This window comes from Pollachius pollachius, assembly GCF_949987615.1.
Source record: "Pollachius pollachius genome assembly, chromosome: 4".
Classification (NCBI taxonomy): domain Eukaryota; kingdom Metazoa; phylum Chordata; class Actinopteri; order Gadiformes; family Gadidae; genus Pollachius; species Pollachius pollachius.
In genome coordinates this window covers 20,591,595-20,645,772 of record NC_136937.1, presented here as the reverse complement: position 1 = coordinate 20,645,772, position 54,178 = coordinate 20,591,595, and the positions used below count along the sequence as shown (strand labels likewise).

The following is a 54,178-nucleotide window of genomic DNA, read 5'->3' as shown; positions in this document are numbered from 1 at the left end:
GAAAATTATCAGACCAGAACGAGTGAAATTCAAATTACCATAAAAAGCAGCCAGGGTAAATGCAGACTGACCATTTACAGTGTTTCAAAAATAAGAGAATAAAATACAAAAGAAATATCATGGAAAATAAATCTATCGCATTAGGCCTGATTATCATGAATTAGGAGTGAAATTCAAAATATAATAAAAAGCAGTCAGGGTAAATGCAGACTGACCAATGTAGTGTATGCAAGGCAATGTGAAGGTAAAAAATATCAATATCTGTGTGGGATTAAAACCCAGTTTGGCAATGTGGTGCTGCCTTATCTTAAGAAACACAGACACTGCCAATGATAACAAGTCCGAATGGTGGTTGTCGATGCCAAACTGTGTTCCCCAAGCAGAAAAACATCCTCTGTTCCAATCTCCCCTCGGACTTTATGCTGCTCCCTGGCTCCCCATCCCCACTTCAAGATGGCCGCATTTCTCGCGTCCCAGTAGCCAATGCTGCGTCTATGTATAGGATGTCTATGGTGATAACGAGACGGCTCGGCAGTGATGACGTTCACGCTTACGCGTGTTCTCGACAGCGACCGTACATGTGCACTGCGTTGGGAATTTAAAAGTTCTTCACAGCAGGTTTTTTTATCCGATAAAAAAAAGTCTGAACTAAACAGAACTTAGTAGGATCAGTTTCAAGTTCGAACGCCTTCATTTCCTTGTAGCCTATCACCTATCCTTTTGCTTTTATTTATGAGAAGCACATTGCATTGCCACTGTATGGAAGGCTACACTTGCCCTTATCTAGAGCTGGTTTACCAGTACAAAACGTTTAAAACTGAGCAAAGTCGATGCCAACAGATGGTTAAAACGTCAATCAATAGTCAAGTATGTGATATGATGGTTGATTATTTTATATTAAATGAAACGTTCATGTTCCGCCATGTCCATGTTCGTCACTAGTAAACCATGTCACCGACTGGGCAACTCTGTTATCAAAATCTGGCCCCAGTTGCCGAACGGAAGTAGCATCATAAGAGGTCATGAGGTGTCATTCACGAGAACTTTCCGAAGTCGCAAAAATGTTTTCCCCATAATTTCCAGCGATGTGAACGCACCATAAATCCCTGTCCTGCTGTAGTGTTGTCTTGGGCCCAATCCTGTTACACCCCTTGGTCCAAACCCTTAACCCTACCCCTCAACCCTACCCCTACGAAATGGGACAACAACCCTTCAAGATCCAGTTACACTACATCATTAGCAGTCATTGACAAGGTTTTGATCTTTATTTTAATTTTATTTTTTTGATCTTTTCATATATATGTCTCTTGAATTTTACTGTATAGGTTGAATGTCTTAGGAATGCAACCTTACCCACATGGAAAAACACGGTATGATTAGATAAGAATATTATTCATGCTCACAATCTTTTAGAAACTGCAATATTGCACTTTATTTTGGATCAAACATTATACAAGATCAACATAATATATAAAACCAGAATAATCATAGAACTTGAGGTAGTATGCCATACATGTTAAACACAAATATACAAACAAGAAGCAGTGATATAATGGAACTAATATTGCACATTACAAAAAGAAATCAACCATCACATTTTATCAATAACTCTTTCAAAGGGGCCCAACAAACGGTCGGTTTTAAACCATCAGTGGATGGTTAATATTTCTATGTTCCTGGGGGTTGGGGGATTAAGGGCTGGTTATGGTCCCCCGTTCACACAACACATGAGGATTACGGACCCGTTACGTCCTTGTGGACCGTCTTTGCGTCCACCGCAAGGGCCTGACGTGCGCCTCCCAAAATTTTAAACCTTCCGTCGAGGCGATGCAGCAACAAGGGCTGTGATTGGTCCGCTCACTAAAACCCGACGCAGAACCACAACAGGTTCACGACTGCGTTGAAGCATCTGCATGGTCCTTTTGTAAACGTGGGTCCATATAAGCCCTTTAGGGCTACCAATGCAGAAGAGGTGCTTGAGGTGGAGGGATGGGCTCTGTGATGGCAGTGGCCTCAGTGATCTCCTGAAAGAAAACATAACAAATAAAAATATATTATATGGCAGAACTGGGTTATAAGGCCACATTTTATGTACAATATAATAACTGATAGATAGATAGATAGATAGATAGATAGATAGATAGATAGATAGATAGATAGATAGATAGATAGATAGATAGATAGATAGATAGATAGATAGATAGATAGATAGATAGATAGATAGATAGATAGATAGATAGATAGATAGATAATTTGCCTTGCGGAGCCAGCTAGTCCTGTGCTCGTATGCAAATTAGCCATGTGCGCCAATGTCAATTTGTTTCAGTGAGCAACGAATTAGTGCAGATCATGATTTGCAGATCAGTAAAACATATTTTAACTAGCCTACTACAGCACGCAACGTTTTTTTGTTCTCGGTTATAATTACATTTCAGGAGTTTTTTTTAATATATATATATTGGAGGGAATCACTGCCCTACTTGCTGTCGAAGCACTTTATATACCAAGCAAAACCGTCTCTGCAATATCGCCGAAGTGTATGGTGTAAGATAATCTGGTCAACAGATACGCTTTAGTCTTGGAGTTAACGGTAGGTTTTTATTGAACTGCGCATGCGTACAAGCGGCACTACGGGTAATCCAGGCGGGACAGAACAGACCGTAGTCATGGGAGTAAATCAAACAATACATTACATCTCCCTTCTTATCAAAGAAAAGGCATACAACCTAGGAACAACTCAGAAACATGTTAGCAGCTTAAATGTCCTGACTTCATGTCAAATTAACCTTGACATCCATTTGACTTAAGTAAACAAAGTAACAAACACTTTAACTTTAACTCTGATCACACTAACTTGGAAGTTAATACTTTAAACTTTTGATCAGGCTAACTGGGAAGGAGAGGTTACCAGCACTTCACTTCCATAGGTGTCTTTACCACACCTTGTCCCTAACTAACTTCATGCACACAACTCTGAGGAATACTGTGGGCCATTGTCGGTCATCATGGTTGCAGGGATGCCGTGCCTGCCAAACTGCGCCTTAAGTGTGTCTATGACAGTGCGACTGCGCGTGTCTCTCAATCCGTCCACTTCAATGAATTTTGAGTAGTAGTCCACAAGCAGTATGTACTGTTTCCCTTCGAATTCGAAGAGGTCTGACGCTACTTTCTCAAAGGGAAGGTTGGGCGTTTCCGTTGGTTTGAGCGGTTGTCTGGGCAGTTTATTTTGAAAATCTGCACACAAACTGCAGTTTCTGACTACTTCTTCAATTTGTGCACTCATACCTGGCCAGTAGAGGGCTTCATGAGCTCGCTGTTTGCTTTTCACTATTCCCAGGTGTGATTGGTGTATGAGCCTCAGCATGTGTTCACGCATGGTGGGGGGTACTACTATTCGGAGTCCCTTGAAGATGAGTCCATCGGACAACGCGAGTTGGCTTCTCGAGTCCCAATATGGCTGAATCTGAACAGGCACCTCACGCCTGTGCTCTGGCCAGCCACACTGAATAATCTGTTGGAGACAGCTGAGCTCTTCTTTTGTGCGTACTTGTAGTTCTGTATATTTCTGATTACTGACAGAGAAAAAGTTCAGCATGGAGATGCACTCTAAGCCATCCATCTCTGGTGTGTTCTCCGATAGCTGTGCTCTGGACAGTGTGTCCGGGAGCTCCATGTCTTTTCCTCTTCTATACTGTACAGTGAGATCATACCACTGCAAGCGAAGACGCATTCTCTGAATCCGCATGGGTGTAGACAACAGGAATTTCTTGATGATGTCTTCGAGAGGTTTGTGATCATTGTACACTGTGACATATGTTCCAAATATGTAATTGTGGAACTTAGTGCAGGCATGGACAATGGAGAGTGTCTCTTTTTTAATTTGCGCATAGCGCGTCTCTGCGTCAGTGAGTGACCTTGAGGAGAAAGCGATGGGCTGATCCTCTTGCAGCAGGACCGCTCCTAGTCCGCTGCTGCTGGCATCACAGAATATCACAACAGGCTTTGCAGGATCAAAATACTTCAGCACTGGGGGATGTGTGCACAGCTCTTTTAGTTTGTCAAACGCCTGTTGCTGAGCTGGCTGCCATGCAAACTCCACATCTCTCTTTAGGAGCTGGCGCAGCGGCGCATCCACTTCACTGAGGTTAGGGATGAACTTCGACAGGTAAGTAACAAAGCCCAAGAAGCGGTGGACACCTTCTTTATCCAACGGTGGCGACATGCCCTGAACAGCTTCCACTTTCGCTGGGTCAGGCTTCAGACCATCAACTGTTATCAGGTGTCCCACGTATGGCACAGAAGGCTGGCGTATGTGGCATTTATTGAATTTAAGCTTCAGGTTGTAGCTCGTAGCTTTCTCAACCACTCTGTGCAGAATTGCATCGTGTTCCTGCACTGTGGGGGCAGCTATAAGGATGTTGTCCATCACGCTTACAGCTCCTTCAATGCCCTCGAGCATCTGGTCCATGATGCGCTGGTAGATTTCAGGCGCGCATTTTATACCAAAGGGGAGTCTAAGCCATCTAAACCGACCTATTGGTGTATTGAAGGTTGTGAGGAAGGATGATGATTCATCCAACTCTATCTGCAGAAATCCTGATTTCGCATCTAGGACTGAGAAGACTTTAGCACCTGGTATCATTGAGACAACCTCCTCTACGGTTCGCATGGGGTGATGTTCTCTCTTTATGACTTTATTTAGGTCACTTGGGTCTATGCAGATTCTCACCTTGCCATTTTTTACTACGGCGACCATGGAACTCACCCACTCAGTAGGCTGCTCAACTTTGGTAATGTAGCCATCTTCTTCCATTTCATACAGTTTCTCCAGTATCTTGCCTCTGCCAAGGGCAGCTGGTTGCCTCCATACAGGATGAACTACACCTTTAGCACCTGGTTCGAGCTTTATGGTGTATTTACCTGGCATGGTTCCAGTAGTGCACGTCAGCTCTGGGAACTCAAGAAGTCCAGCAGGAACATGCTGTGTTTCAGTATTGTCAGGGTTTCGTGTGTAGCGCCTCTCTGCATCACTCTCCAGTAAGTCAAGGCGCACAATCAGCCCCAACGCTTCAGCTGAAGCGCCACTGAGCACATTCTCTTGAGCAATGTCCACAATTTCAAACACTGTGGTCTCTTTACACTTTTTTGACTTGACTTGTAGATTAACAGCAGCTACAGGCTTCAGCCGGTGATTGGAGTATGAGCGAAGCACTGTCTCAGAGCGCTGCAGCTCACCTGTGTGGGCAAGCAACTGGTAGCTATTTAGAGTCAATGTGTTACACTTTGCGCCTGTATCAATTCTGAATTTCATTACTTTAGACAGAATTTCCAATTTGACCACCCATTTATCAACAGTGGGGTCTTCGGGCTGCATCATATTTATGCTCAGCATTCCCTCATCATCTGGTGAGTCTTGGTCCGAGTCAATGCTCACAGTGTTTACGGCACGCTTGTGGCACACTGCCACCCAGTGGTTCGGTTTGTGGCAGTAGGAACAAACAGCCTTTTGCTGGACACTTTCCTTGGTTCCACTTGTGATGTGGGTCTTTTCCACACTTGGTGCAGTTTTTTTGACGAGCTGACCGATGCTTGTTGTCGATAAGTAGAATTTCCTTTGTAGGGCATTGCTTTACTTGACACGAATTGCTTCGGTTTAACAGACACCGCTGACATCTGTGAATCCTCTTCTCTAACTATTTTCATTTGTTTTTGTGATAATTCGAATTGCTGAGGAAGTTCTATGGCTTTGTCTAACGTGAGGCTCTCGCCTCTTTCGAGCAGCCGCTCTTGGACCCGCTTCTCTCTCACTCCCGAGATTATGGCGTCAATTAGCATATCGTCAGGCTGAGGATACTCGCAGTCCATCAGAATTAGCCTTACATCCTTCAGGAAGTTATCAAAACTTTCCGTCGGCCCTTGTTTTCTCTGCTTGAAATGGCTGGGCTATCCTCTTATTTTTCCGAGGTCTGATAAAATTGGCAAATTTGTCCAGTACCTTAGACGGATCTTGCTTTTCTCCGTCTTCCCGGGGCAGCGTCTTATAAACCTCCCTGCCTTGCTCCCCGATCCACGTGCCCAGCCAGCCTGGCTGTTGTTTAGGCGCCAAGTCGGAGAGGGGACCCTCAAAGACGAACGTTACGTGACTCCGGAATCTTGAAAACTCTTGATACAAATCCGAGGCGTCCCAATCTATTTTGGGATGTTCGAACTGCGACGAAGCCATTTTCCCACAGTTCCTGTTATTGAAAAACTTCTGACACCATGTAAGGTACTCTGGTCAACAGTTACGCTTTAGTCTTGGAGTTAACGGTAGGTTTTTATTGAACTGCGCATGCGTACAAGCGGCACTACGGGTAATCCAGGCGGGACAGAACAGACCGTAGTCATGGGAGTAAATCAAACAATACATTACATATGGGAGTTCACTCTTTGATATGGCTGTCTGTACTAAAAGCATACGGTTCCTTTAAATGCGTCTGCAAAATTGAATTGTACGTCATGAGCGACTTGAGCAACAAAAGCGAACGGAAATATTCGCAGCGATACTTTATGAGCGGCCAACGCGTCTTTGCAGCGCAATTCGCTTCTGGTGTGAACATACAGTTACATGCAGCGCCGCCATCTCCATACGGCAACCCAACTGTAGAGGGAGGAAACTGGGAATGCCAAGGTCTAGGGTACTGGTACACACGGCCGTACAAACGGCGTCAGGCGACGAGTCCCAGTCCGCTCATGAAGCACACGGGAACGCCACACAGAGGTGGGAGAACCCTGGCTGTACTACGCTGTCATACATCCGCAAGGGAGGGAGTCTTCACTTCACTTTGTGTGTGATGGAGTTTCTTGTCTGCAAGCTGAAAAAACGTTATCCATGTTGAGAAATAACGTCGCTCTCGCCAACAGGCAAAGCGCACAGGGAGAGGGCGAGTAGACAGCTGATAAAAGCTGTCTGGCCCCTCCCACCTTCACATTAGGGTTGGATTTAGTGATTCGTTTCCGCGATTCAGACCCCGTCCACACGGAGCCGATATTTTGGTGAAACCGCATAAGTCTTGTGCGTTTCGGCCGACTGTCCAGACGGAGCCGGCGAATCCGGTGCAAGAAACCGCACATTTCTGAAACCACCCTCGGAGGTGGTTTCAAATCTATCCGGACCTATGCGGTTGTGTTAGGATTCGTGTGTACGCCTGAAACGCAAACGATGACGTCATTAGCCCCCCACCAGCTGGGGGACGTCAGAGTTGCATTGAATTTTTTATTTATTATTTTATTTGTATTCTTTTTGTAGCTTTAAATAAAGCCCCTTGATGAATTTAATTACTAACTGTACATTAAAAAGCATTTCTGCTCAATTTAAAAGGCTGAATCTCCTCGTGACTGAATGTTTGTATACAGAGCGCAGGCTTGATGCGCTCAACTTTTTTCTGTGGAGAACCAGTGCCTTGAATATTTTCTACAGCGTTTCTACAGCTCGACGCGGTTTCGCAATGACTTCGTCTTTACGGAGATATTCCTGAACCGCATGAAACGATCCGGATCCTTTTCGCCCGTTTTGGCTCCGTGTGGATGGGGCCTTAGTTCAGGCCCCATCGGGCCTTAGTTCTTAGTCATTCAGTTCGCCAAGAGGAGTCGTTTGCGAATCGTTCGTTCGTTCGTTCAGTCGAGTTTCCGGTAGCGGTGAATCGAGCGCCTTAAACTGTAATCGGAAAACGCGGTTATATGCTATAGACCCTATCAGGGGCGTAGGAATGAGTTTAACATTGGGGGGGACACATATCGGAAACCTGACAGATCCGGTATAATTTTTAGGTGGGACAAATGCGCCTGTCTCCGATATTGGAGGGGACACGTCCCCTCCGTCCCCCCCGGTTCCTACGCCCTTGGACCCTATAGTATCTGTGGTATAAAGGCTGGTACGAATTTCTAATTATAAATATGTACTTATAGACCGTTGTGATTCCCATTGAAACGAATGGCTGTATATGCTATAGTTATATATGGTTATATGCTATATACCCCAGAGTATATGTGGTATAAAGGCTGGGACGAATTTCAAATGATAAATATGTACACCTAATGTTGAAAGTATACCGTCGCGATTCCCATTGAAACGAATGGCGCGGTGACTAGTCTTCAAAACGAGAGCTGGTAGCTGGTAGTATTAAAAAATGAATTAAGCTATAATCAGACAACGTGGTTATATGCTATTGTAATGACCTCACCGGTGACATAACGATGTACAGTCATAAGTACTTCAAGGAACTTTAATGTAACAAACCAGGTCACTGAAACCCGTAACCAACGGCAAAAATCCACACTAACAACAACCGGTTACCCGGGCAACCCCCCAACCCGGTCCCTTCAACGTGCAAGCCCCCACCCTCCTGTTCAATGGAGCCAGTATCCTGTCATAATTCAAACCTGAAAAAAAAGTTTCAAAGGCTTGTAAATCTGGGTTTGAAAACTCAACACCTTGTAAAAACAGGTTTTGCAACACTGAAAAAAGAGATTATAGCCTGAAAAAAAATCAAAACATCTGCAAACATGATTTTGTGTTCTATTTTATCTTCTTCATCATTTTCACCAACACATTTTCAAAGTTCAATTTTTTTCACAAACACATTTTCAAAGTTTAAAAAATGTCACCAGCGCATTTGCAGAGTTTCAAATCTGGAACTGTTCTAACAGTGTATTTAATTGTTTCCCGGTTTTGAAACCTTGTAAATGGGATTCTGCAAACAGGTGTTCATACATTGAGAAATAAGTTTTGAAAGGTTGAATATTTATTTTTAAAAACTTGTAAAGGTGTAAATTTACACCATTGCAATGTATTTTTTCAGAACTGGCTTTTCAGCACTGACTTTTCAGAGATTTGACCACACAGGCGCAAGCTTTGAGTCACGTGATTATTGGCATTGTTCTGTCGCGCATTCGTTTTGAAACTCCTGACAGTCAAAGGTCTGAAATCGTTGATCTGGCTGAACGAACGATGCGCGAACAACTCCTCTTGGCGAACTGAATGACGCGAACTGTTTCGCGGAAACAAATCAATAAATCCAACCCTAGTTCTGCGCATGCTTGAGATTTTTTCCCGGGGCCATGAACCAGAAGTAGACGGAGACAAGAATCGTTTTGTTGTGCATCTATTTTGTGTAATTATCATGTACGTCACATACAAAATGTAGAAGGATGTAGCTTTACCTTGCTCTTCGTAAGCCATCTTTCTCGAATGCAGTCTGAGTTTGTTGTTGCTGGTGAGGTAAAGAGGTCAGCCGGTGGCTTTATTACCACTATTTGAAATTGGTAGAGCGCCACCTATTGTACCGGGGTATGACATGCTTCGGCCAATGAATCGATTTTCGGACCTTCGTGTATGCTCAGATAATTGCAGTTGTCGAATTGAGGAGCATAGTCGAACTATGGCTGTAATCCGATTAAGCGGTGCATGTAAACCTACTGGGTTAGTTATGTCATTAGTTGCAGATTAGCTGTGAATAAAGTAAACTGGACGGTTGGAACAATATAACCTTTCAAGCCTTTCACGAGGCCTTAAAGGAAACTAAATTACCAAAGTCCATTATTTGAACACTTAGTAAGCCTTAGAATGACTCCACACAACCTGTCGCTAGAGCCAGCTTTCTCGCTCTTTTCATTTCAGTTTAAACATTTTACAGATTTTCATTTTTTTTCATTTTCATTTTTTTGGTGTTCAGCATCAGCATCAGCAACACTGCCATAATTGGGGACATGGACCTTATTAAACCAGGGCTTCATTATGAACAAAATATCTATCTCTTTGGTAAAACAATCCATACGAACAGAGCTAAAATGTCCCATTCGTGTTCTTCCTAATGGAGTTTCACTATCATTGATTAAACAAAAAATATTCTACTAGGCTTAAACCCTAACCTCAATTGAAGTAGCCTGTCCAATGGCTTCTGCCTGTCATTTCTTTCCATATTTAATGTCATTAATACTCAATTGTCATTGTCTAAGAATGGCCGCGATTCTGATCGAATAAGAGATGGCAATAACAATAACACTGGTGTTTGTGTGTGTTTGCATGTTTGTTTGAGAGAGTGTGTGTATGCATGTGTGTGTGTGCATTTGTGTGTGTGAGTGAGAAAGAGATGGAGAGTGTGTTTGTGTTTTGTGTTTTTCCATGCTTCTGCGTGTGGGTACACATGGATATGTGTGTGTGTGTGTGTGTGTGTTTGAGAGAGAGACACCAAACATGTGTGTGTGTGTGTGTGTGTGTGTGTGTGTACATGGGAACATATTGTGTGTGTTTGGTAGCTTTGTGTGTCAGCAGAATGCAGAGTTGGATGAGAGAGGGTTGTCTGACCCTCTCTGTTTAATAATCGAAAGGGACACGATGAGGCCATGGGACCAAGAGTTTGCCTTTCTCTACCTCTTCATCTTCCTTCCTCTCCCAAACACAGAACTCTTTCTACGGTCAATGCAATTATTTAAAAACAATGCCACCAACTCCTTCTCTCTACATTTGATTGGGTATTGCCCCTGAGCAAGGGCTGAAAGATAGCAACAATAGTTGACCATATTAACATGTGTGCGTAATTGAGTGGTAAAGGTTGTATGTGAAGGATCTTCGTAAGCTATTACTCATGTTTATAATTGTATTATTATACCATACCACGATTGGTTGTTCATTCAATAAAGCACATTGATAACACACATTCGATAATCAGTAGAAAACCTTACGCGCCCTGATGCGATAATCACTAACAGACTTGTATAATCATGACACTTAATAAGCACTATGTGATGTGCTTTAAAGCCTAATGAAGGAGCTGTGAAGACTAGTCAAAATACTATCAAACCAATCCCAAAATAAAGTAGGGTTATAATAGAATACTGATAATATGTATAATGATTGTATTTGAAGTTGTGAAATACAAGAAATCGGATATGAATCAGAAATCAGACATGAATCACAAACGTCCCGTTTGCAATAATAAAAGCGCAACTCAAACTTCTTGGACCAATCGGAGCGAGTCTCTTCCTCACAGTGACCAATAGGAGCGCGTCTCTCCCTCACTCGACCAATAGGCGGACGCCTTGGCAGACAGGCACAGACGTTTGAAGGGCGGTGATGCAAAAGGTATTGCGAGCGACATAAGAGGTTTAGTTCTCAAGGAAACATTTATTTTTATTGTTTACAACTCTGGCATAAATTTAACGGGAAGACCTCGATTTCATTGGAAAAGCAAGTTACCTTATCAGATTATAACAAGCGAACACGGCGCCTCGGACCTGAATCCATGCTATAGGTTTAATGTCACTCGGTGAAAGTAACCTATACACATTAATGGCTCTGATAGCTACCGATGGCTGTAAACTGAACAATCAATCTACAACTAATGGGAGAATCGGCGCAAGAAAATCAGGTTTTCAGGGCCGGTCCGGCAGTTTTAAAAGTGTCAGAATGCAACCTAAAGATAGTGACTATTCAACCGACGGCTTACCGAAAGCCTTCCTCCTCAGCCTGAGGACACTCTTTGATATTCTAGATGACGGAAGGAGAGGTTTTGTCCATATATCAGAGATAGAGGGCCGATGGCAGGGCGCAGACACACAGGACCTGCCCGGCGGGGTGCTGGAGTGCTTGCGGCGGGCGGCTCCACCACATGGCTGCCTCACCTTCCAGAGGTTCGTAGCAGGCCTGCGCTATTCAATGCTCAACCCCGACAATAATAATGATCACTTTAAGGCACAGGCGGCTCTCCAGACCGCAAAGCCGTATCCAAACCATAATTTGCCTCCTCCACTGACAAAACCCGCCTCGCATTCTACGTGCAATGTCGGCACGCGAATTGATAACAAGCTTCGGCCTCTGGGGTCGAGCAATGTGGCAAACACGCAACAGAACCACCGAGCGACCCCGCTGCACGACCGGGTCCGGCCGGAGGACGGGAGGAGGTACCGTTCCTGCGGGATGACGAGGTACGACGCGGGGTGCGAAAGGTCCGGAAGGTGTCTGGAGCTTCACAGTTCCTCTGTTGCACCCGTGCAATATATCGGGAAGCAAGGTCTTCAGCCAGGTCGTGTCCGGGCCATTGATTTGCTTGCGCTGGAATCTTCACAGTTCCTAAGATCTACGACGTGTGAGTATCTCATAAAAGTCTTCTCAGATGATATGTGTTAGTGTGTGTGTGTGTGTGTGTGTGTGTGTGTGTGTGTGTGTGTGTGTGTTGTAGGCCTACCTATGCACTCATTCAATGCATGCATCAATACAGATCTGCAGCAAACAAAAAAAACATATGGTTAAATAATGCAATAGAACATCAATGTGAACATGCAATTGTATTCTGTTTGAGCTACAGTGGGATGTACAGTGGAAGAGGTAGATCTCAGTTAGTCTCTGATGAGGAGTGATTCCTGGATTTATGGCTGACCCTGACCCAACACATGAGGTGTAGACCAGCTGAAGGCTCTTGTAGGAAAGTCAGAGAGATGAAGGTAGAGTTCACCTGGGTTCTCTTGTTCGACGTAGATTTAAATAACACTTTTTATACAGCAGAAGAGGGAGGGAGCAGAATAGGGCACTTTTGTCTCTCTCTCTTGTTCTTCCAGTCCCTTTTTCTGGCACTCTCTCCCACTTTCGCTGTTTCTCCCTATTTCGTGGTCGCTTTCTGTCTCTGTCTCTCTACGACTCTCTCTCTCTTTTGCCTGTATCCCTCCCTCTCTCTCTCCCTCTCTTTTGCTCGCTCTTTCAAATGCCCTACAAGCCTTGGATACTTGCATCTATTGGACTCAGGAAAAGGTTAGACAGAGAGATAAAGACAGGCCAAGAGAAAGAGAGTCCTCACAGACAGAAACACACAGACAGACAGTGCTTTCATCGTCGTCATGAACCCTGACCATTGGATAGGGCCAGATGACAGCATTCAGGCCCAGACTCCCTGAAGCAGAGAGGTGAAACCTTGCCAATCCTTCCCCAGAGTCTCCCTCTCCTGGCCATAATCGGCCAGTTTCCCCCCTATGCCATGCTCCGATCCCCTTCTCTCCCCTCTTCTTTTTGCGCTATGAAATTCCAATGTAGGGTGAAAGGTCAGTTGTAAAACTGGTTCTGGGCTGGATTGTTGTGGATGTCGTGTGGGTTAGGGGGAGGGTTTGCTAATAAAATAACGATTTGGGTTGATCGGGTTGGGCATCATTTTTGCTGATGTATTAATACAACAACCTTTTTTTTAATGATGACTTTCTAATAATCCATGGATCATTCAAACCTTTGCTGCATTGTATAACATGCAAAAATAACGCAGCAAAATTCTCAAGTCAAAGTCAATATCCTTTCTTGAAGGATTGAACATATGTATAACTACATAATGAATGACCCTCCTTGGGGTTCACATTAACAGTTGAGGTGTTAGGTTGAAAACATCCACAAGAATGTTAGCTATATAATACTAAGTTGGGTATTTGATATAGTTATGGCCTATATCTGCTCTGTTCCAGTATTTCTCTACTTGCTCTATAACATGGCTCTCTCTAGTGGATGATAATACCCATAACATGCTGAAGTTAAAACAATATAACAACAACAAAAACATCCTGCTCCTAACTGGTAACTTCTCTTTTGACGTTCAAATGAAGCTCTAAAAAATATGATTAATATTGTACGAATGTAGATTCTAGTTGACACACAAATACTTAGTTCGGAGGTTCGTAGTACAGGGCACAGCTCAGCAAAGACATGTATCCAACCCTCTTTTGTTGAAATGAAATGATAGAAGCAGTTGTGATTGCTGATGTCTTGTTATGCGATTGCAGTTGTTTGACACAGCATACATTCCTTGCAACTAAGCCCAACCTTGATGGCAAAGAAGGTTGGCTGTGTCCATAAAGATGAGTTAAAGTCAAGCCCCTGTTCTGGTCCATGCAGGTGCTGTTGAGGCAGGGCTCCAGAGATCTCGGAGCGAATCAGCGAAAGGATTTAGGGCCGGCTCAATGCAACATCAGCGGAGCCGAGAAGAGCAGCGGCGCCACACCATCACCAATGGAGTCGATTACGGAATGGTCGATGCACACACACGCACATGCACACACACACAGACACACACACACACTGGTTTAACCATGGCCACTTACATACCATGCTACTTTTTGGTCCTTTTCTTCCCTCCAAAATAATGGTGTATTGTGTTGAATACCAGGTATGTATTCATGACGGATATAGTGAGAACTAGACATTAAGGTATGTGATAGAGAGAGAGAGAGGATGATATGCAGCAAACGGCTACAGACGCAACTCAAACCCGAGTGTCTGAGCCTTGATGGCTCTATCCAGTGCCCCCTACTCATGGTCTTTAACCAGACTTGCTGTCAAGTCTGCCGAGGCTGAAGTTGATGATTCATTTGTTCATACCTCATACTCTTAAAGTTAACTTCATGGACTGAGCAGAGCTGGCCATGCAGTGTGGAAATGGTCATGAAGTTCCAATGTAGCTAAACCAAATATAAATAGGAGAATAAGAGAATGCAAGCAGAATTCAACGGCCTTAGCCTTTAGTGCAGGGCTCCCCTATTCCTATTGGTCACCACCACACAAATACACTAATCTCCACCCCAACCTCACATGGCCCCTCCTACCATTCCTGCCCCCCTCCTCCCTTGGCTCTCATGCCACTCAGCCCTCTCTCTTTGTCCCACTCTTCCTCTCTGTCCCTGCCTAGTTCCCTCATTTCCCTCAAACCCGCTATCTTATGTGTTCCCTTCCTTGTTTTATTATATTTTTTTCTCTAAACTCCCCCCGTCACCCCCCCCCCCCCCCCCCCCCCTCCCCCCCATCTGTTCCCTTTCCCTTCTCTCCTGTCTTATCCGGAGAGAGAGAGAAAGAGAGAGAGAGAGAGAGAGAGAGAGAGAGAGAGAGAGAGAGAGAGAGAGGGAGAGAGGGAGGGAGGGAGGGGGAGAGAGAGAGAGAGAGATTGATTCCTTTGGTTCTCATCGTCCCGAGCTCCTGTTCTGTTTCTGGGCTCCCTGCTGCCTCCCAGTCGTCCAACCGGGCCCCTTTGGCCCGTCACTGGATTGATGGTGGCCAGCCGGGTCGGGCCCAGCGGCCTGGTAGAAGCAGGGGACTCGCTTGGCCAGCCCGGCCAAGCCTGGACAGCTGTCTGGGCAGCCTACACCACCGTGTTCATTCCCCTGAGCAGTAGCCTCTACAGCAGCAAGGCCCTGCACTTTTTCCTTTGGGTGAGTAAGTATAGAATATTTTGAGTGTGAGATAGAGAGAGAGAGAGAGAGAGAGAGAGAGAGAGAGAGAGAGATTGACCCATGACCCATGGTTGTTGGGGCTGAACTGATGATCTTTCAATATTTGTTCATGAGATTGAGAGAGGGAAATGAGCGATAAAGGGAGGTCAATCTCTGCACTGAGGTCGAGTACTGACTGACTTTTTATTTCAGACTCTTGTTTTATTTGTCTGGCAGCCGGAAGAGTATCTTATTTCAGAATATTGTCTTTGTAGTCCAACATCTTGGTAAGCACCCGTAATGTTGGCCAACTCTTGACAGTTGCTCTTAAGAGTAACATTTATTGTTGATTTCACACACACACACACACACACACACACACACACACACACACACACACACACACACACACACACTCGTGTCTCTCTTTCTCACTCTCTCTCTGAATCTCAAATATCTATGTCCTTAAAAGTACCGAAGAAGCTTTTTTCTCTCATACAGTTTGTGTTACGTAACATCAGCCCCACCGATCAAACCATCGTTGCCTTATATGCTACTTGACTGCTTCTGCGTCTGTAAAATCACTGGTGTTTTGGACGAGGGGGCGAGTGAGGAGTCAGCCATCAACTGTATGGACATGAGAGAATGGTTGGAGAGATGAGTGGAGGGACAGATGACACACAAGGTGGCTGATGGCCAGTTGGCCTGTGTGTGTGTGTGTTTGTGTGTGTTTTTGTGTGTTTGTTTGTGTGAGAGTGAGAGATAGATAGACAGAGTGTGAGAGAGAGATGCCCAGTCAGCACAATTCTGGTCAATGCCAGAGAGAGTGTGCACACACACACACACACACACACACACACACACACACACACACACACACACACACACACACACACACACACACACACACACACACACACGCACACACACACACATCCCACACTTGGGGCGGCCATAGTTGAAGCGGCCTCGCTGTGTTTATCTCATTCCTGGGTTGCTGTGCGGTTGCCATGGCGGCAGTGGAGCGATGGCTTCCTGGGACATTGTGTGTGTTTGGGACGGGTTGAGAGGCAGGAATTATCCGTCTGCGCGAACCGCTATTGCCCCCCCCCCCCCCCCCCCCCCCCCCCCCCAGGCAACAATAGACACCGGCCGCACACTGTGAAAAGAGAATGGAGCATTCATTCACTGCAGGCCAGATTCATAGTACTTACTTATACTTATTCAGTACTTTTAACAAAAATAACAGCAATTAACTAAGCAGACTTCACAGACATTTGTATTTGTGTTATCTAATGCTGATCATCAGTATATTGAACCATGGATCAAATAGAAATAGACCAGAGGGCTGGTTGTTATTACTTTGTGGTAGTTTGTGTAGGAATCATTAATTCCTTCTCAATACTGACCCCTGTGGTGCTCGACACTAAGGGCAATGTTTTTTTTTCCATGGGTGAAAGGGCTCAATTGGAGCTAACTACTGATAATCACTGGAGCTAACTTCACAATAATACGAACTGGAACTCTCTATCTCCACCTCTCTCTCTCCAACTCTCTCTCTCTCCACCTCTCTTTCTCTACCCCACTCTCTCTCTACCCCTTTATCTCTCCACCTCTCTCTCTCCACCTCTCCTTCTCCAGCTCTCTCTCTCCACCCCTCTCTGTCCCGGTCTTTCTCTCCACTACTTTCTATCCAACCCTCTCTCTCTCCACCTCTCTCTCCAATCCTCTCTCGCTCCACCTTTCTCTCTTCTAACCTCTTCCTCTCCACCTCTCCACCCCTCTCTCCCCCAACCCTCTCTCTATACATGCTGTTCTCGCTCTCTCTCTCTCCCTCCCCCACCCCTCTTACTATACCTGCTGTTCTCTCTCTCTCTCTCTCTACGACACCAACTTCCCGCCGAAAAGCGAGCTGAGAAAGAGAAAGGTGAAGGAACTAAAATGCCAGTTGTCCGGACAGCAGTCATTTTTCTCACAGCTAACTTCAAAAGCCAAAGCCGCCACCGAAGCAGCATTCCGGGTGAGCCACTTAATCTTTAAGAACAAGAAGTCTTTCCAAGACGGAGAGATGGTAAAAGAGGCATCGTTGAAGCAGCTGACTCATTGTTCCGAGACTTTAAAAAGAAGGCAGAAATATTATCTTCGAAATATAATATGCTGTCCGGACATTTTTGATGCGAGTGAATCAACCTCAGCATCTTCCCGAAAAGGATAACAGATGAATGTAGCGACTGGCTCGAGCAAAGAAAAGTATTGAAAGCGTTTGTCAAACTCTGACAGACATTTGTCAATCTGCTCTGTGAAGCGTGCACTGTGAAGTTGCACACAGGCCTTCCCTTGCATCTCCAGCTCTGACGCCAGGTTCTGGACGTTTGCCAAATCATGGCGCCGCAGCTTTGAGGAGAGATATTGCATCTTTCGTTTGAATGCATTAACTGATGCTGATCATATTAATCACTGTTTTGTCTATTCCCTGCAGCTCTAGATTAAGGTCATTCAATAGGTTTGTCAGATAAGTTAAAATGCCAAGTCCAACAGCCACTGACCGTCATTTAGTTGCTTTTATTCTGCATGTCCAGCTACACAGAAGAACTCCTTAATCTCCGGACATAGCTCTCGAAATCTTTGCAGGAATTTCCCTCGACTAAGCCATCTCACATCAGTGTGTAGCAACAACTCAGAGTGGTCGCAGTCAGCCTGCTCCAGATGTGCACGGAATAGCCGTCTTTGAAGAGATCTGGCGCGAATAGGACAGGCGATCTTCATTGCCACATCCATGCATTATGCAGTGGTAATTCAGGAAGTCCGGGAAAGCATCGTCCTCCCTGCACTTGGCAATAAATCCATTCACGCGGCCAACCATTGCGGGTGCTCCATCCGTGGTGATGGACACCAATTTGTGCACTGGGAGCTGGGTTTTTGTGATAAAGTTATTGAAAGACTGAAATATATCCTCTCCTTGCATGTGTTCTTTCATGGGCAGTAGTGTTAACAGCTCCTCTTTTGCAGTCATGTCAGTAAACACCATTCGAATAAAAATGCACAACTGGGCACTGTGTCACTCACGTCCGTAGATTTGTCCAACTGCAGTGAGAAGCACTCGCAATCTGCGATGTCCTTCCAAGGTTGCTGCGTCAAATCCTCGGCCATGGCTTCACTGCGCCGTGTAACTGTACTTCTCGACAGCTGGAGAGCTTTGATCGAAGGTAATATTTCTGCCTTGTTTTTAAAGTCTTGGAACAATGAGTCAGCTGCTTCAACGAATGCCTCTTTTACCATCTCTCCGTCTTGGAAGGACTTCTTGTTCTTAACGATTAAGTGGCTTACCCGGAACGATGCTTCGGTGGCGGCTTTGGCTTTTGAAGTTAGCTGTGAGAAAAATGACTGCGGTCCGGACAACTGGCATTTTAGTTCCTTCACCTTTCTCTTTCTCAGCTCGCTTTTCGGTGGGAAGTTGGTGTCGTAGTTTTTATGATTATTCCGAAAATGCCGCTCCACATTTCCCTTCTTCGGTATTGCGATGGTAGACTGGCAGATGAGGCAAACGCACTTCGAAAATGACATAGTGAAAAAAAACTCCTCCTCCCATTCCGTATGAAAGTGATAAGTTTTTGGCTTCTTACTCGGTCCAGCTCCCCCACTCATTTTTATACCCTTTCTTAATATTAAGAGAAAAAACTGAGGGCTAAAAATTGGAGGCTAACTAGGCAACTCGCAAGCTTTTTTAAAATTTTCCCGCACTTAGCGCCGTTGTTTGCGCATGCGCAAATTTCATAGGGGGGATGGATGATAGGCTGACGTCTATTTTTTTAAGGATTTTTTTTTTTTCCTTCAATGCCATGCGATCTACCCACGCTACCTTCGTGATCGACCGGTTGATCGCGATCGACGTATTGGGCACCCCTGACCTAACCCATAGCTGTTCCCCTCCTCCCCAGCTGAAGCAGATGAAAGAGCTGGAGCAGGAGAAGGACTCCCTGCTGGCTGGCCTGGAGCAGGTGGAGCGCGCCCGGGACTGGTACCAGACCCAGATCCACAGTGTCACCGAGAGACAGCAACTGGTTGGCCAGAGCGACCACTGCATGGTGGGAACGCACACGCTGCTGAGTCACAGATTATTATGTCAACTGCATTAGTTCCACTGCATTAAAACAAAAATACACAACAGGAAACAACTGTTTTGTTTGTTTACTGTACGCACGTCGTATCTGTCGTTTGCTTAATTTATTTACATCCTTCGTTAGTGTATTACATGACATTTTTTATTTAGTGAGTTTAGGGTATTTGTTTGATTTTATTATTAGATATAAAAACATATGTTTTATATATATTGGTTATGTCATTCAATTATGTTATATGATATATGTTGTAATGCAATCTTACTTTTTTAGGATTAAATGTACAAATATAACACCTAATTTTCTGCAAACAATTCAGACTGGGAATTTACCAAAGATGTAGTTTTATAGAGTTTAATTTTCTTTCTCTCTTTGCAGGAAGGGAGTCCGAGTCATATCAACATTTTGATTCCTAAACTGCAAGAAGTCAATCGCTGCCTTAATGACCTCATTGCCTGTACTGAGGGGGTAAGAATCTAGAGCAAAACTTTCATTGATCTAAATAATAAACCAGGGTTAGGAGAACCTCTGGTCCAGCAGTCCTACTATGTATAGCAGAACCTCTGGTTCAGCAGCCCTACTGTGTTATAGCAGAACCTCTGATCCAGCAGCGTTTTGTTTTTTTTTCAATTTTATTTTCCCTGTTCATAGCCAATTACATGCTTAAAGATCCCGCCTCCAGCAACATCATTGGTCGAAACAAATATGAAGCAAAAGAAAGTGGGAGGCTCATCTGCCATCAGACTTTAAATTATGAATTAAAAATCTGATATGTGAGATTTAAGTAATTACTTAATAAGCCATTTATTTTCTCCTCCTCTGTCAGAATCAATTTCCTCCTCCTGGTGTTCAGAACAGCACCTACCCCCCCAGCCCCAATTCTCCCTGCAACCATCCTTCCATTACCCAAGCTCCTCCTCAGGCCATCCAGAGGCTAAAAGAGCAGAACCGTCTGCTAACACAGGTACACCATATATATATATATATATATATATATATCAGTGGCGGCTGGTGGTTTTTAAAGTGAGGGAGGAAGGACTGCGCGCTTGGTTGCCATTGGCCTGCTTGCACTGATAGTTGCCTATTGTGGCATAAGTATGTGACACTTGTTGTTTCAGGGTGTTTTGGTGAACTACAAAATAGCAGGATGGGATAATTATGTGAATTGATACAAATCCACCAGTGGCAGCATTGGACTTTGAAAGCTGGTGGGCAGCATGTCTTGGACTACAAAGGCAGAAGGAAAGGATGCAAAGCCAATTAGTCAAATCAAGGCCTAATCTGGGCCTATCAATGGGCCTATTTTTGCCCTCAATGACTGAAGCTATTGGTCGTAATTTGGCCATGTTTATTTTCAGCTACAATTGTTTTAAGAAAAATAAAGAAACAATAGCCTACCAAAAGTGATGCCATTTAAAATGCATCATGCTCTGAATCATTCACTAACAACCTTTCCACAATATCAAACAGAACGGTCAGAGTAACAAACAATTAAAAGAACAACAAGAACATTATTTCACAACTATTAACATGGGCTGTAAGCCTTACATTGTTTGAGGCAAATGTAGATGTTAATGGATGTTTCAGAATGTTGGTCATGGTGTTAAGCCAATTATGTTTGAGGGACGTTATTCGTAGATCAAGTCAACCCTCCTCGCGGGCTCCGCAGCTCGGCCACGAGCAGCCCGCCCGCAGGCTCCGCAGCCTGCGGGCGGGCATGCCCCAAGTGTATGGGGCATGCGATCAGTTCACTAGATCAGTTTCCATGGCCCTCCACTCGGCGCCTGGATACAATAATGTCTATGGGCAGAGGTCCTTCATTCTTACTTTCACCAAAGTCTGGAATGGCATCCCTCAACAAATCAGCATTACACAGTTCAAAAAGGCATAAAAACTGTTACTCCTCAATACCTACACTTGCAAACACTGACTGTTTATAGACCACTGTCTGTGTTCAGTTCGTTGTCTATGGGGTTGTCCTATTGATGTCTTACGTACTATGTTCCTGTTATGTGCTGTATGTAAATGTAACATGCAATGTGCCTTGTTCCTGTTATATGTCATATGTACTGCAGAACAGGAACTCAGCTTCATACTGAGTCAGGCCCGTTTTAAATTGTAACTTTGTTACCTTTAATACTTTCCTGTAAAATAAAAATAAAACAAAATAAAAAGTTTGAGAACCACTGAACTAATGAATTACACAGTGGCCAGTCTACATTGCATTGATTTGAACCTTGAGAGTGATTTGTCCTTGTGCTGTCTCATGTCCAGGAGGTGACTGAGAAGAGCGACCACATCACCAAGCTGGAGCAAGAGAAGTCTGCACTGATCAAACAGCTGTTTGAGGCCCGCGCACACAGGGCACATGATACCAGCACTATGGATTCAACCTTCATCTAGAATCACACTTCTAAGTCAATGCACACTATGATCAAGCAAACTCCCAAAGCAGATATCATATTTACTACAAAGAATACGCTATTCTATCCATGAAATGAACTTGGTGTTGGTGTTCTGATCTGGACTGGTGTTGGAAAATCTGAAGCATTACTACCTAAAGGAGTTCTCAACACCGACTGATTGGTCGACAGCAAAGCAGATGTTGCTTTCCACTCCAGCACCGACCCCCTCTCCAACCCCTCCATCCAACGTCGCAAGAAACCCCAGATTGAACTAAACTAAGTAGAATTAAGAACTAAGTACCGATTTCCCCAACCACCCGTCTTATTCTCCAAAAAACATCAAAGAACAGGTCTTTGTCATAATAAAATATGGCGGACACCGAACGTAACTATGGCCGTAATCATGGGGTTAGTCAGGGTGAGGGCTAGTACTGTGATTGTAGTCATTTGGTTAATCGGGGTTATAGCTAGTACTATGGCTGTAGTCATGACTGTAGTACCTTTGCGATTGATCCCCATCTACTTCCACCTGCCCCACCACCTGCACCTCCCCCATCACCTCAACCCCTCTGTAGTGCTGTGGTGGACTAACTAACTGGGACTTGTTGAGATCCCTCTTTTGATTCCCACTTCTGAATCTATTATTGCTAGTCCAATAATACCATTGAAAAAAGCAAAATGGTTGATTTAATTGGAATGGTGTACGTTACCAGATTTTTATTGCTGAATATTTACATTTGCTTGCTGTGAAATATTGACGTTTATTTAAAAAAAAAGAAATCTTCATTCCAGGTACTTTTGCGAATGTATTTTTCATTATTAATTAAGTCTATTTGTATAGTTAAGTGGCTCCCATATTCCAGACAGTCCTTTTAGTTGATTCCTTTACTTTATGAAAGAGGCCTTATGCTGGAATGTAATCTGTGTACAAAAGGTTTGGTCAATATAGCAGCAGGTTTAGTTGAATGGAGAGATGGTCTCTCGACATTAAATAGATATCAGGACGCATGTTTTACCAAGGAGGTGTAGTCGTGAAGAAGGTAGAAAAGAAGTTTGCACGTAGAATGGACTTAAAAGAGAATACTAATGACATAGTATTCATTGAATGTGTGGGAGCCTTTCCCACTTTTCAAAGGTGACCATTTTGGCCGCAGGATGTGAGTGGGAAGCTCAGATTAGAGGGCTGTAGAGGGTGGGCTAAACCAGAAGGACTCCTTGGTCTCTAGGCTTTTAATGACGTGTGACATCAATGGTGGCTTTTCTGTATTGGTCTAGGTTTTTTAAACATAATATGAGGTTGTGGGACAAGAGGCATATGATGTGATCGGCTCCTCCTGGAGTTGAATGGCCGAGTGCGAATGCTCAGGGGAGGAACTGGGGCCTCATCTAGGGATGCACCAATTACACTTTGTCTCAGACAAAGGTCAAGTACTTACATTGGGGACTCAACGATACCGAGTACCGATGAGTACTTAAAAACTATTAGTTGGAAAAATGCGCCCCCGTCTTTCCTAGAGGGGGGCTTGTTATCCCCATGGTTACAGCCCACGGCAACTTTGTGAAACTTTTTTAGTACCGTTGTATATGAGCGTTATAATGAGTGGTGTTGTATATGAAATGTGCCACACGCTGTAGCAATGTACTAAAGGAGTCTGGGAATCCTAAACCTCAGATAAGATTAAATAAATCGATGCTAAGATGGAGCGCCACCATCCACACACCCTAGCGGCATAAAATAAGTGTCTGAAAAGCTAAACTTTCTCTCTGACGCCGCAGTCCACCGCTGGTCGAACAGAGCTCCACGCGTCTACCCAAACTGCCCTTTTCTCTAAATTATTTCAGTAACAGTGATAAAATGGCATAGATTACATTAGAGTACATGAGCACAGCATGGGGCCCAAGTCCAAGTACTGGTATCAGTATCAGTGCATCCTAGTCTCATCAATTTGATTTGTGGCTAGAATGTGAAGCCCTCTGAGACTCTGTGATCCAATCACACAGAAAAGGTTTTAGAGAAACTAAATTAACAAGGAAAAAAGTGCTTTTTCACTTCATGAGGAAGGGACAAAAGTGACAAATGTCACAAAAGTGACAAATGTCACTTTTGTCAAGTTACATCCTTTGTGATGCTTTCTGAAAGCCTTTTGTGTAGCCCATGTTTAGGTCCAAAATATTTAAAATTGTGAAGAAATTCATGCATTAAACCTTTATCAAAAGGTTCCCTATAACAATTAATGCTCCAATAAATAAATGAGTTAGGGAAAGAGATAGGCTACAAAACATTTAGGGTAGGAGTTAGTGATAGGCTACAAAACATTAAGTTATACATACAACACACAAGTTGAAATCTTTTTAAATTTTAGAAGTAGGAATGATGTTCACATTTTTGCATGGAACTTAATGGTATGGTAGGGATGTGTACAGCACGTGAAAAGCTGAGTACCATCCTGTGTTTACTTTTCCGATTGTTTGATTGTATGACTGATTGTCTTGCTAGGTTACCTGACTTGTGAATGCAACCCTATCCTCCCTACGCGCTACATTCAAATGTGTATTTCAGTTTCCAACAAACTACAATAATGAGACAAAATGGCGCTCCGATGTCAGTTTTTATAATCAAATGTCATAACATATATTATAATACATATATAAAATATATATTATAATGTGTGTATATTCCTTTACTTTTCATTTGCATAGTACCAACAGTTATTGCACAGGATTTCCTTAAGCTATGAGTATTAGTTGGACTGCTGTTAGTAAAAATACAGTATGTAAAAAAATTAATCCTGCCTATATATTAAAGCATATGGAACATTCTGTCCAAAGTTCCTTGTTTGTGTGAGCAGCTTGTTAGAGGAACTAATAACTATAGATGCTTTTTCTGTTCTTCAAGAGTGATAGGGAGAGAGAGGGAAAGACAGCAGAATCAATACGACAAAAAACTAATAGTAATATAAAATAGAGATGATAATATGTTATAGTACAATGTGGGATGAAATTCTAAAAATATTCTGACGTTATCATAGATTAATCTGAAAAAGCATTCTGTGATGTTTAATATTCCCATTTATGGCCACGGCATCCTTTGAACCTGACCCAACATCTTCTGCACCCCAAGCCCTTAGATAAATCAAACCATGTTTCAGCTAAACACAAACCTACTGTAACATATACCTGCATATATATAGGAAATCAGAGATAACCAAATCAAATATCGAAACACATACTGTTTTTTGAGAAATATATAGGGACTATTTTTTTAATTATATACCTTTAAGAGAAACCCAAAATACTCAAATAAATGTACACTCACTTATTTAAATACTGGAGCGAGAAGCATTCAGTGCATTGGACAATTTTAAAAATAGATTACAAATTATACATTTAGACTACCAAATACAAATAGATTTAAAACAATGACAGCCAGCCACTTCAAGTTCACCAAAGTGTAGATTGGGGTCTCTACCATATTTACCACCTGTTATTACATCACCCCCGACCAGATGCTATATCTCAAAATCAAGGGCGTCTTGTGTAACAGGTAACAGTTTGTTACATAGACATTTCAGATGTGGATCAACTGATTGCATCAGTTGTTTACAACCAAATTTCCATTAGGCTCTGATGCTTTGTTGCATCACTGCCAATCGGAGTGAATGGATAATGGTGTGCCATAACATGTCCTATAAAACCTGCAACCACATTTTACTTAATTTAAGTCAGTTGTCCTGTGCTCTAACTTTCAGTCCAAATCCATTTCAACACAGTAAATCTTCAATATTGATGATATATCAATATATGAGTTGTTGTCATTCAATTAACTTCATTCATCTCTAATGTGTTGCCTGTTGGACATGGGGGGCCAGGCAGGGGCGGGGCTGCTCCCCGCTCCACGGAGTGTTGTGATTGGCCGAGCCGGATGAGTGGTGTGTTGGATCATCCATCAGTGGAGGGTCCCTGATATCTGATGGTGTAGGTGGAGGTAACAAGCTTCTTAGACCATCACAGAGTTATCAGTGGAGCCACAGACACAGTGAAACCAATAGTGGACCAGACAATAGTGGACTCACCTCAACAGGCAAGTGTCAAATCCCTTTTTTGCATGGCATAATACCTCGGCTTTCATACACCTAGAATTATTAGTATTTATTATATATGTAAACAAATTAGTCTACATTGACAAAACGAGAGAGAAACAATTTATAGTATGTGTATTATATATATATATATATATATATATATATATATATATATATATATAAAAAAAACATTCTCCTGATATGACACTTGCATAGATAGGATATGAAACAATGTGAGTCTTGTCTTTCTTATGCAGAGCTAAGCTGTATTCTGCAGGGAACTTTTCATCGATGAACAGTGGAAATAGGAAGTCATACAGAATTGGTTCAGAGATCTGAAACTACTGACCACAGTTCTAGTTCCTTTTGGTTAACTTCTCTCCTTTGTGCTTTCATAATCTTGTCCATTTCATAGCGGAAAGCCCCAGTTTAGTATGTAGAGAAGCACAGGATATTAAGACAGATGTAGATATGTCTCGATCTCCGGAAGTGTAGCTGATCGAGGCATGAAGATTTTCTCTTCCAAGGAAGACAGTTCATTTAGAGGACATTAGCCGAGGCTGCTCGTTGGTTTCCCTCTGTGAGCGTAACCCTTCTCCTCTCACAGACGGAGCCTGCTGTTGAGGCAGCCACCAGGTCATCATGTCTCCTACCTTCATAGACTTGGTCCACATCAACTCCACGATGATCTCCATCTCCCAAAGACCCGTCAACGACAGCGATGTGGAGAGAACGGTGTACGAGATCTGCCGACAGATGCCCGCTGTCATCATCTGGTACCTTGGCCTTCAGTTCATCAACATGTTCCTTGGCATCCCGGCCAACCTAACGGTGCTCTGGCTCATCCACAAGAACAAGGGGGACTCTTCCACCTCTGACATCTTCATCCAACAGCTCGCTGTGCTGGACGTGTTCTTTTGCTTGACGCCGCCTTTGGAGCTGGTCAACATCGTGTACCTCACATCCAGCGTGCCCTGGTATGTGCTTCGCTTCTTCTACGGCATCAAGGACACCTCTCCGCTGTTCCTGGCCTGCATCTGCCTGGACCGCTACATGGCAGTGCTGCACCCTATTACCTTCACCAAGCTGAAGGATCGGCACCACCGGGCCATCCTGGCAACGGGGGTGTGGCTGGTGGTGCTGGCGTACGCCGCTGCCAAGTGCAAGGGGGACATCCCAAACTTTGATAAGGTGTTCACTGTCATTATCCTGGCCACCTTCACCTTCATGGTGTTCTGCAACATGGCCATCCTCTGGGCCCTGAGGCAGTCGGGGCCGGGCCGAGACGAGATGCACCCGGTGAAGAAGCGGGCCTTCAAGATGGTTCTGATAATTTTGGCCATTATCGTCTTCAACTATTTCCCGCCCGTGGCGCTCTTTCCTTTCCGGGCGTACTATACGAAAGACGTGTTCGATTGCTATATTCATTATCTGGCATTCGGCTTGATGGACTTCAGCAGCAGCATTCAGCCAGTGCTCTACTTGTCCAAAGATAAGCTAGTGCTGAGCCTGGCCCTGTGCTGCCAGAAGAAGAAAAGCCAGATATTTACCAGCAACACCACTCAAACTGTGAGCGGAGTGTGAGTAGAGTCTGTACATTGTGAGGGTGTTGGTTACTCAATGTGTGACTGTCTTCTTGTGTGTGGGGTAATGTTACGTGGTGTGAGAAGTTGAGGAAATCGAGGAAACTCGTTTAATTTACAAGAAGACTTGTCAATAAATGACATTATGTGGTAATATTCTGAAAGCACGTAGTAAAATGTAATAAAATTATTTGCACTTTTGTGTCGATTTAATACAAATAAATGCTATGCAAATGTTATTTGGGCACCTTCTTTTCTTCTGAAATAAAAAGTATGAACCGAAAATCAGGAAAACTTTTTATTTGATAGTTTTGTATTAATACTTTTAACCTCTTAAACTCGAGGTTCCCCAGATTTGGGAAGACCGTGATCATTCTCGCAGCAAAAGGCATACAACACTGCCCTTATTATGTAGAAATAGTCATATCAAATTAAACATGAGAAACCCCGCTACAAGCACATATAAGTCATTTTTACGCAAACCAAACACAACTCAAACAGTAAGCATATTAATTAGACAAATTAGACAATTAAAAATAGGCTGGAGCTTAAGAGGTTAATCAGGCTTTGGAACACAAAAAAGCTAATCAACAATAATCCTTAGTAACAGAAGAATATTTTAAATACACATTTAGGCACATTAACCATTTGGCACACCTATAATCATAATTTTTTTCCTCATCAGTGCTTTAGTGGAACCCATGAAATACAACGTACATTATAAAACCAACCCGAAGCCAGACATTCAGCAGTATCAGTATGGCTTGCAAAACAGTTACGGAAAATGAACAAGGGCTGTTTTATCGAATTACGATATATTGCGACGAATACAACTTGAATAAATCTTGGTTCAAGCATGACCGTGAAAAATACATTCTTCCTTAGTCAGTTTAACAGCTGACGGCGGTACAGTCAAAGCATTGTACGGCTACGTATCGGTCAAATCAAGAGAACATCTTTTCAAACCTTATATTTTTGTAAGGTTTTAATTCTAAATATTCCCGTAAAACAATCTGTTTGACGAAAACTATATCAAAGACATATATAATATATTACAATTCTTTCATTTCCATTTGTAATGGAATATCTGCAAACTATTTGGATGATAAGCTAATAATCAAATGTGCTGAAAGCGAACAAAACATTTGAACCACAAAGAGTAGAATAACAATAATTGCATTGATAAATATTGCGAAACATTTGAGTCACAGCAAGGATCTGACGACAGTGTATTGCACAGCACCGGAGATCCCCCCCCCCACCAGCCACCACTACCACCAGAAGCATTCCTCTTTTTCCTCAGGCACTGGAGAAGACAAACCATATCTGATAGTAACGGTCCCCTCTCACTGATCTCCAGCGACCCCCTCCCCCCCGGCCTGGCTTATGTCCCCCCCAGCCGGCCCGCTGTGCGTTCGCAGGTGTTTCTTGAGTGAGGATTGGTCCGTGTAGGTCTTACCGCAGGTGCTGCACAGGAACACCTTGTCCTTGTTGTGCACCAGCTCGTGTCTCTTCAGGTGCCCCGAGCGGCTGAAGCTCTTGCTGCAGTATGAGCAGCTGTACTCCTTCTCCCCGGTGTGTGTCCTCAGGTGCAGCTTGAGGCTGCTTGCCACTGTGAACTTCTTGCCACACTCTCCGCAGCTGTAGGGCCGCTCCCCCGTGTGCATGCGGGTGTGTATGGTGAGATGTCCGGCCTGGCTGAAGGTCTTCTTGCACAGTGGGCAGCTGTACGGCCGTTCCCCCGTGTGCACGCGGTAGTGGGTCTTGAGATCGCCGAGGCCGTTGAAGCGCTTGCCGCACTGGGCACAGCAGTATGGCTTCTCCCCGGTGTGGATGCGCTCATGGATGCGCAGGTTGCCCGCGTTGCTGAACATCTTGCCACAGGCGCCGCAGCCGTACGGCCGTTCGCCTGTGTGCGTTCTCAGATGCACCTTCAGCTGGTTGTGCTCATTGAAGCATTTGCCGCAGTACGCGCACGAGTATGGCCGCTCGCCTGTGTGCACGCGCTTGTGTATACGCAACTGGCTGGGGTGGGCGTAGGTCTTGGTGCACAGGGTGCAGCCGTATGGACGCTCACCTGTGTGTGTGTGCCTGTGCGACTTGAGCAAGTCGGCCCGACCGAAGTGTTTGCCACATAAGCAGCACACGTGGTTCTTGTTTTCGCCACTATGCTTGAGGTGCACGTTGAGGGTGGTGGCGCGGTTGAGTGTCTTAGGACGCACAAGGCAGTGTAGGAAGTTGTCGCGGCTCTCCAGGAAGTCCGAAGCGGAGGAGACGGCGTCAGCAGGGACGTGGTTATCCCTGGCGCCTGGTGCCACATCCTCCTCCTGGCCCAGCCTGCGGGGGTTAATCCCAGCATCCATCAGGCGTTCCGCTGTGTCTGGATAACAGTCTTTGCCCTTGCCGCTGCTTAACGGCACGTTCCCGTTGACTTCTGTCTTGATAAGATGTCCGTCGTTGATCTCACTCATTCCCTCTGTGTCGACCCCAGCAACTAGGACCTCGCTTTCACTACCGTTGGAGTCCTGGTCCCGGTCAGAATACAGAGATGTGTATTCGTCATGACTACCGTGATAAACGTGAGGTACGCCGAGGGCGTTAGGCTTAATGTGTCTTATGGTCAAGTTGACTGGGGATGGGGGCTTGGACAGATCAATTGCGCTACTGTTCTCTAGGTCGGGTTCTGTCTTGATGGACAACGTGGCATCAGGCACGTTGGGTTCCACTGTCATTTCTTCAGACTGCATTGGATAATGGTTTGGTCCTTTACTTTCTCTCATCTTGTCTTTATGTTTCCTCCTCGAGCTCTTCTTGTCACTGCTGCGTATCGACATTTTGAAGATCTCCTTATGGGTCGTCACTGCGACGGCATTCCTGTTTGATGCCGAGCACGACCCGACAAACTCTTCATCACTTGGGTCTGTGGAAATACATATTCAAAAATTATTTGAAGAAAAACACCTGTCTATAACGGTCTATTATAAATTAATATAAAATATTTCGGAGAAAACAATGAACAGAAATGATTAGAAAGCAGCAGACAGGGTATCCAGTAAAGGTCAGAGAGAGACTCTGATGAGCTAGTAAACTAAAACAATTACAGTATTGAGACTTTTACAATATTCCAACACTACCTGCTAGCGGACACTCTGTATTGCTTTTTGTAAACAACATCCTCCTCAGGTCTTCGTTTTCATATTCAATTTGTTGTATTTTGCCCTGATACTCCGACAAGTTCATGTCGACCGAGTTCAGAATGTCGTTCACCGTGGCCTTGAAAATCTCATTTAACGACGATTCCAAAAACATTTTGAGATCTTTAAATGTGGTCATGATGGACCAATCGTTTTTCATACAAAATAAACAACTGTGCGTTTTAAATACACCGGTAGGATCTGTAAAAGGGGGTGTGTGCAGTGCTGCCTCCGTGGACGGAACAAACAAAGCGAACACGGTCGCTTGACAGTGACGTCAGGGGACGCCCGGTGTAGCATTGGCTGCTGGGACGCGAGAAATGCGGCCGCCATCTTGAAGTGGGGATGGGGAGCAGCATAAAATCCGAGGGGAGATTGGAACAGAGGATGTATTTCTGCTTGGGAAACACAGTTTGGCATCGTCAACCTCCATTCGGACTTGTTATCATTGGTTGTGTCTGTGTTTCATAAGATAAGGCTGCACCACATTGCAAAACTCGCCTCTATTGAACTTCAGAAAGGAAGCACGAGAAAAAAGCTATGCAAAGCAGTCCTCTTTCAGGGTTTTAATCCCACACAGATATTGAGACAGTCTGCATTTACCCTGACTGCTTTTTGTTGTATTTTGAATTTCACTCCTAATTCATGATAATCAGGCCTAATGCGATAGATTTATTTTCCATGATATTTCTTTTGTATTTTATTCTCTTATTTTTGAAACACTGTAAATGGTCAGTCTGCATTTATCCTGGCTGCTTTTTATGGTATTTTGAATTGAGCTCGTTCTGGTATGATCATTTTCCTCTTATCAATTCCCACCTGCAAACTCCAGTCCATTCCATCCATCCATCCACAAATAAACATTCCATCAGCAGATTTGTATCATGACACATTCTCATTTTAGGCCAAGTACAAGACAATACTTTCTTAACAGTATAATTGTAACCATGATATAAATGGAATCATTCAAGTAACAATATTCAAATACTAACATTGTTGGGTAAGACAGAATTTGGTTTTATCTGAATCCAGTGAAACAGATTTTAGCTGATATAAAAAAATTCCAGGTGTTTGTTGTTTAAGCATTTGGCAGACGCTTTATTCCAAAGCGACATACATAAAAAATACATACAAACAATCACTGTAAACATTATAATAATTTAAGGAAAGAATGTTGTTAATAAAAGTAAATACAAAATATCAATACAAAGTGTTAAGACAGAATAAACTCTGCTGCTGCAGCAACAGTCAGAGATACAGTCTATAAGGTAAGATATATAGATATCTAATGTATTCATACATTGTTTACGTAGGATATATATGTATGGCGGCCCCGCGTCTCGTCAGCGCCAGTATATGGCAAGCCCAGTGCGCCACAATTCGCCGGCGTTTTGAACAACTCTACGTCGTATTGAACGCGTTTCAGCACGCGTTCTGAAACCACTTCAGCGCGCGTTCCAGCACGCGTTCAGAAAACTTCAGAACGCGTTCCAATTATATGCTAATTAGCTTCACCCCTGAATTTTTCAGCCAATAGCTTTGCACTTTTTTCACCCAATCATATGCATGGCTAAACACACAGACAACATCAGTCGAGTCCAGAAATCTTCTTTCGCAAATCTTTCCTGTTGCAAAGTTCCTGTTGCAGAATTATAACAGACCAAGGATGGGAATTTGTGAATGAGGTACAGTTATGTTTATAGGCAAGCTGGATGGAATATATAAGATGGATGGAATATATTCCGAGACCACGGGGGGTACTGTGATAACATCTGCCGTCCAAGAGCATAGGTACATTTAAGTTTTAAATATGGAGACAAATCCCTGACAAGACTAATTGTATGAAGTTGAAGGTCTGAAGATAAATACATCTGCACACCTCTGCTTCTTTCAGATGGCATCCCCCACCCCCCCCCCCCCCCCCCCCCTTCCCGTCCAGAGGAGTGGACACTGGGCATCAGTGCCCCTCTCCCCCCCACTCCCCTTCCCGTTGAGAGGAGTGGACACTGGGCATCGGTGCCCCTCTCCCCTAGCTATTAATTCTGTTTTGTATGAGCAAAATGAATCTCAATCAACTGACTGTTCAAGTTCTTAATTTTCAGTTAATAGAAAATACTGTCTTAATATCTAACTTGTAACAATGCCAATCCTTACTTACGTAAAAAAAGAAAGTGACGCCAGCACCGGATTGTGTTCTGGGGCAAATTCATACTTTGCACGTGACGTCACAACGACTGGCTGGCGGACAAGAACAACGTTCTCTAGCGATTTAGTTACCTAATCAAGGATCTGCCAGTACCCCGCCAGTTTTACCATATGAACGAAACTTGGTATTTTGAGGTGAAAACGATATGCCAGATAGTTTCTGTGCGATTGGATGTATTAACTGCCGAGGAGTGAAGCCGGGTTATGTTTTTACCGGATCTCATCCGAAAAGGAGAAAAACTGTATTATTGTCTATAAGATTAGAATTTGCCATAAGTAATATATATTGTTTAATTACACATTATAATTAAGATTATTTCAAAATAAAAATTAACCCTCCCTCTGCCGTCATGGGGATAGCCCGTGTTGCCAGATTGGGCGGAAATCTGCCCAATCTGGCAACACTGCCGGAGGCGTCACTAAACGATCTAAAGCAGTTTTATTTCTTTTGAGTGCAGCAAAAAGTTCCGCTGCGCTGGAACTTCAGAAATGCTTGAGAAAATATACCTTGGGTGGACGCTACCGCATTACTTGGTCAATAAAAGAGCTACTTAAAAGTTATTTGATTCAGAAAAAAAGCTATTTGTTGATCGTTTTGCGGGTAGCTAGATAGTACTCACTCAACTTTACTTTGATTATGAAGATATTCCTGTTTTTTACCTCCCATACGACAACGTTGTTAATCCACCCACCCCATTTTTTTGTGCGGTATAAGGTGACGGATTCTCTATAAGATAAATGTAAATATTTCCAAACTCAACGTCTGGTGGAGTCGAGACTTTGCCAACTTCAAAGCAATTAACACAACAGCGGGTGCTGTGTATGGATCACAAGTTTGTTTGTTTATGTTTATCTTTTTCTTGATATCTAATTTGAACATTTATGGTCTAAATCAGGGGTCTTCAATTAAAATTGAACAAGGTCCAGTTACTAAAAATTCCTTCCAAGAAAGGTCCGAACCTCTAACCTACCACGTCCTAATAGCCTACTTTTGTCAAATACCATCAACACGGCATATTTCCTTATAATTTCAGCTGTATTTATTTTCAATTTCCAAATAGCTTACTTTTAACCATGAAAAACAAGTAAGACAAAGTATTAACATTTCAAGTAAACAAAACAGGTACATTAGGCCTGCATTTCAAGTAAACATAAAAAGTGCATAAGGCCTACATGTCAAGTAAGCAGAACAGGGACACTAGGCCTACACTTCAAGTAAACACAAAGTGCATTAGACCTAAATTTCAAGTAAGCAAAAAAGGTACACCAGGCCTACATTACAAATAAACGCAAATGAGCATTAGTCCTACATTTCAAGTAAGCAAAACAGGTACACCAGGCCTACATTTCAAATAAACACAAAAAGAGCATTAGGCCTTCATTTCAAGTAAGCAAAACAGGTAGACTAGGCCTACATTTCAAGAAAGCAAAACAGGTAGACTAGGCCTACATTTCAAGTAAGCAAAACAGGTACCCGATCTGTAGTGACTGAGACAACCTTTGTTAGATCAATCCCCCTCTTCTACAGCATCTCCTTAATAGCCTCATAAATATCTTCTCGTCTTGTGTGTGTCTCAAGTGGTGTTAAACCTAACAGGTCCTCACAGATCTCTTTCTTGTCTTGATGAAAAAATCGCACATAAACCAAAAGCTGGGCATTATCTGTTACATCTGAAGACTCATCAATGGCTAAGGATGGGGCACTCTGAACAGCCGCATCAAGCTGTGCCAGTGCGTCATCTGATAACATTTAGGATTTTCTGTTTGTCGTTGCAGCTGACATTGGTATTTGCTTTATTTTTTCACACAATTCATCCCTTAGTTTACCTTCAAGTAACGTCTCGGCAGCGGCGTTCAAGCACTCCTTCACAACAGTCGGTCACTGAAGGTTTTTTATGTTGCCCCAAAATCCATGCAATCTTAAGTGAGCATTCATTTGCACGTTGCTGGCCTGTAAAATGAGTGTGTGGAGACTCGTGTAGACCTCTCATACTGAGCTCTCAGCTCGGATATTTTCCATGCTCTTACTTCTGACTTCTGGGGATACTTTTCCTTGAAGGATCTGTGTTTGGATTCGTAATGCCGCTTAATAATAATATACCCGCTTTTTATCAGCGCCACGGTTTCAACACATAAAAGACACAACAAATGTTTAGTACTGCCTTGCGGGAGAATGAACATGTACTGGTCAGTCCATTCATCTTTAAAATGTCTGTTTTCGTGGTCAACTTTCCTAATTTTCGAGCAAGCCATTTTCTCATTCCAAATCGCTCTTCCGGTAAACAAACGATTTGAATGGCTATTCTTTGAGTGACGTTATTACGCACATGCCGTGACAGACGGAGGGAGGGGGGGAGTTCGGTGAGTGCATGATCTTTGCTCTGTGAAGACCATTACTTTTTGCTGTTTTTATGCTGTACTACGGACTATTCTGCCTTTCAATTTGTATTTCAGTGAGAAATATCTTTATTAACATAATCATGCTTTGTATAGTATATATATTTTTTTTTTAAAAAATCGCATTATTTTAAATTGGTGATGGGTCCGGATAGGACCGTCGCTTGGTCCGGACCCGGACTGCGGCCCGCCGTTTGGAGATGCCTGGTCTAAATAGTTGATTGATTGTAGTATTGGAAATCTGCAAGGCTGCAATTCCCCTGGCTGGCCGCTATTCGTCGCCATTTTGTTGGTGTCTGTTGCGATCCAGGTAGCCATGTTAGTCACGTGACTGCAAAGTATGATACCCTGTTGGTCACGTGGTCACTAGCGCCCCCTGTGGTCTGGATGGTCCATCTGCGTGTGAGACTACGACAAGTGAAAACCGGGGTCCGTGGAGGGAAAACCAAAACAATGATGCTAACGCTCACCCGAGCCTTGTAGTCCTGGCTAATTGGAGGTAATTTCGTTAAATTACTAACGTCATTTCAAAGATTTACAAAATTCGCTTCATTTTTTCCATGGAAACACGCAGTAAAGAAACACTCGCTGAATGTTTGTTTATTTATTATGTGCGTTTCAAAATCGCCAATCTGCATGCATTTGAGCATGAAGGTCTGCCTTCTATGCAATGCCCGAAAAGATTCCGCGCTTCCTTTGAGATGGAATAAGATATTATTGAGCCCAGTGCTTGGATAGGAGTCGAACTAGGATGATATTTGGTTTTACTACGTCATCCTTGGTGTCAATTTCAGGAATGAGGTAGAGCCACTGCTCTGGCATTCTCTTCAGGACAGGGGGTTCGGCCTACTGTGCTCTCAGGTGTCTCCTCACGAACACCCCAATCACAACCAGCCTTTTCTTGCATTTTTTTGTTGCCATTTCCAGCACTCTTCTCCCTTTTGCCCCTCCCTTCCCTTCTGTTTTCTCCTCAGGCGGATCAGAGTAACAGTGAAACCGAAGGAAGCAGATGTCTTATTGCGATGTTTCCTAACCAGATAGCAAAAGTGGACCAGACACACACATACACATACGTACATTCACTCAGCTAGTCACCCTCCATGCATCAGTGATAGAACACTAAAGACCAAGGGCTGTCCAAACTAGGAAACAGCAACAGCTGTGCGACTTGCTGTTGTGAAAGTAGGGTTGTGTGTGTATTTGTGTGTGTAGCAGTAGAAGGAAGGCATTAATATCTCTACACACCTAGCTTAGTGGTGGAATGTGTACCGCAAGACCAACAGACTGAACCCATGATGATGATGCTGCTGTCTGGAGCCTAGAGGGTAAGTCCACAGGAATCAAAAACGGTGAGGATTGTAAGGATATTCTAAATGTCTCTGAGTAGGTTTAGCTTTGGGACATCACAATGAATTTAATAGTTATAACATTCATTCTCCATGTGGCTTTACTAGTTGCAAACCTTACCGACCTCTAGTATTTATTGATATATTTATTGCTTCATGCAGGTTCTAGATCTGAATATTAACAATCTGAATGATGGTTTAATGTCACTCCTTCCCTCAGGCCTAAAATGTGTCGTGTCCTCCATGCAAATACTGGTGGCACACTCCTCTGAAAGGGAAGAAGTAAAGTATTAAGGTATTTAAAGTGACCATAGATCTGCTTTGCAAGGCTCCAAGGTTTTATCTTTTAAATAGTCTAGCAAAAAGTGTGTTGAAATATGTAATGCACTCATTGCATAACTGTTGATGCTAATGACAAAATTGAGATGCAATGTTGTATATATTGAACAATCCATAAATAAAATACCTTAATATAGACACGAAACCCACTATGCTCATTACTAAATTGTTGTGAAAGTGTTCTGTGTTCAGTAGATTCTGAGGAACGCATAGGAAATAAAGTTAATTGATTCATTTTGTTCCCCATTCTTTCCCCAACACAGCAGTAGTACCGTTTTCAGAGCAGGGTCTAGAATGAAAACGTTCCACCAGCCAATGGCCGATGATGGAACAAAATCAGGGTTTCATATCAAAACACAACTGAGTCTTTTTACTCTGGCAGGTTTGAATCACAAATTGTAAAACTCAATTTTGGATCCTCTTTTCAGACATGTTTGTCTCATGGCAAACTGTTCTTTTCCTTTTGCATGAATAATTACCTAGTGAGAAGTGAGCACCCACACAGGAAATGTGGTCAAGACCGTTTAGAATGGTAGCTATGAAACATGACTAGAATAACAAATGTACACAATGAACGTAGAAACAGGTATCCAACGAGGAAATGGTTAAACTTTATAATAGGAAGAAATGGTTAGGGTTAGAAGGGAAGTACTCAACACATGCTAAATTATGTTTCTTGAGACATGAGGGTGGATACTGTCCTTTGGACGTTTATGTGTGTGGTCATATTTCCTCCGCTTAGTTACTGTGCCCTTGGAGCATGAAGACCACAAGAAAGTCAGTTTAACTGTTCAGCAACAAAACCTCTCGAAACCCCACCCTCTCAGACTATCTCTCAATAACCGGCTCTTTCTAGTGTTCCTTCTTGCCATCTCACGCACACATCGCTTGAGTGTTTTTTCGTTCATGTCAGGAAGTACGCATGGCGCTTTAAAAAAAACTTAAGTGCACATCATATCCGCAATGCCACTGCAAACAGTGGGACGCTAGTCAAAGATTCTGCTAAAGATTGGATACATTTGATTTGCCATTGGTAAGTTAAATCTACAAGGGATGGTTGTTTATTTGTGCATAATGCTACATTTCAGAGTTGTGATGTTTTTTTTTAACTTGTGTTAGCTAGCTTTTTCATGCTACTATTAACTAGCATTTCTTTACATTCACATTTGTAGGACCCTAAGCAATGAGGTAATGTTGTTTTCCCCTTTCTGTGTTGTGCGTGTCTTCACATTTTATCTGTATTCTTGTGTGAGCATTAGTGTTTTCACCATCCTATGTCTTTGAGGTTACTCAAAAAGACACTAAAATAAGACAAAAGGTCTTTAGAATGGTGTCACCTACAGATCCCCATTATTTGTGTTTGGGTCACATGGCTTCACTTTTATCTTAATGTCCTTTGGTCTTCAATGGGATATGTTACTTCTGGTCATAGTATACTTGTAGAGGTTCTATACATGATATATTCCTGACGGCAGTAGATGACCGGGACAGCTCATTTCTATTTAATTCCCACAGCTCTCCGCCGAGAGACCCTGGACGTCAAGCCCCAGCCCAGCGCCCACGCCCATGGAGCAGGCCAGCTGCCCCTCCTCTCTGCCAGATGACGGAGAACCCCACCTCCAGAAGGAACCGGAGCCTGTGGATCCCCCTTTGCAGGTCAACGGAGCGGGGCCAAAAGAGGAGGCGGGGATCGGGGGATTGGTGCACAGCAAGGACCGCCCCCATGGCGGTCATCTGGGGAAAGCTCAAGAGGAGGCGGATCCATGGGAGACGATGGCCTGCCCTGTGTACACCATGACCCGCACCTCGGCCGCCCTCTCCTTCGCCACCGTGCTGTGGGACATGCCCGGGGACCGCCCGGACGCCTGCCACCCGGACCCAATGGACGAAGAGGAGGAAGAGGAGGTGATGGCCGGTCTGGAGGACAGTCCCACGCTTCGGCCTTCCAAAGGCGTATGCTCCGAGCGGCGAGGGCCACTGGACATCGCTTGGGAGTGGGACGGGTTGGACAAGTCCGTGGAGAACGGAGCAGATATTTCCGGGGTATGTTTGTCAGACGACACTTGACTCCCTGGGCCTTACTTTGCTTTCAATAGCCATGAATAGTGGGTGTAAACATCAGTTCTGTGTGTAGCGACATATGTATAGGGTGTGCATATACATTGGTGTCCCCTCCAATATCGGAGACAGGCGCATTTGTCCCACCTAAAAATTATACCGGATCTGTCAGGTTTCCGATATGTGTCCCCCCCAATGTTAAACTCATTCCTACGCCCCTGGTCATGACTAGTGGTCCTATATTACTTAGAAATCACAAACCCCTAAGTTTGAAGTAGTTGTCTCTAGGGTTATGTAGTTGTCTCTTGGGCTAGGTAGTTGTCTCTAGGGTTAGATAGTTGTCTCTAGGGTTAGGTAGTTGTCTCTAGGGCTAGGTAGTTGTCGCTAGGGTAAGGTAATTGTCTCTAGGGTTGGGTAGTTGTCTCTAGAGCTAGGTAGTTGTGTCTAGGGTTAGGTAGTTGTCTCTAGGGATAGGTAGTTGTCTATATGGCTAGGTAGTTTTCTCTAGGGCTAGGTAGTTTTCTCTAGGGCTAGGTAGTTGTCTTTAGGGCTAGGTAGTTGTCTCTAGGGCTAAGCTTTATTACTTGTGTTGCAATCTGCAGTTATATGGCGTGGCTGGCGAGGAACAAGAGATGCAGGAAGTGAAACATCCGGTGCTGCGGTCTTCAGAGTGTGTTAGCGGTGAGTGTATGTAGCAGAATCTGTGTATATGTATATGTTTGTGTAGATATATATATATATATTGTAAAAACCTTGGAGGTTAACACACACCCCCCACCATCTACTCATTGTCTGGAGATTTAGTTTGAATTGATCTGTGTTCAAATTGATCCCCAAGACATTCACTTCTCTAATTGTTTACCTCTCTCTCCAGAAGCCATAAAGAGTCCAGATTTAGCGAATGAGGAGAAGGAGGTAGTGCTAGGAAGACTGGCTGCTGCAACTCCTCCTGCTTATGCCCTGCCTTTCCCTGAGGAGGTGTTCTGCTCCGGCCCTGAGGAACCAGAGCCATCATTCGTCTACATGACCTCACTGGCTCCGTGCTCCCAGGTCGCGCCCCAGGAGCCCCCCATGAGCTCTGCGGAGGGAGAGGGAGATGGGGATCAATGTGATGAAGAGCGCAACCATCCCCAGACCGCCTGTTCTGTGTGCACTAGTCGGGGCGGCGTGTGAGTAGAGTTTAGTTCCTTTCCTGAGAAATTGGGAACTCTCTCTGCCTTTGTTTGTCTGAATAAAACACTGATTACTAGAAGTAGTGCAGTTTCTGTGTTCTACAAACCTAATTAATCCATTAATAATTATATTTCCCATCTCTCTATAACATTGAAATGACATTCACAATACCTTGTGTGTTTCTCTGTGTTTGTATTTTACTGTAGGGAAGCGCGTGGGGAGCCGATGCTAACAGACAGGGCAGGGCAAGGCAGGCAGACGCATCCAGAAGTTATGAGTTCAGAAGCTTTTTTTTCAAGTGTGACGCAGTGCTTGAAACGACAAGTCATGGACGCAAAGGAGGAACTACAAGAACGGCCAGAGATAACACTCCCCAATGACGCCACAGAAACAAAACCATGGAACCAGCTGTCAGAAGGGTTCTACTTACAGGGGAGCGATTTAGGAGCGGGAACGTCTGCCTCTCTTCAGAGGGTCTTGGAGAACAATCAATATCTGTTAGACCAGTCAGCTGAGCATCTGACATCTGACAGATCACGGCTGTTGAAAGCCCGACCCTCGAAGTTACCCCAACACAGAAGGGGTGATCAGCTGGAGCACATGGGACAACCGGCTGAGCTCGACCCGTTGGGTGAACCACAACAAGAGGAGGCATCGCCTGAGGTCACGACGGATGATGAGATGGAACGTTCCAAACAACATCAAGAGGGAGCTGTGTTAGTAGAGTTAGGACTTGGAGTTGGAGGAGGAGGAACTGAAACTAGAGAGGGTGGAGTTATGGAGATGGAAATGACCAGAGTTTTGTCAAATCCTCCGTGTCTAGAATCTGATTCAGTAGGTGACCAGGCCTCTGAGCCGGTCCCGAAGCCAAAGAGACCGGAAGACTGTGCCGCTGAATCACAGGTGTCGCCCCTGAGGATGGCCGTGGGGACTGAGTTTGTTTCAGTGGAGCAACCCATGGACCAACCACAGCAGACCCACCAGGATGCAGAATGTTCTTTGAGCTCCGGTGCCCCGCCCGCCAACATCGATCCACTGGAGCTGCACATGAATGGGGGAGGTGTGGACCGGCAGAAGGCCCGGCGGCTGGCCCAGAGGCTGTACCAGCTGGAGGAGGTCCAGCGTGTGGACGTCGTCGGACACATGGACAAAGAGTAAGGCCATCTGCCAGGGTTCAGGTCCCAGCGGTCTCTGGCTGCAGGTTCTAGTTCTACATGCAGAACCAGGCCATGGTTATACGTCTCTGCTCTAGTCCATAGTCTGGATTCAAGCTTGATATACTAATATTTATGAAGCTTAAAAGTATATTGGTACATGTATGTAGCAAGCCTGAACAATACATGATATGAGGCCTATGTAATGAACATTATACATTTTAACTCTCATTAGTTGTGACATTGTCAAAGTGTACTACTTTTCACCTGCGGGAGGAAACATCTGCCAACCAAGCTATGTTTTATATGAAACCCTTTCTGCCTGCCCAGTGGTTCAACCCTCCAGCGGCTGATGGAAGGGGTTCATTTTGGATACTGGCTGTAAACATTTTTTAGAGGTCTTTTTTACAAGCAAGAGTGTAAACAAGTATATTGGGAAAAATAGGTAGGCCAACGCTGTTTGATGTAACCTTCACCATGCCATTGTCAGCTTGCTTCAGGTTTGACATAAAATTATATTATGAGATAACTTAATCCTGGGAGGGAGTTTATGTATGTATTTAACTATTTAACAAAATGCTTCTTCCCATGATCCAGCGATGACTTCAGCAGGGCAGTAGGAGAAGAGTTTCTGTGCTTCTTTGACTTCAGCAGACAGACGTTGGACAACGCCCTGAGGTGAGAACCTTACACGGCTGCTTCTTTGTTAACCCGGCTTCCGATGTCCACCATGTTTACATACTTACTGTCCAGACTGTTAGCGTTCCTCCTAGCCTTGTTTTTATTCTGCAGGTCTTTTCTGAAGGAGGTGGTTCTTGTAGGGGAGAGCCAAGAGAGAGAGAGAGTTCTGCAGCATTTCTCCACTCGCTTCCATCAATGCAACCCTGAGGTCTCTTCCTCCCCAGGTCAGTGAATATCCGGCCAATATTAATATTATTATTATTAATTCTCATCAATCAAGATATCAGAAGCCATTTGATTGGAGGCAAGCGCATGCGTCTTCTCTTAATCCTAATCATGTGTTCATCTGTAGGGTCAGTGCTAACCCTCACCTGCGCTATGATGCTCCTCAACACTGATTTGCATGGACAGGTGGGCTCTAGATATAACTAACAGGCTTCTTAACCTAAATACTTCAATATTCAGATTTATTTTAGTTTACTTATTATTAGAAATTGTAATAACCACAATTAATTATATCTGTAATTATTTTACTATCTTGACGGTTATTAAGCAATTCTGTATGACATGTCCGTGGCCGTGTTCACAGAACGTAGGAAAAGCCATGTCCACCTCCAGTTTTGTTTCCAACATGGAGGGAATGAACGATGGCCAGAACTTCAACAAGGACCTGCTTAAAGTACAACACCTCCCATCCCTTTATTGCTTTTCAGTAAATAGTTCAATGAAAGTGATCAAGGGTGATCAAAGTCTGTGTTTATACCCATACATTATCTTTCAGAGCTTCTACAACTCCATCAAGGGCGAACCACTGCAGTGGGCTCTGTAAGTAGCTGGAAAGTACAGATCTAAGATTTGTGGTGAAAATAGAACATTGCAGAGATCGTTACAGCGGTGTGAGTTGGTTTGATTCTGATGGCTGAAGGCCTGTCAATGGATTAACCAATCCCAGAGTGTGATTTTAGAAGATATTGACGAACCTGCCCCAGTATTAGAAACGTTGACAACACACTGACTTATTTGCAGCATACCAAAAGCCAAAAATAGTATTTGTACAGTGGAAATATCACTGCGTTGATCTTTGGGTTCTCACCAGTTTCCAAGAAGAGCAGGGGTTATCATTTGTTCCTCCCATTCTGAAATACAGTCCCTGAAGTTTGTGAATCTGCCATTATGAAACGGCCCCGTTTCTGAACTTTATTTTTGGATTCTCATTTTACTGCAAGCATTTTCATCGCAAATCTTTCATTAGATTGTAACCAAACGGTCCCTATTATTTTATGCTTGATTTTTAAAGAAGTTTCATATAATATTTTGATTTTGTTGAGTTAATTATTTTGAATATGATTTTTATTAGTCGTAGTAGCATTAACAGTTGTTATTTCTGTTGATAGTAGTTTTCATTTTGTTAGAAGTGATTGTTTTGCGTTAGTATTATTATTATTTTTAGGAATATTGTTGGTCTTATAGTGATATTAGTGGTGGTAACATTAGTGGCAGTAAGTGACAGCTTGCATCATATTACTCTTATACACCTCTCAGACGTATCACTCTTGTAATCCTCTCAAACATTGTATCACTCTTATTGTACACCTCTCACAAGTGGTATCACTCTTGTAGTCCTCTCACATGCCGTATCACTCTTATTGTACACCTCTCACATGCTGTATGACACTTATTGTAAACCTCACACGTATCACTCTTGTAATCCTCTCACACATTGTATCATTCTTATTGTACACCTTTCACATGTTGTATCCCTCTTGTACTCCTCTCACACATAGTATCACACTTATTGTACACCTCTCACATGCTGTATGATTCTAATTGTACACCTCACACATCTTGTTCTTCACTCTTATTGTATATATCACACGTAGTATCACTCTTATTGTAAATCTTACATTCATCATATCACTCTTTTTGTCAACCGTTCACATGGTGTATTACTCATTGTGCACCTCTCACACTGTGTATCACTCTTGTTGTACACCTCTGACATATTGTATCACTCTTATTGTACACCTCTCCCACTGCGTCTCACTCTCGAGGTTCATCTCTGTCCTTGCTTCCTGAAGGGATGAAGAGGAGCTGAAGATGCTGTCCATGCATCAGGGTGAGGACCTGAATGAGGGGGGGCTGCGCTCCAAGAGCAACCCCTTCCAGGACGTCCCCCACGACAAGACGGCCCGTGTGTTCAAGCAGGGCTTCCTGCAGCGCAAGGCCCACGCCGACATCGACGGAAAGCGCAGTGAGTACCGCTGGAGCACTGTCCTTCCTTCCTAACCCTGACCCTTTCCATGGTTATTAAGCGTATATATATAGGAATATACACTTAATTAAGACACTTTAGTTAAGACAATGTACACATCATTCTCAAGCATGATTTCCCATGTTAGCAAACAGACCAAAATGGTTGTTACCTTTCCTAAATAGGAGCTATACATCTTGATATTAAAACAAGGGCAGTGCAACTATTGAAGGTGTGTTATGGGATAATGTTCTCCTTTAAAGGAACAACATACTTTGTGAAATAAGGTTAATTTCCACTTCCCGTCATCAAAAGAGAGGCCCCATACTATTTCTTCTCAAGTAGCCCATCGCTTGATTCTATCAAGTATACATTTCACTGAGGTTAACCAAAATCAATAGAGGCTAATGGGATTGACTAACTCCATCAATGAAGCGAGGTTATATTACACCAACAGCAGGCCCAAAATAAAGATATCTAAGTGATTTCACTTGCCATTGTGAATAATAAATGAAAAAGACCTTGCTTGTTTTGGAGCGATATTTTGTGGTTTGTTGATCGACCATGTCTGTGCGAACATCATTGTGTAACGTCACAAGCAGTTTGCACCTGAGAATAGTTTGAGGTAATAAAAATAAACATAAAATCAAACCCTTCATTCTGTTCACCAAGAGAAGATTCACTGTTCACCAAGAGAGACGGTTCACTGTTCACCAAGAGAGACGTTTCGCTGTTCACCAATAGAGACGTTTCACTGTTCACCAAGAGAGACGGTTCACTGTTCACCAAGAGAGGTGGTTCACTGTTCACCAAGAGAGACGGTTCACTGTTCACCAAGAGAGACGGTTCACTGTTCACCAAGAGAGGTGGTTCACTGTTCACCAAGAGAGACGGTTCACTGTTCACCAAGAGAGACGGTTCACTGTTCACCAAGAGAGACGGTTCACTGTTCACCAAGAGAGACGGTTCACTGTTCACCAAGAGAGACAGTTTACTGTTCACCAAGAGAGACGGTTCACTGTTCAATAAGAGAGACGATTCACTGTTCACCAAGAGAGGCGGTTCACTGTTTACCAAGAGAGACGATTCAGTGTTCACCAAGAGAGGATTCACAATGAGACAGTGAAAGATGGAGGGTGTTATCTACCCTCATCCACTGATGGAGCAGCTTTAATTGATTTGGGCTAACTCGGTCATATCCAAATCCGGTCGCATCGAGCGATGGGCTGATTTAGACGAAAGATTTTACGGTGCATCTCGTGGAAAATAACCATTTGCTAAAAGCCAGAATATTCCTTTAAAGCACATTTGAATGTTTATTATGAGGGTATAATTAACATTTATTTGTCGAAGGTGAGGTGAATAATTGTTTTAGAATATACTACACGTGAATACTCCAAAAATAAACAAGATAACACTTTTTGCCGGGATTTATTTGTTTTTATTAGCGTTTTATTTGTTTTTATTAGCGTGACGAGACGACCGTCACGTTTACGTTACATACGTTACTTGCTGTTTTATAAATAATAAGCTAATTTTGCCTTGAAAAACGTGAAGACCATATCGAGTTGCTCTTTTTTTGTTTTTAGCGATAGCATTTTGTTGAATTTCTTGTATTTTTTCCTCTGAAACACTTGCAAAGCGGGATGTTTTGCGATGAAAACAATATCCCGAGTTTGAGATCTTAATCATGGGATATTGCCCAACATCCCGAGATAGCGAACCAATCAAATTGCGCCATCTTAGGAGGTTCACGTCTAGCATATACTAAACACAATTATCCGGAATTGAAGAGGAGTGAAATTAGCAACGTGGAAACAGAGTCAAAGAGCAAAGATTCCTCCGCCCTGAGCCGCAAATAGAGGACCTATCAGTACCTGAGGAACGTCAATAACGTATTCATATATAATATATAGACCATGCTCATTAAAAAAATGTATATACATATATTTGTTATACTTTTTTCAAGTCTTATTCAATTAAGGTATTTTTCCTCTTCCTGGAAGTGGGGGGTTGTGAGGCCCTCTATTGGGGCCCCCCGCCGTTCCTATATCTTCTGTATGCAGTTTATTAACATCAACCGACTTCAACAGCATTCACTATCAGTGCATACATTTCTGACCCACAATGTGCCTGTGTTTCAGCTCCGTGGGGTAAGAGGAGCTGGAAGACGTTCTACGGCGTGCTCAAGGGACTGGTCCTCTACTTCCAGAAGGTGGGTGCCTCTGGGGGAAGGGTTTCCCCCTCGGGACTTCTGTTGTAATTCTGTGGAAATACTGAACTTGTATTTGTTTTTGTGTGTGTGTGTGTGTGCCTGTGCGAGCGTCAGGATGACTACAGGAAGGGGATGCAGGGGGAGGAGGAAGTGGTCAGTGTGCACCACGCGCTGGCTGAGGAGGCCGCTGACTACACCAAGAAGCCTCACGTTTTCCGCCTGCAGACGGCCGACTGGAGGGTATTCCTGTTCCAGGCCTCGTAAGTGTTATCTATTGATATAGATAAAGATATAGATCTATATCTCCTGGTTGTTCACCACCTCTCTCTCAAGGTCGAAGGCGGAGATGAGCTCGTGGATCTGCCGCATCAACCTGGTGGCTGCGCTCCACTCCTCCCCTCCCTTCCCGGCCGCCGTGGGGTCCCAGAAGAGGTTCACCAGACCCATCCTGCCTGCCTCGCAGTCTGCTCAGACCCTGGTGAGAGAGACACTTTACCACACACTTTAAGGTACAACCATGTCAAGCCATGAGTAAGTGCAGCCGATGAAAAGATAAGTTGATATTTAGGGTACAGCAGCGCTGGTCAGCTAGGGGCTCGACCCTTGTATGGTAAACACTCTCTGACCTAGACCTTACTATGGTATCTGTGATGGTAGTAACATTTAATATGGTTAGGGGGTTACACACCTTAAAGGTACTAGGTTTGAACACCAAGGTCAGAGGCATCCTTTGAGCAAGATGTCCTTCCCCCTACCTGATTCTTAACAACATGTTTCTGAACTCACTAGGTTCCTGTGGATATGAGCGTCTGCAGCTAAATGACTAAGCAATAGTCTCCCAAGCCTGACTTAAATATCTAAAGTCTGATGAAAGACAAGCTCATATGAGTGTCGACCGATCATGTTGCTGGAGGATGTCCTCCGTAAGCCCGTCATTGGCTAACAAAAACTCGGCCAGCAGCAGTCAACTGAAAAAAAAAAAAAAAAGTTTCTGTAAAGGTTTAAAGTGGACACTGATCGATGTCTGATCCTCTGTGTGTAAGGCTTTGGGTGGTTCTGATCCTCTGCGTGTCAGGGTTTGGGTGGTTCTGATTGTCTGTGTCAGGGTTTGGGTGGTTCTGATTCTCTGTGTGCTAGCATTTTGGTTTGGGTGGTTCTAATCTTCTATGTGTCAGGGTTAGGGTGGTTTTGATCCTCTGTGTGCTAGCGTTTGGGTTTGGGTGGTTCTAATCTTCTATGTGTCAGGGTTTGGGTGGTTTTGATCCTCTGTGTGTCAGGGTTTGGGCGGTTCTGATTATCTGTGTCAGGGTTTGGGTTTAGGTGGTTCTGATTCTCTGTGTGTCAGGGTTTGGGTGTTTCTGATTCTCTGTGTTCTGATCCGGTCCCAGGAGCGTCAGCTGCACTCCCATGCCGGCATGCTGGAGTCGTTTGATAAGGACCTGAGCTTCCTGCAGGAGAGCGCCTCGGACGGCCGCAAGGCCCGGGCTCGGGACCTGGAGGAGCAGCGCCTCCGGGAGGAGTACCTGCTGCATGAGGTGGGGGGCAGTCTGAGTCTGGGTATGGATCTTGGTCTTGGTCTTGGTCTGGATCTGGGTCTGGGTCTGTTTTGGTGTAAAAACAGGGTGTGTGTGTGTGTGTGTGTGTATAAATACAATAGGTGTGTATAGGGGTTCTTCTGGTCGCAATGAGCATCTGAACATTTTCACAACAATCTTTGAATTAAACTTAAGATTCTTTCTAGAGTCTTTCCCAAAGACTGGGTCGCGACCCACATGTGGGTGGTGGGAGATTTGAATTGGGTCGCCAGATAAATGTAAATAAAATATATATATAATTTTTTTTTACACATTATGATAGTACTGAATGTTAGGATAGTATGATAGTACTGAATGTTTGTATTGTTCTGATAATATCACTTATAACATTGAATCTTGTTGAAAGGTTAACGTACATTGTGTTTTTGTTACTGATGATATTTGGTCTCATTTATAAAGTATTTAATATGTGTATTATGTTTTCAATAACAAGTGCCAAAAACGGAGTTGTGATTTATCTCTTCGAAATGGCTGTTTTAAGTTAATATATAAGGGGATGCGAAATTGGCAGTAAAAACATTCAGTAATGTTCATTTATGCACAAATTTGTTCTTCTCACGATTTTATAGATAAGGCCTATTGTGAATTGGGTCGCGATGGTTGGTTATTTTAAAAAAATGGGTCCCCAGAAAAAAAGTGTTGGAAACACTGCTCTATACTTTACTCTATATATACTATGTCTATTTAATCATTGTGAACTAATCAGATGTTAATGGGGACATTGAATTGACCCGGGTCGCCGTTTCTCTGAACCCAGAAATGTCGGTACGAGGGCTACATGGCCGTGCTGGAGGCGTGGAGGAGCTTGGACCTCCTGGACGGCTCTACTGTGGGGGACACAGAACTCAGACTTCTGGACCGAGCCATGTTTAGAAACTTTCTAGAAGACATCGAAGAGGAGAGTGAGGGGCTTGGAATGAAGAAGTCTGTCTCCAGCCCCTCTCTGGAGTTTGAGATGGTGCCCCCGGTGGTCAAAGTAAGGCGCAACGTCTCAGAAAGACGGCCTTACCGCAGGAATATCATTGCTCGGGGAAACAAAGAGCTCTGAGTGACTTTAAACTAAAAGTGTTGACCGTCTTTAGTAAACTGTGTACAAGAGCCATAGGGATTAGGTGTTGTTGCTTTGTAGCAATGCATTTAGGGTACTGTAGTCTTTAGTGATTTAGTTAGGAACTAGTCTGATTGAGGCATATGGGATTCATCTGTCCACCGTTGTAAGTTTGACTTTGAAATGCAAGTATTTTATACATTTCTTCTTGGTTTGCACTTTTACAAAAAGAACCTCAAAAACTAGTTTTTTATTTTATTTTGAATATCTCAGAAAATTGAAATGGACCTAAATAGTTCAGTTGTGTTTACGTGGTTTCATAATGGTTAGTAACTAGTAACGTGTTTGACCACTAGAGGGGGCCGTATCATAGGAAATATCTTGTAATGAAGTTGACGGTACAAGGTTTGGTTGGAAAGATATTTACCTTTATTTTGTTACATTTTAAATGGTCTTAATTGATTGTTGCGTTTTGAAGAGCTTATATATTTTTATATTTTTTGAGCATCTGTTATAAACCAGTTCCTGTTACAACTGTGTTGTTCATATTGAAGGCTTCATAACCTTAAACCCCTCATGTCCAATCATAGAAAATAAAAAAAAATATTACAAATATATTTTTTAGATTTATCATTTTAAGTAGGAAAATGGAATGAAATTTAGTTAACCATAAAATAATCAGTAAATATATTTATGATCTATTTATAGCATATACATTTGTGATCATATGGTTCAGTATGACATTCATTTAACTATAACCTCTACATATGTAGGACCTCCGTTTTCATCATGATTGTGTTTGTGTGTGATCTCTGTAGTGGCACAGTCCCCATTTTGTTCTCTTGTCAGCATGATGAGCATTGGTCAGCCAGGGGTGACTGACAATAAGAACAGGATGTCTACCACCCCTGTAGAGAGAGAGAGAGAGAGAGACACACACACACACACACACACAGATTCCATGTTAATGTCCCTGTCCAGCATTAAACGCAGGAATGTGGTTGGACAATAGGAAACACAAGGCAGAGCATACACAATACAGACGCACCGTCCTGCTGTAAGCTCCATAGTGCCCTAGTGCCCGGAGCAACACATCGAAACAAGCCCTCCTTCAGAGTAGGTACTGTCAGACTACTCCTCCTCATAAATTTATCCTAAATATACTATTTACAAAAGCAGTGGTAGCCTATAGGGCTTGTTCATCAGAATGCATTGTGGGATTTTTGGTTGGGCGATACTCCACCATTTTGAGAGGACTCAAGAGAGTTGTGTAGGACTGTAAAATATTAAATCAAGGTAAATATACCAAAACCTAGGCTAATGAAAACGTTGTTTTGCCACGTCTCACATGAGAAACACCGGAAGTTTCACACATAACATATCTCCCAATAATGACAAATAATTGTACGATTAATTTCTAAACAATGAGCAATAAAACATGACTTTCCAATGCTCTTATGTTTTCAAAATGGAGGCCGATCACTGTGATGTGAGGTCATGATATACCCCCCTCCCATGAATGGAATGCATCGAAATCCGCCCTCCCATGAATCCCCAAGGATTCGCGGGATTGAACACCTATCACAATTTGCTTCGATTGATTCATGAATCAAAATAATGCAATGCAACCTACTCCATTTCAATATATTTTTGACAAATTATGTTTCCTGTGTGATCTCTATGAGCCTGTAGCCACATAGGATCCTTATTTAGGATACTTAGGATACTAATTGAACTGTTTACAGTCTGCTCTATGTGAAACTTTGCAACATGGATCATTATCCCCACAACTTTAAACAGTTGTGTCTTGGATAGGTGGTTGGATCATTGTTGTTTTGTCACTCACAACCTTGGATATGCTGCCATCTGACTTTTAACAAGGTGTATTGCTTTTTACAAACACCTGTTCTAGAGGCAAAACAAAGAATGCCAAATCCATGTCTGGAGGAACAATAGACAGGGGGCTGAACGTCGTCGGTTGGGAAGGTTTAATGAGGATGGGCCCACGCTCTATATTCACCACTATGGAGGAATGTTTCATTAAGGCCATGTCCACTCCTCATAGTACGATCAGAATACCCCCTCTCATTGTAAAAACGCATCTAGCTGTAGAAACGCTGTAGTACATATTCCAGGCCTATATACTACACGACTCCACCTAAAAAAAAAGACGAGGCGGAGCATGCGCATGAAGCCTGCGTGCTGTATACAAGCACAGTCGAGGAGGGGAAACCGAAACCTTTTAGATTGAGCTGAAAATATTTTTTAATGTACAGTTAGTAATTATATTTAGCATAGGGCTGTATTTAAATCAAACAAAAACAAATTAGACAGAAATCTAAAAGTCACATTATCTGGACAGTTTGATGGAGGGGGGCGTCACTGAACCTGCGGGGCTGCGCTGCACCTTGTTGGGTGAGGCCGTGGGTGTCTGTATGTGAGAATAAAAAGAGACAGCTTAACCCAAATGAAATGTTATTTGGTGACTGACTTGTTGTGTAGGAGCCACTTAAGATCGGATTCAGGATTCGTCCGATGAAGGTAACGAATGTTTTTTACAAAGGTTCCTATTTTCCTTTTGCGTCATAACGGCACACGTGTCTGTGAGGGATATTTAATGTATTGTTGTTAAGCTCAGAGAGAATCACTGGGCGGTCCCACCAGGACATGGACAGTGACGCATTGCTACTCAAGAAGAGCCAACTGTCGGACCCCCCCTCCAGACACTATAAGTGGTCGTAGCAGCAGGGGGGCGGGCGTCACTAGAGAGGACCACCACACTCTCTGGGGAGAGTGTTGTTTTTTTGGGAGTTTTTTTTTCTTTTCCCTCTCTCGTTCCACCCCTTGGCCCGCCAGTCTGTGGTCTTCTCTGGGGAGATTTTCTGTGCTCAGTCAGGCTTGATTGAGTAATTAAAAGGGCAAGAATCCAAGTTTGGGTCGTTAGGGAAGCTTGTCCAGCGTCCTTTTTATGCTGGCCTCGCCCGAGCTGTACAAAAGCCTCTAAATGCCGATAAATAAAACAAAAAGTAATTCCTGATCCCCATTCTTTTTATTTGCCTCCTTCCTCTTCTGTTTTGACAATTCCGACAAAACACCTGCGTCGTTTCGGCCACTGCTCGACCGGCGCTCGCTATAAAAATCCCAGAAATAATCGTTATCGAATACGGCCCCGCAACGTTTACTATCGTAATGATATGTTGCTAAATGTTTTTTACAAGCAGAACGACGGTTGCAGCGAGTGTCCAATCAGCGTCCATCTGACGTCGCTCCTCGAGCCGAGCTCTCCCTCTTGGCGCGTATTGTCCTTCTGCCGCTGCGCTGCACGCTCTACTTGTCTGGTGTTTATCTCCTGTCCCGCATCAGCCAACCCATTCACCCCCTCCCTGTCTAGGGTTTCTCTGTTCTTTACTGTGTTTCTTACCCTACTAGTATTCAGCAGTGGCACACCGCCTCTACTGGAACTTTAGGTCCTTTGTGGTTTCATAGTTTTGTGTGTCACATGAAACCGTCATCATCCACGATACCGTCATCAGACAAATTAGAGACAACCTAACGGTATTATATGTGTTGGGTACTTTCATGATCCCAAATTTGTCCAAACATGACACATTTGTTATATATGGTAACGGGCCGGGCAATTTTGGTCGAGCGTTAACGGTGTCATCTTCCCTTTAACCCTAACTTCCGTGAAATACAGGAAACAGAGTGTAACGGTCGGGATTATTGCCGCCGCCTTGTAGCACAATTCTTGGTCTTGAGAGGACTGAGTGGGAAAGGATCTAGGTCCCCCACACTCAATGCCTATGGCTTCAATGTCCAGGTGAGTGGACACGTTGTGCGCTGTTTAGCCGTCTAGTTCCACGGTAGCTTTCTAGACAGGGGAGAAGTAGGATTCAGGATGTCCTGAGGGATCGCCTACAGTGTGTGTGCAGTGTTTGCGACCTGACACCTCCCCCCCTACTTTACTAAGGTTTGGCTAAACAGGTGAAGCGCCCCTACCCCCAGATAAGTAGCCCAATACAAAGTGAATAAAATAGAAAATGTCTGTCCTTTACCTCTGATGTTTACTTAACATGAAACACAGCTTACTTCAGAGAAATGGTTCAAAAGACACTTGTTCAACACAGTATACATACATTGGTTCCAATCAACAATAACATTTACACCAGGAAAACATTAATCACATTTCAATGTTAAATCACCCGACGTGCATTTAACGTTTGAATCACCATCACAATCCAATTATAACACTTTATATATACAATAACAATTATAATACTCGGGCAAGAAAGACACTTGTTCTTCAGTCCTGAACAGGGGTATGTGCACGGAATGCACAGCGGTGCAATGTTCCTTCCAGCGCAGTGCGTGTGAATGTGTGTGTGGGTGCGCGCGTGTGTGTTAGTTTGTTCAGTCACAGTTCTGTTCGGGCTGCGCACGGTGTGTGTGTCTTCTGTTTCAGTGTAAATGGTTAGGAGGGGGGCAGGGGTTACGATACCGCAGCAGAGATCGCACTTCGTGATGTGCGATGGCTGGCAGGGCAAACTTCTCCTGAAACGTCCCTAGATCTCGGGCAGCTCTAGGCAACCACGTAGGACATCACACGGAGGGTCTCTTTTCCCCGTCGCTTTCACCGACGTCCAGGCTCACCAACGAAACACCCAAAACCTCCGCACCACTCTCAGCAACCGAGCCGACGCAAAACCTAACCCTTAACTTGGTACTAGACCCAACAAAAAAACAAAACGGAAAAACCAGCATACAACCGCACCACCTCGCCGTGCACACCGCCGGGCTTCCTCACTCTCTTCCCGCCTGTTTTCCTCTCCGGTGCACGTGATGCGTCTTAAAGGGGCAGTCTATATTTGTACCCGTTACATTCCCCCCTGCGAAACCCTGCCATGCCATCGAACATCCAAATGACGATGCGATCTCCGAAAAAGAACAAAGGAAGGTACAGCGCATTGATCCATATGAAAGTACCCACCGGTAATTTCTCAATACAGCTAACATCTCGAAAATTACATAAGGAAGCCTCAAAATAGTTGATAAAAAAAAAACACGGCATCATAACACTTCAGTACTCAGCACCGAAATACATGGACATACATAAAGGTAAGT

The 54,178-nt window shown here is 43.6% G+C and overlaps 4 protein-coding genes across 11 annotated transcripts; 3 read left to right on the top strand and 1 right to left on the bottom strand.

Annotated features, from left to right (window-relative positions):
• The first annotated feature begins 11,135 nt into the window (after positions 1-11,135).
• On the top strand, positions 11,136-24,522 carry sapcd2 (suppressor APC domain containing 2). Of its 3 annotated transcripts, XM_079735920.1 has the most exons (6): positions 11,136-12,125; positions 13,907-14,040; positions 19,152-19,298; positions 19,710-19,799; positions 20,158-20,295; positions 21,606-24,522. In XM_079735920.1, the coding sequence occupies exons 1-6, from the start codon at positions 11,297-11,299 to the stop codon at positions 21,732-21,734; spliced, it is 1,467 nt and encodes a 488-aa protein (XP_079592046.1). In that variant the 5' UTR covers positions 11,136-11,296; the 3' UTR covers positions 21,735-24,522. The 3 variants fall into 3 exon arrangements, with proteins under 3 accessions (XP_079592046.1, XP_079592047.1, XP_079592048.1); XM_079735921.1 differs by lacking the exon at positions 20,158-20,295; XM_079735922.1 differs by lacking the exons at positions 11,136-12,125; positions 13,907-14,040 and adding an exon at positions 14,158-15,213.
• Positions 24,523-26,271: 1,749 nt separating this feature from the next.
• Positions 26,272-27,564, top strand: hcar2 (hydroxycarboxylic acid receptor 2). The gene has a single exon (XM_079735891.1). The coding sequence runs from the start codon at positions 26,461-26,463 to the stop codon at positions 27,400-27,402; it is 942 nt and encodes a 313-aa protein (XP_079592017.1). The 5' UTR covers positions 26,272-26,460; the 3' UTR covers positions 27,403-27,564.
• A 1,183-nt stretch (positions 27,565-28,747) lies between these two features.
• Positions 28,748-30,812, bottom strand: LOC307074216 (uncharacterized protein; the record flags this gene model as incomplete). The annotated part of the gene is made up of 2 exons (XM_079734237.1): positions 30,536-30,812; positions 28,748-30,321 (listed from the first exon to the last, which is right to left on the bottom strand). Exons 1-2 carry the CDS (start codon positions 30,753-30,755, stop codon positions 28,748-28,750), a joined length of 1,794 nt encoding a protein of 597 aa, XP_079590363.1. The 5' UTR covers positions 30,756-30,812.
• A 4,749-nt stretch (positions 30,813-35,561) lies between these two features.
• On the top strand, positions 35,562-50,369 carry LOC307074406 (uncharacterized protein). Of its 6 annotated transcripts, none has more exons than XM_079734556.1 (18): positions 35,563-35,696; positions 36,172-36,522; positions 36,764-36,838; positions 38,398-38,925; positions 39,543-39,621; positions 39,815-40,109; positions 40,320-41,267; positions 41,865-41,945; positions 42,060-42,172; positions 42,301-42,359; positions 42,538-42,627; positions 42,730-42,773; positions 44,027-44,199; positions 46,344-46,414; positions 46,529-46,674; positions 46,748-46,892; positions 47,803-47,949; positions 48,767-50,368. In XM_079734556.1, exons 4-18 carry the CDS (start codon positions 38,449-38,451, stop codon positions 49,055-49,057), a joined length of 3,159 nt encoding a protein of 1,052 aa, XP_079590682.1. In that variant the 5' UTR covers positions 35,563-35,696; positions 36,172-36,522; positions 36,764-36,838; positions 38,398-38,448; the 3' UTR covers positions 49,058-50,368. The 6 variants fall into 6 exon arrangements, with proteins under 6 accessions (XP_079590687.1, XP_079590682.1, XP_079590683.1 ...); XM_079734557.1 differs by having other exon boundaries at positions 35,582-35,696; positions 35,992-36,522; XM_079734561.1 differs by lacking the exon at positions 48,767-50,368 and having other exon boundaries at positions 35,562-35,696; positions 47,204-47,816.
• The last annotated feature ends 3,809 nt before the right edge of the window (positions 50,370-54,178 follow it).

Excerpts from the sequence above, each read along its gene's own strand:
- hcar2 (XM_079735891.1), top strand. The coding sequence starts at position 26,461 with ATGTCTCCTACCTTCATAGACTTGGTCCACATCAACTCCACGATGATC.
- sapcd2 (XM_079735920.1), top strand. The coding sequence starts at position 11,297 with ATGTCACTCGGTGAAAGTAACCTATACACATTAATGGCTCTGATAGCT. Across the intron at positions 19,800-20,157 it reads TCATTGCCTGTACTGAGGGG|AATCAATTTCCTCCTCCTGG; the intron begins GTAAGAATCTAG and ends CTCCTCTGTCAG. Across the intron at positions 20,296-21,605 it reads AGAACCGTCTGCTAACACAG|GAGGTGACTGAGAAGAGCGA; the intron begins GTACACCATATA and ends TCTCATGTCCAG.
- LOC307074406 (XM_079734560.1), top strand. The coding sequence starts at position 38,449 with ATGGAGCAGGCCAGCTGCCCCTCCTCTCTGCCAGATGACGGAGAACCC. Across the intron at positions 41,946-42,059 it reads ACGTTGGACAACGCCCTGAG|GTCTTTTCTGAAGGAGGTGG; the intron begins GTGAGAACCTTA and ends TTTATTCTGCAG. Across the intron at positions 42,173-42,300 it reads TGAGGTCTCTTCCTCCCCAG|GGTCAGTGCTAACCCTCACC; the intron begins GTCAGTGAATAT and ends GTTCATCTGTAG.